The 72,089-nt window shown below is 37.5% G+C and overlaps 2 protein-coding genes and 1 long non-coding RNA gene across 7 annotated transcripts; 1 reads left to right on the plus strand and 2 right to left on the minus strand.

Moving 5' to 3' along the window:
- Nucleotides 1–20,266: 20,266 nt before the first annotated feature.
- On the plus strand, nucleotides 20,267–37,551 carry csf2rb (colony stimulating factor 2 receptor subunit beta). Of its 3 annotated transcripts, none has more exons than XM_053515311.1 (14): nucleotides 20,267–20,399; nucleotides 27,904–28,078; nucleotides 29,631–29,736; nucleotides 29,869–30,020; nucleotides 30,180–30,331; nucleotides 30,692–30,839; nucleotides 31,586–31,709; nucleotides 31,795–31,949; nucleotides 32,628–32,761; nucleotides 33,410–33,575; nucleotides 33,989–34,082; nucleotides 34,191–34,263; nucleotides 35,565–35,662; nucleotides 36,557–37,551. In XM_053515311.1, exons 2-14 carry the CDS (start codon nucleotides 27,973–27,975, stop codon nucleotides 37,155–37,157), a joined length of 2,109 nt encoding a protein of 702 aa, XP_053371286.1. In that variant the 5' UTR covers nucleotides 20,267–20,399; nucleotides 27,904–27,972; the 3' UTR covers nucleotides 37,158–37,551. The 3 variants fall into 3 exon arrangements, with proteins under 3 accessions (XP_053371286.1, XP_053371285.1, XP_053371287.1); XM_053515310.1 differs by lacking the exon at nucleotides 20,267–20,399 and adding an exon at nucleotides 22,348–22,604; XM_053515312.1 differs by lacking the exons at nucleotides 20,267–20,399; nucleotides 27,904–28,078 and adding an exon at nucleotides 29,302–29,433 and having other exon boundaries at nucleotides 29,537–29,736.
- LOC128544996 (uncharacterized) lies at nucleotides 28,095–41,775 on the minus strand. Its single transcript, XR_008365825.1, has 3 exons — nucleotides 41,660–41,775; nucleotides 29,302–29,691; nucleotides 28,095–29,139 (listed from the first exon to the last, which is right to left on the minus strand). It is a non-coding gene; the product is annotated as an uncharacterized LOC128544996 (long non-coding RNA).
- A 7,986-nt stretch (nucleotides 41,776–49,761) lies between these two features.
- On the minus strand, nucleotides 49,762–63,816 carry pdgfbb (platelet-derived growth factor beta polypeptide b). 3 transcript variants are annotated; one of them, XM_053514997.1, is made up of 7 exons: nucleotides 63,103–63,816; nucleotides 59,097–59,193; nucleotides 56,482–56,544; nucleotides 53,878–54,071; nucleotides 52,445–53,480; nucleotides 51,625–51,767; nucleotides 49,762–51,437 (listed from the first exon to the last, which is right to left on the minus strand). In XM_053514997.1, exons 1-6 carry the CDS (start codon nucleotides 63,169–63,171, stop codon nucleotides 51,634–51,636), a joined length of 1,593 nt encoding a protein of 530 aa, XP_053370972.1. In that variant the 5' UTR covers nucleotides 63,172–63,816; the 3' UTR covers nucleotides 49,762–51,437; nucleotides 51,625–51,633. The 3 variants fall into 3 exon arrangements, with proteins under 3 accessions (XP_053370972.1, XP_053370971.1, XP_053370973.1); XM_053514996.1 differs by having other exon boundaries at nucleotides 56,482–56,547; XM_053514998.1 differs by having other exon boundaries at nucleotides 59,101–59,193; nucleotides 63,103–63,149.
- Between the last annotated feature and the right edge of the window lie 8,273 nt (nucleotides 63,817–72,089).

Genomic DNA, 72,089 nt, shown 5'->3' on the forward strand with positions numbered 1-72,089 from the left:
AAAAAGAGATATTTAAGTCAGGTAGCTTTTATAAGATCGATCTCTTATATAGCCTACAGTGATGCAATGTCGTTTCCTTGGAACCATAGTGCAACATGCAATTGGGTGGACGGATAGATAGATGGATAGATGAAGTGAGAGATAAAATTATGAAGGAATGGTCGTTATGAAACGAGAGGTCAAAGAGAGAAAGGAAGAATGAATGAAAGAAAGAAATGGGGGGAAAGAATGCACGAAATGAAGATTGGTAGTAAGGAAGACAGACTGGGAAGCATAAAGCATAATAAGGCAAAAGAGCAAGTGAGGTGACAGGAGAGAATAAGCGAAAGATGATTTCAATCTCTGTAATCTGAGCTGAGAGCTTTACAACTACATAATACCACTCTTAGAGAAAAGAGACCAATGAAGAAGAAAGAAGTAAGAAATCTGAGTCCAATTCATTAGTGCTATGGGAAATCAAACTAAGCTTTGATCTGAGAACAAATAAAGAATTCCATTCGGTTGCGACGACCATTTGAAGTTCTTCGACACAATCAGAAACTTTCCTGTCCGTCCTCATGAAGCTGACCTGTGTGTGGACCAGTCTGACCTCTGATCCAGAACGCGGCTGTATGACGTCCCAAAGCTTTTCACACATCTGCTCCACTGATACAGTCCAATCCCACTGCTGGCTTCTGGTAGCTCCCCGCATCAGGTTAAACATCATGAGGCTAGCATGCAAATCTAAAACATATCGGTGGGACTCATCACGCCTTGCTCTACACCACACTCCATTTAAACGTCTAGCATGGCTCGACTGGACTCACCATCACTCAAGGTAGAAGGGTGACCTCGCAGCAGCAGGGCTTTTCTCTGCCCCGGCACTCAGGTGGTTTAATGAACTTCCCCACTGGCTGTCTTCAAATGAAAGCTAAAAGCTTAACTCTACAAACTAGAGATCCTGCAGCTGTGAGGCAGCTGTGCTAAATACAGTGGACTTTATTATATTGTATTACATTATTTTCATGCAGCACCTTTTGCTTTTGTGAGTTCGTATCTCACATAATGGGTGAAATAAAATTGAATTGTGCGGCATGGTGACTTAGTGGTTGTCGCCTTGCACCTCCAGGGTCCAGGTTTGATTTCCACCTCTGGTCTGTGAGTGTGGAGTTCGCATGTTCTCTCCATACTTAGTCGGTTTCCTTTGGGAGCACCAATTTCCTCCCACAGTTCAAAGACATGCAGATAGAGCTAACTGGCATTCCCAAATTGCCTATAGTGTGTGTGTGTGTGTGTGTGTGTGTGTGTGTGTGTGTGTGTGTGGTTTGGCACCCTGTCCAGGATGTACCCTTCCTTGTGCACTCCTGGGATTGCCTCATGCCTCGTGGCTCTTAAACCTCAACTGCTCAGGTGTATTAGGAGACAAAACTGCAAGTCACTCTGGATAAGGCCGTCTCTCAAATCAAATGACTCAAATGCAATGCAAATATCTGTGGTACTGATGGTACACGGTCATGTTCAGAATAAGCACAGCTCTACCAAGCTGCTCAATCAAGCAAATAATTGTAAAGGTAGAATTCACTTATGCTGGACTGGATAACAGATTTTTCTGACTTCTAAGATGATGGCAGTGTAGTTATCACTGTGGCCATGCATCTTCGAGGATTCGAGTCTCACCTTGGGTCTGTGTTTCATGGAGTTTGCATGTTCTCTCTGTGCTTTGTGGGTTTTCTCTGGATATTCTGGTTTCCTCCCACAGTCCAATCCAGGGTGGGCTAAACATCTAGGTTGGGTTAATTATCATTTCCAAATTCCATATTCTGTGTGCCTGTGTGCACTGTGATGGATTGGCACCCCATACAGGATGGACCCTGGGACCCAGAGACCCAGTACAGAGTATGCAGTATAGAGAGTGAGTGATTTTCTTGCAGTAATAATAATATGATTTCAGGTCTTTCATAAGCTACAAGATTTAAAAGCACAAAGACTGGAGGGAATATTGATCTTAAAATTGCCACATTGCCTACGAGCGGTGTCCTCTGAACTGTGTGTGTGTGTGTGTGTGTGTGTGTGTGTGTGTGTGTGTGTGTGTGTGTGTGTGTGTGTGTGTGTGTGTTTTTTTTTGCTTTTTCTAAGTGACCATGAACTTTAAGGACTTCCAGAGTGCTGATGAGAAAAAGCTTTTAGGCACAGGTCCCAAATCAGTTGGCCACTAATGAAGTTGTGGGGCGTAGACTGCAGTATAACCAGAGATGTGTGACTGTTGCATTGTACTGTATCAGTACAAAATAATGACAAAACTGGCTAAAGAAGCCACTTTAAAATCTGCTAAATATAAAATCTACAGTATCTGCATATCTTTGGCAGTGTAGGAAACCAGAAAACCCTAAGGACACTCATGTGAAACATGTGGGAAAACTATTATGCACAACTTAATGGAAATGATTCAGGTGAGACGCAGACAGACACACAGCATTACATATACGCCAGATATGAGCATTAACCTTGGATGTCTCGCTATTTAACAGGATACTGAGTTAAAATAAATAAATAAATAAAAAATATAGAATATTCTGTAAAACAACACACTGTTATTTACAATTTAGCTTGATTTATTATGCACATGGGAATTTTACAACAATTCTTAACCAGCTGACTCTCATCTATTGTTCAAATGAAAGAACACATAACCACCTGGGTGAATAAAAACTTGATGTGCATGGTGCAAACCAACTATGAATAGAGACTTTAATGATGACAATAAAAACTGAGTCTTGCGATATATTTACACTGACACTCAACAAATACCATTTATTCTTGAGCCAACAGTGAAATACACTGCGTAACTCTGAGTTAGTGCAATATAAAACTGCAGTTCCCTTATATAGTTCTGACCTCGCTCCAAGTGATTTTCATATGTTTGGGCTATTAAAAGAGTTCCTGGGAGGCCAGCGTTTCAAATGTAATGCAGGTGTTCAAGCACTAGTGAAATGCTGGGATAAGTGCATTAGTTTATATTTATATTGGATAAGGGGCAGTAAAAACATTTAAACATTAACACTTAACCTCATAAAGTAATGTAATAATAAATAAGTGGGGCAGTTATGTAGGGCCAGAAGGCACATGGAAATGGAATCTCTCCTTTAAATCTGTTCAAAAGGAGAAATCTTTATCACTTAAACTTTGAAATAAATTTGCCTGAGAATTATTAGTCGTCTCATGTTCTTTTCACCAAATTAGACAACAAATAAACACCTTACCTGTTCATCTGGAAAAAAAAACTAACACATGATTATGTTCAAATTCAATTATATTTAATAATATGAAATCGAACTTAGAGTAGATATATGAGATCGAATCTAGTTTGCTTTTTTTGTGCACTCATTTTTCAGTGATCAGCTTTGATTTAATCAGTAATATTATCATTACAAGTTGACTCCCCCATACGTGTCCACCTGTCTTTCAGTACAGCAAAACTTTCTGCCTTACTTATAAATACATAGAAATAAAACTTAGTAAGGTTGTGTATCTTTATCTTTTGTACTCCTTTTGTTGTTGCACTCCCTGTTTGGTAATCGGAAAGTGAATCACAGATGAGAGATCAAAAAAAATAGATTGGATAAAGATTTATTTAGGACAAAAAAAATTGTCTTAAAACGACTCCAGCCCGTTAAAGGTTCCAATGTTGTTATTTTAGCTGTTAAAGTATTAATAAGTAAACCCAGTAAAAATATTCAGTGTAAAGTTTCTAATTAATATATATTGGTGCAGGTGGTTGTTTACACTAAGCAAGTAGCTCAGTAGAAGCTTATTTATTTTTTTAAAGTAGATTATTAAATCCTGCACATAACTGTTCATTAAATTGCGTCTATTCATCATTTTGATGTCACTTATGGTGCAGGTTTAACTTCAGTTCCTAATAACTGCAAAAGTTGCAATAAATTCTGCCCAGCGGGTAGTTTAGGACGTGCCCACAGTTTGATGCATGCACAGTACGTTGTCAAAAATGCAGATTTTAATCTGGCATATAACTGATCATAACTTCACTTTTTGAATTCATTTATGGTGAAGGTCTAACTTCAGGCAAATATCTAAGTATTGCCAAGTTTTATTAAATTCTGTCCAGCCAGATTTGTGTGATGCTGAGACAAAATCTGGCTGGACAGACATACAGACAGACATACAGAAAGATTTTTTTCTGTCACTGGTTTCAGGTCCTGTATGTAACATAAAGTTATTGTGAAACAGTAAGTTCTGCCCAATGTACAGACAAAATCTTTATATCTTCATATATATATATATATATATATATATATATATATATATATATATATATATATATATATATATATATATATAAACTTACTGTTTCACAATAACTTTATGTTACATATATATACAGTAGTTTTTTTTTCGTTTATTGTCTTTTGTAAACCCATTGAAGCATTATGTTTAGTTATTTTTAAATAAGAGTACTGTTAATGGTGAGGATTATTTTGCTGCAACAGCATATATAGCAATTGAAGAAGTATATGTCTAGGAACTAGATGAGTCTCTCAAGGGGTTTTTCATGACCTTGCAATGAAAAAGAATATTTTTTGTTTTACATTTTTTCCTAGAAAACATTTTATTTTCCATTTTATGCATTTTCCCCTCACATGTCACCTTTGGGACTCCGTACTTTCCCCTCATTGTGTAAAACAAGAACAAAACAAAATAAACAACTAATCTCAGGAAAAGATAGAACCAAGAGCTTATGAAATGATCAAAAATTAGCAGTGTCAGCTTTCAGATTAAATTTCTTTATCATTATTCTATATAGGGTCACAGAGGGCGTTGAGGGTACAAGCCAGTGCACATGCTGGATAAGCTGCCAAACCCTCGAAGGGCACACGCAGAAACTCACACACATCAGGCAATTCGGGAACACCAATCTGAAGTTACTTGCAAAGGTAACTTCAATTTAGCAAAAGCAATGTATATGCTTTTAATCATATAATGAGCAACTATATAAATGTGTAAATATAATCCAAGTGCAACTTAAGTGCAATCTATTTTAACAAATGAAACTGTCTGCCTCAGTTTATGTCTTGTTTATGTCTTATGTCAGTTTGTCAGATATGTCTTGTATTCTTGTCATTCTCCTCATTGGAGCTCAAGATTTTATAAAACATATCTCTGGCCATATCAACTGCAATTGTGAGCGCCTTCATCCATTCAACAATGCTAAGAGTAAATGCATACAAAGTACTCATGTTTATGATAATTTGTTTAATGTCCAGATCTTTATTAAAAAAACAAACAAACAAAAAAAACAGGGTTGGCTTCAAGTCCTTTGTCTTGTATCTAAGTAGCTTTTGAATTGATGGTTTGCAAATAACTGGTTTGTCATGGATGCTAATAATTCACCACACAAAGCACATTGTGGTCTGTACAAACCATGGTCATTGCATGTTCGTGACTAAATAAACAACTTCTCTGCAGCAGAGTTAAGTTTTGGTCTTGCTTTCCTGGAATGAGAACCATGTTTCATCATGGTGGTTGATGGGTTCTGCAAAAAAACACTTGACAATATTGTTCTTGTTCCAGAACAGCTGACCTTCATGTCTTACAATAACGCCTGACTGTTATTGTTATTTTTATATGTGTTATTCTATAGTTTTGAATATCTTCGGTATTGTTCTACAGTGTTCTAATCAAAACCAATTGAATAAGAAGATGTATCCAAACTTTCAACTGGTACTGCATTATAACTGTATAAGCAATTCTTTGATCACAAGAACAAACTTTTAAAACTATGTCTAAAATTTTTCTATAAAAGTAAATTTATTAAATAAAATTTTTAATTAATTAAAATAGTGACTACCTTCCCTGCAACTGACCCAGCTGAACTATATGTTTCATGAATTTCCTTTTTTGGTTTAAAAATGAAATGCAAGCCTGTGATGAAAACACTAACCATATTGTATAGCTGAAATGATGCATATACAATTTTTGATGTTGTATAGCTGAAAGAATGCAGTGTGAAATTCTGAAATTCTTTTTGCAGTATGTCAGGGCACATTATTCTGCTGAAACAGTCCTGAAAGAGTCCTGATACTCTCATGCCCTATGTAGCCTCGCATCAGCACGGACCGGTCTGCAGCTACAAAGCCCCACATGTAACAGACTGTGATGCACTGTGTATTCTGACACCTTTCTATCAGTATAAGCATTAACTTTTCCAGCAAATTGAGCTACATTAGCTCTTCTATTGAATTGAATCACATGGGCCAGCCTTTACTCCCAACAGGCATCAATGAGTCTAAGCTCCCATGATCCTCTTGCCAGTTCACCACTTTTCCTTCCTTAGACCACTTTTGGCAGGTCCTGACCATTGCAGACCAGGAACAGTCTGGAGTTGCTCTGCTGCAGTCTTCTAGCCATCACAATTGGGACTTTGTGAAAAAAAAACCCGCTCAAATCCATACACTGCCCATTTTTTTTTTTTTGCACGCAACACATCAACAGGGGTCAGGGATGAAATGTTCTCTTCATCTTTTCTTGGTCATAATGTAATGAGTGATTGTTTTATCTTCAGACTTAATTAAACACGTTGTCCTGTATATTTAAGGTTTAATCCTTAAAAAATAAAATAAACCCACAATATATATACTGTGCATCTCTGCCTGTTTTTGTGTGGAGGTTTTACTTTCACTTGTGGAGGTGGCTCAGCCTCATTCTAGCTAGATAATGTAACATATTTACATGCATGCCACTTCCCGCCTTTCTCTTTTTTACAAACTCTTTACTCAAAACCTTTGGTTTGATTTGTGCATCTGTGTATCTTTCTTTGTGTAGGCTTTGATGTGGGGTGTGTGTAAGTGTGTGGGTATTCCATGTTGTTACATCACCGTGCTCTCTCTTATGCATGCTGGGCAGCAGAGGCTCACTGCTTTAAAACTGCTGCAGAGAACAACACTGTTGCAAAACTTCAGAGCAGAACAGAAACCAAGAGTGATACGAGACATCGTTTAACACATTCATGCATAAAGTAGTATGCAAATAAGTAATCTACACTTATTGCAAATTAGGTTTCTTTAAGGGGGTACAGTATGTAACTATACAAATATTATAATATAAACTTATGGTATCCTGTTGACACAGTGTGTAGCACTGCTGCTTCACAGCTCCAGGTTTGATCCTGAGCTTAGGTTACTGAGCATTATGTGTTCAGCTTGTGTGTGCATGGGCAATGGTGGCAGAAGTACTTAAATCATTTACTTAAATAAAAGCACAAATAGCCAAAATGTACTCTAGTCAATGTTAAAGTGTCCTGTTTAGCTTTCTATCTATGTAAAAGTCAGAAAGTAATTATGCAAAGAAAAGGATTTCACTGTGCTCCAATGTATAAGGGGCGTCAAGACTTTTCTTGTGAATTAAGGAAATTAGGAAATTTCTTGTGAATTAAGGTGTAAACACGATTGACATTTGCAGAAGTCTTTACAGTAAGTACAGTATGGTTATTACACTCTTAGCCTAAAACTCCTGAATGGTGCAAACATTTTAAAGATGGCTATATATCTGTGAATGCCAAAGATACTCTGAGCCACTGCAGTCGATCCCATTGACATTGAGCAAGAGGACCACCTGATTCTTAAAAATTGACGGAAATTTGCTTGCCAACATGTAAAAGAGACGCATCTGTCTATGGGAACTGTAACACAATCTTTTATGGAAGATTAAAGCACCAGTACCTATACAACCAGAACGTACTGAATCCGAATCAGAACACAGATGTCAGTGCCTCACTTTGATGCCACTTAAATGCCTGAGTGATCAATGTTTGTTATCTGGTTCTCTGAAATGGATGTAAGAACCAACATCACCCTCACCGCATGTGAAAAATAATTTCCAGCCTGAGAAATTATAAACAAAAACTAGATATACAGTGCATCCGGAAAGTATTCACAGCGCATCACTTTTTCCACATTTTGTTATGCCACAGCCTCATTCTAAAATAAATTCAATATTTTTTTTCCCCTCAGAATTCTACACACAACACCCCATAATGAAAACATTACTTGAGATTTTTGCAAATTTATAAAAAAAAATTTGAGAAAGCACATGTACTGTACATACTGTACTGTAAGTATTCACAGCGTTTGCCATGAAGCTCAAAATTGAGCTTAGACGAATCCTGTTTCCCCTGATTATCCTTGAGATGTTTCTGCAGCTTAATTGGAGTCCACTTGTGGTAAATTCGCTTGATTGGACATGATTTGAAAAGGCAGACACCTGTCTATATAAGGTCCCACAGCTGACAGTTCATGTCAGAGCACAAACCAAACATAAGGTCAAAGGAATTGTCTGTAGACCTCCGAGACAGGATTGTCTCGAGGCACAAATCTGGGGAAGGTTACAGAAAAATTTCTGCTGTTTCGAAGGTCCCAATGAGCACAGTGGCCTACATCAACCGTAGGTGGAAGAAGCTCGAAACCACCCGGACTCTTACTAGAGCTGGCCGGGCATCTAAACTGAGCGATCAGAGGAGCGAAAGGCCTTAGTCAGGGAGGTGACCAATAACCCGATGGTCACTCTGTCAGAGCTCCAGAGGTCCTCTGTGTAGAGAGGAGAACCTTCCAGAAGGACAACCATCTCTGCGGTAATCCACCAATCAGGCCTATATGGTAGAGTGGCCAGACGGAAGCCACTCCTTAGTAAAAGGCACATGGTAGCCCGCCTGGAGTTTGTCAAAAGGCACCTGAAGAACTCTCAGAGCATGAGAAACAAACTTCTCAGGTCTGATAAGAGTCTCTGGCCACTCTACCAGAAAATGAGGATTACATTAATGAGGAAAAAAATGAATTTAAATGATTTTAGCAAATAGCTGCAATATAACAAAGAGTGATATATATATATATATATATATATATATATATATATATATATATATATATATATACAGTGATACAGTATATATATATATATATATATATATATATATATATATATATATATATATATATATATATATATATATATATAGGCTGTTGCTTTATTGTGTGGTTACTTAGGAAATATCTGATCGGGAGCTTTACACCAACATGTTGATTACCACAAGTTTTTACCACATCTTAAGGAAACTTGTGAAACGTGCTGAGGCAATAAGCAGTTCTTTAAAAAAAAAAAAAAAAACTTTGTAGTCAGTTCATACAGGAAATAACCAGACTTTTCAACTCATTATTATCTTTACTTGGTGATCATTGCAGAAAGCAATTTATGACCATTCCATAATTGACAGTGCCGATAAAGTTTCAGACCCTTTGAATCAAAATTGTAGAACAATGTAACAAAACACTAAAAACACCTGCTTTTTGTTTGTGATTGTGGAGAACTGTGTGTGGAATGATGGGGGGGGGGGGGGGGGGAATTTAAAACCATTTTAAGATGAGTGTGAAACAACAAAATGTGGGAAACTTGAAATGGTCTGAACACTATTCTTTGGGAAAGTAAATCATTATACCAGTAAATATTCAGTCTTAATGATGTTGGGTGATATTAATAAAGCATAGGTTAATATACACATTCATATTGCACTTTTAAAATTATGACTATTACAAATGGAAGTAAATACACAATCAATAATTCCGGTAGTGTTAGCTCAGCATGTTATAGCTCTGAGTGACTGATTAGAAGGTCAGTACCTCAAAGCTCATCTCTCTTCACCAATGTTGGAACCCTGAGCAAGGCCCTTAACTTTGTTTGCTCATGGCTGACTCTGGGCTCTGACCCTAACTGGGAGGTTTGCCTTTTGGTTTAAATCTCTCTTTCCATCTCAACAGTGTGATAAAGTGACTGCAATACTGCCCCCGCTGCTTTGATTCACCGGCCAACCTCACGTTCCAATGTTCCATTGCTCGTAAACAAGACCCCGAGATACTTAATGACTTGCTCCCTGACAATCCATCAGTTTCCTGCTAAGAACCTTGGCCACAGATTTCGAGGTGCTGATTCTTATCCCTCCTGTTTCACACTCAGCTGCAAACTGATCCAGCAAGCAATGCAGGTCACAGACTGATGATGATCTGCAAAAAGCAGTGATGCAATCCTTAGCCCACAAAACTGGATACCCTTTCCTCCACGGCTGCGCCTTGATATCCTGTCCATAAAAATCACAAACAGGATTGGTGACAGAACACAGCCCTGATAAAGGCCACCCACTACTCCCGCAGTACCTTCCACAGATCATCCCATCACAGTGTCCTATCCTTGCTGTACACAGCTTGGGTGGTTCCCTGTTTCCCCCTCCTGAGGTGCTGGATATTTCCCAGAAGCACCTTGGTTCTGCCTGAAAGTCTTTCTCCATGGATTCTCTGTGCTCCTCCCACATCTGCTGCTTTGCCTCAGAGTTGTGCTCTCCTGCATATCTACCAGTACCTTGCAACTGCCTATAGAGTCCCCCAGGATTACATATCCCTGAAAAACTCCTTTTTCAGTCGGACAGCTTCCCTAACCACAAGTGTCCACTATGCTAGTCGAGGGTTACCGCCTCTTGAGGCACCCAAACCCTTAAGATCACAGCTTACAGCTGCAGCTTCAGCAATAAAAGCTTTAAACATTGACCACTTTAATTAAATGTCCCCAGCTTCAACAGGGATGCTAGAAAAGCTTAGCTGAAGGTGGGATTTGAAGGCTTCTTGGACAGGGGGCTCCCTTAGACATTCCCAATGCACCTGCACTACTCGTTTGGGCTTACCAGGTCTGTCCAGTGGCCTACCCTGCCTCATGACTCAACTCACCACCAGGTGGTGATCAGTTGACAGCTCTTCCCCTTTCAGATAATTTTCATCAGGACAGATAAAATCAATCAATGACCTTCATTCGCCTAAGGTGCTCTGGTACCAAGTACACTTATGAGCACGTATGTGTTTTATTTGTTATGGACAATCCATGACTAGCGCAGAAATCCAGTAACTAAATACAGCTCAGGTTTAGACCAGAGAGGCCGTTCCTCACAATCATGCCCCTCCCAGTATCACCATTATCAGCCACATGTGCATTGAAGTCCTCCAGCAAGACTATGGAATCAACAACTGGGGCCCGATGCAGTACTCCATTTAGAGTCTCCAAGGAGATGGATGAATAGGCACAGACAACAGTGAGAGTTTTCCCCTCCATGGCCCTAAGACGCAGAGAGACGACCCTCTCGTCCACTGGAGTAAACTCTAATGTTGTGACACTCAGCCGGGGACTCGTGTTCCCACACCTGCCTGGCAGCTTACCCTGGCACCTCCAGAGAAGAACAGGTAAGCCCTACCAGATCTAACTGATAATGCTTCAGCTCCCGCACATCTCTGGCTCCTTCCCCCACAAAGAACTGACGCGTCACGTCCCAGAGCCTGCTTCTGCTGCCCGGATCTGGTTCGTTGAGGTCTTTGGCCTTCACTTTCACCCAAATAGCAGCACACTGAACCCCATCGGTTTCTCTCGCAGGTGGTGGGTCCACGGGATTGCTTTTTTGGGCTGTGTCTGGCACGGCCCCGTGGCAGACTCAGCAACCTGGAAGGCAATTGCTGGAAGGCCCTTTGTTCAGGCCTGGCTCCAAAAATGGGCCCCAGGCTTCCCCAACTTCCTAAGCTGATATTTGCAAAGAAAAGTATTCTACTGTGTGGTAATATGTAAACAAATGCCTGACGTATTTAATTTATAATAATAAACATGAAAATCAAATCCATGAGTTTGTGAGTCTTTCACCCACTGGTAGGTCTTACCCTAATCCTGTGCAGAACAACCACTGAAGGATGAGCTGTCAGTGCATTTTTTGCAGACGACCCGAAATTCACACCCCTTTTACACCTACTGTACCAATATTGTATGCAAACATAAACACATTTTAGCCACCACCTGAAAAAAAATTAACCATTGTTAGCTCCTGTACCACAAAAGATGCAGGTGTGTTTGATTTTGAGAAAATGTATGGTATTATATTTTGGCAAACCACCAAACCACAAATCTGAAGGGTAATTATACCCAAGCCAACTATCTGACTTTAATGTGTTGCTTTATATATATATATTAGTGCTGTCAAAATTAGTGCGTTAACGCATGCGATTAATTTGAAATATTTAACGCATTAAAAAAAATTAACACAATTAACGCGGTTGCAGTTTTTTTTTTTTCCTGTTGTGGCCGACGTGTGTTCAACGTGCAAAGAAGTATGGATAAGACCAAGGAAGGACTTTTAGACGGAAAGTTTCAGTATAAAACTCTGCCGGATGGTTCTGTGGATAAAACAAAAGTAATCTGTACATTTTGCAAAGCCGAATTTAAATACCAGAGAAGTAATTCGTCTTTGACATATCACTTAAAAGCAAAACACCCCACCGAAACAATCTCTACAGGGCCTCGCCAATGTAAATTGCATTGATTGTTTTGAAATTCAAATGACACAAATGGCACATACCTGTGTTTTTATTTCTGTAATAAATATGGCTTTCAAGCCAACAGTTAATTTGGAGAATATTGATGGTTTATTGCAGGTATGTTGTTTACATGAGAAAATCTGTGTTACAAGTTAAACAAAAATTCCAATAAACAATCATATTTGAATTTAAATAGTTTCATTGTCTTGAGTTTACATTAATTATTTACATTTACATATCCAAAAAGTTTCAGTCTTTTAATTGTAATTAATCGCGATTAATCACAAAAAATTGTGCGATTAATTAGTTAATTTTTTTAATCGATTGACAGCACTAATATATATATATATATATATATATATATATATATATATATATATATATATATTTTTTTTTTTAATAACCGTAAAATGCTAGTTTAAGAAGTGGACTATTTTATTTATTCATTTTTTATCCTGCTTATTCTATGTATAGTCATTGGGGCCTGAAGTCTCTCCCTGGGAGCTCAGAGCACAAGGCAGGGGACACCCTGAATCTGATGCCCCAACCCATCAAAAGAAAAAAACCCTACTCCAATCAGCATTATGACAGCATAATGAACATAAGCTAATTTCCTTGGAGTATGTGAGAAGCTAAAATATGAATTGCACAGGGCACAGGGAGAACATACCCAAAAAAAAGGTTGAATGCAGGTTTTCAGCACCAGCTCTGTAGGTACAAGGCAACTGTACTAAACCTCTCAGCTACTGTGAGAAAAGTTTACTGACAAAGATCTAAAAACACAAGCAAATTTAAACAATAATTTCAAGCTGGGATTTTCCTATCTTGGTAGCAGGTCTATTAACAGCTTGATAACGGTGTTAGTGATAGCTATCACAAAGAAAAAATGGTTTATGACTGTAAGTCTACACCAAACTATAGTACATATTAATAGTGCACCTCATTTCCATAATTTTTTAACTGTCCATAAGGTCCCTATTTAACATCTTGTTTTTAACTGTATTCAACATTTAAACAGACCATTTATAAAGTTGGACTGAATCACCAACCCAACTGGAATTTGGCTGGCACACAAACGTAAAAACAGGCAAATGTAAAAAAGAAGTCATATGACTGAATACACATTAGGGCGTAGCTGTGACAGTCATTTCATATAAAAGAAATGACCATACTTCTCAGAATCAGCCACAGATTGTCAAAACGACTATCGTCTAAGTGAGAACACAGTGTTAGAGGAACTTTAACTCGACACAGGAAACCACACAAATGCGCAAGAATGGCTAAGGATGTGTGTGGGCATTCAGCTGAAAGATGGGGAAGTGATGTAGATATATAGTGTATATATTCATCTCTATATGAGATATAACTAAAGTTTTATAATGTAAATTATTGTCAAAACATAATCTCACAGTTGATTAAATTCTTACTTTAACATGAAGCTTTTCTTGGCAACAAAATGGTGATGAGAACATGCTTAAAGTGACAGCATGACTTTTTGACTTAGCTAGTAAGCTTTTTTACTTTCCATATCTCACAGAGTCCCCCACCATAAGCCATGTCATCAGCCTACATGCATATCAGTTTCTGATGGGAGTGGTCTCCTGCCAGATGATCCCTCCTCCAATCACAGAACAGAAGACTTTACTGAATAGTTTAATGAGGATATACTGTAAATGTTAAATCATCTGATTTTTGACTAACGCAATATCCTTTTGAAAAATTATGCTCACCCTTCCAGTGTCTAACTTATTTATACCACAGCAGATTGAAGCTGATAGTTCAACACCTTTTTTTTTATACATTTTATGTTCGTTTGAGTAATTGTTTCTTTTAATCTGTCACCCACATGTCACAAGGAAGTCATAAAAAGAAAAAAATATTGTTATACATTGTTTTTAAAGACTTTAGTCTTATGAGAAAGCATAGATGTATAGTTCCTCTCATTGTTTCTTCCTTAATTTTATTTTCAGGATTTAACTTCTTAGTTATAATATGGTTTCAGTTTCTCTAGTCCAGGGAACTTCCTCACAGTTATCTATGTTCAACAATCTATTTGAGTAGCTCATGTTATATCAATATGCCATGTGGCAATCCATCATCCATCCATCCATTATCCAAACCATATACCCTGCATAGGGTTACATGGGGGTCTGGGTGTTGGGTCACAGGAGGCCTGGAGTCTATCCCAGGGAACCCATATGGCAGAGTACACCCTGGATTTTAGGACACAAGCACAAACGCCCAATTATATACTACAGGCAATTTGGAAATACCAATCAGCCTAAAGAGCATGCCTTTGGACTATTGGAGGAAATCGTAGTACCTGAACGAAACCACCCCATGCACATGGAGAACATGCAAAAACCATGATGATGATGACATCATGGACTAAAAATTCCAGATTGATTTGGTTTCAAGCTTTGGATTAATGGAGTGCTGGAATTTTTTTTTTATCTAAATGTCTGTCTTATTAATTTTGTGTTATGTGTAAATATGAAAGAAACATTATCTAACCAAAGAAGTTTAACTTGCTGCCTCATCCAACAATATTGATTTATGTTTCTTTAAAGTTTAATAAAGACCAGCACATAAATGGCTGTGCTGTATAAACCTTTTTTAATATACAGAATAAAAATGAACCAAATGAGGAACTGTTTTGTACTCGGTGGGGTTTTCAGGTTAATTTACATGAACAGGAAGAAAGAGTTCTTTTTACAGCATCGACATAAAACAGCATCACATCTAAATGTATTTCCAGTCAGCAGCATAGATCACAAGTTTAAATGTGATGCAGTTACTGTTGACCTAAAAATTATTAACCACAAAGAAAATACTCTTTTAAGCTTGCATTAGATTTTACGTTATTTGAGACAAATGCTACAAGTAGGGGAATCCCTAGTCCTGATCATTCATGGGCAAACATGAAAAAACATTTGCAGAGTGAATGCTAATTTTAATGTATTTGATGACGAGTGACTCAGGGAGACCTGTAGGCTTTATACTTTTAAAGGGTATGCCAACAATCATTAGGTTCACCACTGTATAGACACTCTGTAGGTATATAGTTAAGGAGTGTTTCTCTGCAGTTTACATACCCCCTCCACTCTGTCCATCAGTGCTTTAAACTGCAAGATATTTTTTCTGTCTTACCATTAATCTTCACACCATCTGTTACATATCAATGTTTGCATTTCTGTGTGTGTTCTCTCTCTCTCTCTCTCTCTCTCTCTCTCTTTCTCCCTCTCTCTCTCTCTTAGCTTCTTTTTTCCATTGTTTGTCTGTGTTTATGTCTGTGGCTGTCGTCCTATCGGTGGAATCTAATATTAATCCTCACCAATTGTATTACAGGATTTAACAGGGAGGGTCACAACTCAACCAAAGGAGGCGGAGCTATCAGTTTAAAAGCAGCCTATTTTGCTTGCCTATTAGCTTGTTGCTCTTGTTAGCTTGTATATACTGTAGCTACTTGTTTGCTTGTTAGCTTACTTTTTGTATATACTGTAGCCAATTGTTTGCAAGATCTTAGCCTGTTTGTATGCTGCTTGGTGCTCCTTTCCAGCCATGTACTAGCTCTCTTTAGTACACTTTCTGTAAATAAACACTACATATAAAGTACACCTTATACACTACCTACACCTTATATTGTTATTGCTCCTGCACTACCCTAGGCCCTAACTTTGTGGGATTGTAACACCATCGCCTTTTTTGTTTGTTTGTTTGTTTGTTTGTTTGTTTTTACACAGAAATACCTCACAGTGTTTCAAGTTGATTTAGTTTTTGTTAATGATCTACACCATTGGGGGGGACGAAGGAAGACAACACTTATGTCATGATTTTATGTCTGCAGTCTACATAATACACATTAAGGTTTATTTGTTTTGGCACTTGTAGTCCTGAGTGATGGTTCTGTGTCTGGTTTTGAAAATAAAGTTTGTTTTGGCGGGAAACTGTTCTCTTCTCATTACTGCAAATGACAGTTAGTATAATTAATAACTGTTATAACACTTGTTGCATGAGGTAATACATATAGTTTAACATCCCAGTGCTGTCAACACTTGTAAAATGACTTTCGTCCAATCAGATTACTCGGTCAGAACTAACTGTTGTATAATTTAGAATTAATCGCACCATATGTAGTGTAGTATCTATTAGAGCATATTAATTAGTAGTTTAGTGCACAGAGCTTGACTCTAATATATTGTACTATGTGGTAGTTTATTCCCCCCCCCCCTTTGGATTTATCTATAATAGTGGATTTGTTCCACCCTTTCATGAGTGGTTTATATGAGTGCTCAAGAAATGATGGTAACACCAAACAAGGGAATTTGTTATATTTTTTCTTCCTGTTTCAGTCAAATATAATTATGAAGTCCATACTAGATAGTAATTTAGTAATCCAGTGTAAGGATCTATCCAATGACGGAAAACTTTAAAGCACTTTTGTAAGTTGCTCTAGATAAACCAAATGCCTAAATGTGACAAGCCAAATTTATTAGACTACTTCAAATTAGTAAAATAAATAAGCAATTTCTCAACAAGTTAACACAAAAGTTTAAAAAATACCAAGAATTTGACCTTAATAAATTAGAAAATGCTTATAAAAATTAAAGATATTTATGAAAATGCTCATACCTGGTAATAGGGCAATGATTAAGAAGTTTAAAGCAGTCAGAGCTGTTAATAAACCTGCTTGTAAAAGTATGTTTTACCCTCACAAACAATGAGGACAACGCTTAGAAAGTAAAAACTTGTTAAAATGTGTGAGTTGTTAAAGGGAGTGGCTCAGGTTGATAAGGCTCTAGAACCCACATCTGAGGATGTGGGTTCTAGCCCTGCCGTCAATGGATTGCCACACCCCATGCTACCCAGCCACTGCATGCACTGCCGGTCCCAACCCCGGATAAAACGGGAGGGTTGTGTCAAGAAGGGCATTAAGTATAAAAACTGTGCCAAAGTTCTGTGCAGATTGAATTGCCCACTGTGGCGACCCCTTGCTGGGTGCAGGCAAAATAAAGTTTAGTGGGAGAAAGCTACAACTGGGTCATGATTAGATTTTTCAGCAGGACATTGGTTTGGAAAATGTGGTTGTTTTAACACAAAAATGGTTAAATGACCAAAGATTCAAGCATTTGTCATTAAAATCTAAGTCCCCTAATTGAAATCCTATTGAAAAGAATGGAGTCCAATAGAGAAGATCCTGAAACCAGGTTGTAAAGATTGAATTGTATTCTCCAGTTAATCAATAATTATAGGAGAAGACTCTGTGCTGTTATGATGGAAAAGGGATTTTCATAGTGCTGAAGTATTTAAGGCAAGGTTATCATTAATTGCAGCAAGAAACATGTACTCATAAAAATACAGTAAGACCAATTAAGGGGTGAATTTTCATATCTTCACTGTAAGATTAAGTTAATTAAGTGCAAAACTTTCTTCTTAAACATTTTTTTACCCATAAAGAGTTGCAATTAATCAGGAGCTCACTATATGAAAATAAAATGCAGTTATAGCATGCAATAAAAGGCAAACTATTCTGTATTGTACACTTTTTTTTTTCTGATGAGCAATTTCTGTGCAAAGGCCTGATACTGAGTTGAATAGAGACCATTAGGGCAAAATTAATCTGTCTCAAAATGAGATGACTGCTATCTTGCCCTGCTTCCCCAAATAGCTTAAATAAATTGCTAAAAAGGTCACTTTTGGACTTAATAATAAGCAACAGCCTTTTATTGAATAGTTACTGCACCAATTATTTTACCCTAACTAATGCACAGGGTAACTTGTTTAAACTTATTTTTTAACCAACCATGTCAGAAGATGTGTCCCGAGATTTTGTACTGTTCAACATTAAGACATTCGTCATTATTAATAAAACCTAGAAAGATAGTGGTGAACCATCAACTTTGTGGAAAGAAAATTATGAATGACTGTAATTGGCGATCACGAAAATGTTTATTGAATTTGCATCATAAATAATTGCAGCTATGTTTAATAGTGAAGGTAAGAGCATTTCCACAATCCGACAAGAACTCACATGATTGGGACTAAAAGGCTGTGTGGCCATAAAAATAACTTATCAGTAAGTCTAAACAGATAAAACAGATCATAACAGTGCCTTCGAAGGCAATGATATGATCTGGGATTGCTTCAGTTGGTCAGATCTAGGCTCGGCTCACTCCTTGGTTTTCCTGGCTGTGTGCTTTGAGTCATTGTCATGTTGGAAGACCCAGCCACGACCCATCTTTAATGCTCTAACTGAGGGAAGGAGGTTTTTGCCCAATATGTCACAATGCATGGCCAAAAAGTACTACTTTGGTCTCATTTGACCACAGGACTTTCTCCCATGATTTCTCTGGATCATCCAGATGGTCCCTGGCAAACTTCAAATGGGCCTGGACATGGGCTGACTTTAGCAGGGGTATCTTCCGTACGATGCAAGATTTTAAACCATAACATTTTAGTGTATTACTGATAGTAGCCTTGGAAACAATGGTCCCAGCTCTCTTCACTGCATTGACTAATTTAGAATCATGAGCAGAGTGTAGCTGGACTATTTCAAAGCAAAATAACAGGTCTTTGAGGGTCAGAAATCTGGCTGATAAGCAAGTGATCAAATACTTATTTGACACAGTAATTCACAAATAAATTGTTAAAAAATCATACAATGTGATTTCCAGATTTTTCTTTTTAGATGCTGTCTCTCACAGTAAAAATGCACCTATGCTGAAAATTGTAGACCCCTCCATGATTTCCATGAAGTAAGAGAACTTGCAAAATTACAGGGTGATCAAATACTTATTTACTTCACTGTATATTTTTTTAAATCAAGCACATGCCCTGTTCAGACAGCGTTCCTCTTAAATCCTACAAAATTACTAGAAGCTGCCATTAAAGCATCCAAACATCCTAATGTAGCAGCGTTTAGTCAGATCTGCTGGATGGTTTGATGACTAAGAGGAATAAAACACAGATATTTAACATTGATTAAACCCACTCATGATTGTATCTATTCTTTCATAGATTATGAAACTAGCCTTCAACATCTCATGCATAAAGGCAATGCAGATAAGGCAAACCACTGTTTTGCTATGAGATAAGCAACCTGTTATAATACATGCAACACATCTATGACACAAACAGGCAGGCCAGTAGTGACAAAGAATCAGCAGTATTTATGACTTGGTGATCCATGTACTGTAAGTATTTTTACTTTGTTTATTTTGTTAGTTAACAAAAACGTAATGTGTTACACAAAATTACTTTGCTTTGCAATAAAAAAACAAACATGCTAAAGATAGCATCACTAATAAATTCTATTTTATTATTCATGGGACGTTATTTCACTCAGGTTTGTTGTTAGTGGAGTAGCAGAAGATTTTTGCTTGTTGCTTGATGGCCATCATACTCGTGTTATCTTATGGCTTTTCTTTTTAGTCATGCTATCAGATCTAAACTTGCCACACACTGTTCTCAGTTTACACCATTTTAACCTACTATAGGCTATACATTTTTTTTTGTTGGTTACAGCCTGTCTGATTGTATACTGCCAGTGCATGACATACTGCCAGAAACTGATCCATTTCTTTTGCTGCCTGCTTCATCCTGATGATCGCCTTTTGCTTGGAGCTTTATGCACTTCTTGTGCAATTCACATTCACAAGTCCACATGGATACTTTAAAGATCTCATGGTTTTTGCCCAACTTTCTTCAGCAAGATTCTAATCTGTGATCTGTTCACTTGTAACTAAGAACTGCTGCCATTTTACATGTAGTTTCTGATGATGCAGTGTGATAGCATGTTTGTTGCCAGACAACAGAAAAAAAAAATGTTGACCACGACTAAAAAAAGAGGAAGCACTATTATTTTTTTTTTTTTTGTAAAATCGGTCATGAACACATACACTCTGATCATACTCTCAACACCCACTCAAGGAACTGTCTACAATTAATCCAGCTTACAAACATTTATTAACAGGTTTTTGAGTCCCAATTCAATTGGAATACCAGAGTTTCAAAAGGGTAAGTGCTGTTACTAATCTTCACCATCGCTTCTTTTTTAGCGTTATAGTCTTTTAAAATGCTGATACATAATCAGTCAATCCTTTAAGTCTTACAAGAAAGCAATTACATGGTATTAGCATAGAAATGGAAATTGAGCAAGGTTTGTATAGTGTGATATCAGTGATTTTTCCTGGTTATTTACATCAAATCCACTTACACAGCCACTTGAAAATGTAAAAGTTGTCACGGCTTGTGTTTGACTTTATTTTTCTCTACATCACAGATCTATTGAACAGATATAAACTTGCAACAGGCATTATCATGCAAAAATAAGATCAATCAATAGTTGCCACTATAATTTAAAGTGTTATTTTAGGGGGCTCAGTTGAATATATACAGTATTTCTTTATGGTTTCACCTATTGTTTAAGATCTCAAAGATCTCAACTTTCTTATCTCTGTGTTTTTGCGACAAATAAAGTATTTTCGAGTATATAAAAATAATAATAGAAGGTTCTTATCTGACTTCTAAAGTCAAGGCTTCTAAAGTCAAGGCTTAGTATTAGGCTATTATACACCAATCAGCCATAATGTTAACACATTAACATTGATTATAAATTATAAGCCAGCAAACTTTTGACAGGATCATGGGCATCCAAGATTCACCCAGACCCGCTGTGACGAAAGGCTAGTCTGTCTGATCCGATTGAATGGAAAAGCCAACGAAGCATACATCGCCAAAAAAAGTCAATGCTGGCAATGATAGAAAGGCACCAGAACACCCCGTGCCCAGCAGGCAAAGAGCCCAAGACTGTCAATGTAGCATCCAAATTCACCAGATCCCAATCAGTTCAGGCACCCCAGAATGAACTGGCTAAACATATCAGAGCTTAAAAGCCCCATCCCACAACCTAGAGCACTCTAAGGATTAGCTGTTGCCAGACACTACATCTCACCTCCAGGGGTCTTAGACTCAATATGGTGTATACAGGGGCATGTGGGGCCTGGAGCCTATCCCGGTAGACTTAGGGCATGAGGCCGAGTACACCCTGGACCCAGGGTGCCAATCCATCACAGGGCACCCACGCACATACACATGCTCATTCACACACTACAGGCAATTTGGGAATTAATTAGCTTAATCTGCATGTCTTTGGAGTACCTGGAGAAAACCCACCAAGCACAGGGAGAAGATGAAAATGCCACCATACCACCCCAGTTGCTTGGGGGATCCAAATCCTAGGTTGTTTTAACGTTATGACTGATTGGTGCACCGTGTTAGCATACAATCCTTTCCTAATTAGATACAATCACATTTTGAAAGTTATGCTAGACAGAAACATAAAAGTTGCATCATAAAATTGACTAATTGATGTATTTAAAATCTAAGAATACAATCTGCAATAATTTCTATGTTTTTTTTTTCTAGCACAAGTTTTTGTGCAATGTACAGTGAGATTGAAATCAGTGGAAAAAGGCATTACTGGATGCTCATTTTGCACTACATTTTTGTGGGTTGGGGGTTATCTACACTAAACATTGAGTGTGAGAGAAAAAAAATTGACCCATTTTTGTCCCCCTACTCTTTTTCTCAGTATGAAGCGAGCTTTTGCAGTGTTTTGGTGACGGGAAAAGATGTGAAGAAAGTGTAAAAGTTTGTCAAGGTGTTTCCCCATTTACAGTGTTCACACTTCACACCTATCTATCTCTGAACTGCCATAAATACATTTTAACTCACAGCTACATAACCAAAGATGCATGATACAGAAAGAAGCATAGCTACAAAAAGTGTCATACCACCATTTTATTTTTATTTTTTTCACTCATTTTGTTCTTGCTTCTTTCTTCTTCCCTTTCTCAATTTTTTTTTCCGTTTCTGTTCTCGCCAATGGCTAGACTCAGAAAGGGGAAATCCTCCGACCTCCTCCTCCTATTCCAGGAAGTTATAAAACTTCATTTTTTTTCTACGTCCAGCAGAAAATTGGTTGCCTTAAGAATTAAACGAGAGAATGTATAGAGTTGTTTTGGGGCTAGCTTTATCACGTTAGTTCGCTCTTTAATGTTTATCGAAGACCATGAAATACGTCGTCACGTGACGTCACAGCCCTCTCATGCTGCGGGTAAATGGAGTGACACGCGCGCTGGATTTACCGTTAGTGCCACTATGGGACACGCAGATGTGTGTGCGCACGTGCACCACACATGAAGGAAGGAACTTTTGAGTGTAAGGATCCATGAGATAAGAAACCCTTTGTTTACATTTTATTCATTTTGATGTAGATATTATCATTGTTTCTGTATGAATATTCACTATGGCTCTGATTTAAATACCTCAAATACCTGTGGCTGGCGAACTCTAATCATGGTACTACAAGTGATTTTATTTCTGCGAATGGTTCTACCATGTGAAACTATAATAACTGCAGAGTTTTACTATGATTCTATAATATTGTTATAAACAGTAACAATGGTTAGTAAACCCTAATAGTATCATGGCGTTTATACTGGCTGTGTTTGTATATATGTATAAGTATAGTTTATAATTAATCATAATTAATATTACATTATGATTATAAAGTGTTGATGATAATAGTCACAACATGGTTATTTTTATTAGTATCTGTTTTACAACACTGTGAGTCATTATAAAAATGATGGATAAAAAATTATGAACTGAAATCATAGGGTTTTTTTTTTTCAGTTCTTGCTTAGCGAAGTTTCAGCAAATTTATATTCCATTAGTTCAGATAACATACAACTATGTGAGAGAAGTTTACATACAGTACATATTAAAAGCCAAAACGCATTTTAACTCAGTTTTTCTCAATTAAATCCTAGTAAACAGTAAACATTCCCTGTCTTAGTTAAGATCACTACTTTATTTTAAAAACATAGAATGTCAGAGAAAGAATTTTTTTTCAGCTTTTATTTCTTTTGTAACATTCATTGAGGATCAAGTTTACTGTACACACTTACGCGGCTGACTGGGACCAAAAAGTGGCCTTGGACCTCCTGGCCCATAGCAGGGCAGCCCACCACATCCCACATCATAATACACTGGTGCATTAATGTGGAGACTAATTTTAACACTATTTACTAGCATAAAAATATAACACAATATGGAAATAAATGCTATTTAAACATACTTGAAGTATTACTGAACATAAATTGGGTCATATTTGTAAAACAAAAAAATAAAGGAAAGAACATTAAGGCGCACAATATATAGAACTCTTAAACAAGTCAGGGGGGTATCATCTTGATGCAGTGTAAGAGGAGTGTACAGTAGGTTGCAAATACAGCAGGGTCAGTGATGATGAACCAGTGCCTGCTGATGATGACCTACACGTCTCCCCTTCTCTACCCGAGCAGTCAATATTATTTCTATATTAATTTATATGATTTCTATTAATAATAATTAAAATGAGTAACTAGTTTACTATTGCGAGATAATGCTGCTTCTGATTTTTTATTTCAGCTTACATATTCAATTTGAATGCCATCCTTTTCACTCGGCTCAGGTAAAGAGGTCTTGGTCATCATCAGCAGACATTGGTTCAATATCACTGACCCTTGTACTGGATCAAGACTCGCTATCATTGACTGTAATGCTAGAACCATCAGAGCCTGTGGAACTGCAACTTCCCTTCACGCCAAAGGCATAATCTGTTAATTTGAAGAATTTCACAGCATCTACCTCAAATTTTTCTTTCTTATTTTCAAATAACATTTCAGCTCCACCTTTTCTTTTTTTCCTCTCTTGATCCATAAAAATTCTTTTAAATTATTTGCTCAGTAAAATTCGCTGTAACGCTGTAAGGATCAATATCTCTCTCTCTGTAAAATAGAAGTGAAAGGGGGCATATTTCAGGATACAGATAAGAAAGACCAAACTAATTAATGTGGAGGGAGGGTAATACATTCGAAGATACACAAACCCGTGTATCGCCCGTGTGATCAACAAAGCGTTTGTTTGCGGCGCCCGTGTGATCGACAAAGCACCAATAAACTCCCAGTGCTCCAGATGCCCGGACTGCCACTGCACTTAGTTAGTATTTGGTAATATTGCCTTGGGTCAAATTTTTAGAGTAGCCTTTCACAAGCTTCTATCAATAAATTGCTGGAATTTTAGTCCATTCCGCCTGACAGACCTGGTGTAAATGGGTCAGGTTTCTAGCTAAAATGCTTTTTCAGTTCTGCCCACATAATTTCTCTTCCTTATGATGCCATCTATTTTGTGAAATGCATAAGTCTTTACTGGCACAATGCTTTCCCGCAACATGATGCTGCCATCCCCGTGCTCTTCTGCTTTTTTTTCTCTGAAAATCTGAAGTGGTTAAACGTTTCTATTGACTTCAACCTAAGTATGTAAACAATCGACTTCAACAGAATATATATACAGTGGTGTGAAAAACTATTTGCCCCCTTCCTGATTTCTTATTCTTTTGCATGTTTGTCACACAAAATGTTTCTAATCATCAAACACATTTAACTATTAGTCAAAGATAACACAAGTAAACACAAAATGCAGTTTTTAAATGATGGTTTTTATTATTTAGGGAGAAAAAAAATCCAAACCTACATGGCCCTGTGTGAAAAAGTAATTGCCCCCTGAACCTAATAACTGGTTGGGCCACCCTTAGCAGCAATAACTGCAATCAAGCGTTTGCGATAACTTGCAACGAGTCTTTTACAGCGCTCTGGAGGAATTTTGGCCCACTCATCTTTGCAGAATTGTTGTAATTCAGCTTTATTTGAGGGTTTTCTAGCATGAACCGCCTTTTTAAGGTCATGCCACAACATCTCAATAGGATTCAGGTCAGGACTTTGACTAGGCCACTCCAAAGTCTTCATTTTGTTTTTCTTCAGCCATTCAGAGGTGGATTTGCTGGTGTGTTTTGGGTCATTGTCCTGCTGCAGCACCCAAGATCGCTTCAGCTTGAGTTGACGAACAGATGGCCGGACATTCTCCTTCAGGATTTTTTGGTAGACAGTAGAATTCATGGTTCCATCTATCACAGCAAGCCTTCCAGGTCCTGAAGCAGCAAAACAACCCCAGACCATCACACTACCACCACCATATTTTACTGTTGGTATGATGTTCTTTTTCTGAAATGCTGTGTTACTTTTACGCCAGATGTAACGGGACACGCACCTTCCAAAAAGTTCAACTTTTGTCTCGTCGGTCCACAAGGTATTTTCCCAAAAGTCTTGGCAATCATTGAGATGTTTTTAAAGAAATTGAGACGAGCCTTAATGTTCTTTTTGCTTAAAAGTGGTTTGCGCCTTGGAAATCTGCCATGCAGGTCGTTTTTGCCCAGTCTCTTTCTTATGGTGGAGTCGTGAACACTGACATTAATTGAAGCAAGTGAGGCCTGCAGTTCTTTAGATGTTGTCCTGGGGTCTTTTGTGGATGAGTTGTCTCTGCGCTCTTGGGGTAATTTTGGTCGGCCGGCCACTCCTGGGAAGGGTCACCACTGTTCCATGTTTTTGCCATTTGTGGATAATGGCTCTCACTGTGGTTCGCTGGAGTCCCAAAGCTTTAGAAATGGCTTTATAACCTTTACCAGACTGATAGATCTCAATTACTTTTGTTCTCATTTGTTCCTGAATTTCTTTGGATCTTGGCATGATGTCTAGCTTTTGAGGTGCTTTTGGTCTACTTCTCTGTGTCAGGTAGCTCCTATTTAAGTGATTTCTTGATTAAACAGGTGTGGCAGTAATCAAGCCTGGGGGTGACTACAGAAATTGAACTCAGGTGTGATAAACCACAGTTAAGTTATTTTTTAACAAGAGGGGCAATCACTTTTTCACACAGGGTCATGTAGATTTGGAGTTTTTTTTTTTCTCACTTAATAACGTAAACCTTCATTTAAAAACTGCATTTTGTGTTTAATTATGTTATCTTTGACTAATAGTTAATGGTTTTTGATGAGCAGAAACATTTAAGTGTGACAAACATGCAAAAGAATAAGAAATCAGGAAGGGGGCAAATAGTTTTTCACACCACTGTATATATATATATATATATATATATATATATATATATATATATATATATATATATATAGTGCATCCTTGTGCCATGTGTTCCCAAAAAACACCTGCCCAACCACATGACATGACATTGTAAAGCAAAGGTAAAGGCGTCCAAAATATGCAATAATCTCTTCTTGATTATCTGCTGCTTATGATCAGTAAAGCCTTTATAACGGCATTTGGCTGTTTGTCAATTAGTGATTTTTGAGACTGGTTACTCTAAATAAACTTCTCTGCAGCAGAGTTAAGTTTTGTTCTTGCCTTCCAGAAAGGTCTTCATGAGAGCCAGTTTCATCATGGTGCTTGATGGATTTTTGCAAATGCACTTGCTAATACCGTTCTTGCAAGAACTATTTCAGAAAGGCTAAAAAAACAAAGAAAGTGTCTTTATAAATAACAACTGACTGTTGTTGTTGTTGTTGTTGTTGTTGTTGTTGTTACATAATTACCTAATTCCATAAGTGTTGTTTCATAATTTTTAAATTCTCAATGTTGTTGTAGAATGTGGAAAATAAATCACTAAACAAGAACAAAGAAATTTGCAAGTGATCCCTAACTTTTGAGTGGTAGTGTACCTATTACCTGTGGACACAGGTCAGCATGGGCACTTTGACCAGTTCCCATATGCCACAACCTGTTAGAAAATTGTTCGGACTTATACCTGTCTTTTATAGCCAAGAACTTTTTCAGGAAGTTTGTGCTGGAGTTTTTTAATAGGAACTAAACACTGCATACCACTGCCGATTTGGAGATGCTTTAATTCTGTTGATTAACCATCACAATTTGATGCTTGTCAAAATCACTTTTTGCATGCCTATATTTCTTGCTTTTCAAACATCAACTTTATGAAAGCTTTAACAAAACTGTTTATTTGTTAGTTAATATAGCCAATGTAACAAGATAAGGTTTTAATGTTATGGCTTTAATATGACCAGTATATGGCTATGGATATCCATGGCGATGTAGCTCAGTGAAAGAGCATTTGACTTGAGATCAAATGGTGCCTGATTACAATCAATGTTTCATGACTTTGAAATGCTGATGGGAAAAAAAAAATACTTGAAGGACATTGTCTATAGATCTGTAGCATTATAAAAGAATGCCTGAAATGTAGTACTTGGGGATCATGAAAGCACACCTCTCTATCCTTCTATATTCATATTTAATCAGAATCACAGAACAGGATTTGTGATTTATGATTATGTACCATTTTTAGTGTAGGTTTTAGATAAATATCTACTGTATAGTATATCTTAAAAGAAGTGTAAGTTTCCTCAGCAGTGTGTGAGGAAACCTTATATTTTAGGATATTGTTGTTGCTATTATTTTTCAGCATAAGTATGTATGTACAGTATGTGTCTGTTTGTTATATCAGATAAAGGAATGTACACTGTATGCATTATGTGTTTAGAAAGTGTCCTCTTAATGCTCTGAACTTTTTCATTCGTCTACAAACATATTTGTATGTGTAATGTCTTTTGCAGGATCTCACGCAGGTTGTAGGATTTTGAAGTTGTGTGATCAAGCAGCTCTGGTGTCCCACTTCAGGTACAATGTTGTCCCTGAGGACACTGCTTACTGCAGCGTTGCCTCTGCTGGTACTGAGCTCCGATCCTGAGCAGTGCAAGCTTGAGTCTTTGGAAACCTCTACTCATCACAGTAAGTGAAGGCGAACACAACTACTATCAATAGGTTTTTCTGGACACTATTCTTCCCAATCTCACAGCACATCACATGGTTCAGGACCATGCTTTATGATGTTTACTGGAAACATTAACAGAAACACCTGTACCCGTGCTCATTCATGCAATTATCCAATCAGAATCCTTAATGTAGTGAAGAAACAAGTTTGAAGCATACATTAATGACATAAAAATGAGGAAAATGTGATTTCTGTGATTTTAAGTATGTCGTCTTCTGCTGTTGTAGTCTAGCCACTTCAAGATTCAAATTGGTGTACTTTCGAAGTCGACTTTTCAGTACACTGTGGTTTCAAGGCTTGTTTTATTTTAGTTACTGCTTCCTGTCAGTCTGAACCACTCTGGCCATACTGCTCGAACCCTCCCTTATCAACAAGCCATTTCTGTCTGCAGATCTACCACTCACTGGATGTTTTTTGTTGTTTTGCACCAGTCTGAAAATCCCAGTATCTCAGCAGTTCTTGAAGGATTTACACCACAACCAACACTATTCCATGACCAAATTAAATAACATATGATCCTTCCCCCATTCTGATGATTGATGTGAACATTAACCAAAGCTCATGACCAGTAATTTTAATGTTTCTTACGTTGTAATAGCTTAAAGGCACAGTGCTATTTTACACTGATGAGTAAACGTCTCCTCAGTACATCAACAATTACACACAATTTTTGGTGCATGCCAAAGTCTCTGTGTTAGTTGTTATTGTGGAAATGACAATATATTGCAGTTAGCGTATTATAATAAAACTGTGCAGTATTCGCAGTACAACCAGAACCATGATCTGAGCTGCTAGCATAGAACATGTGAAAAAAGACATGTCTTCTAAACATTTAGAATCAAGAATTGTTTGAACTCTTTGCTGCAGTAAAACATCTGAATGGTGCAAATATTTTAACAAAGTCCATATGTTCGTGAATGATGATCCTGGCCGAGCCCACTTCTGTCATTTCTGTGAACATTCAGCTAATAGACATGTCACCAACTTGCAGTAGAGATGCATCTGTCTTTGGGAACTACTGTATACACACACACACACACACACACACACACACACACACACACACACACACACACACACACACAATCATTTACATTCACAATCATTCACAACACCACTTCCACATTACAGAAACACAGCTGGGAGTTCTTGCCACACACAATGAAAAGTCCTGACTTACACTCCAAGCCATTTCCACATGTTTGGGCCATTAAAGGAGTTCTTGGAAGGCCAGTGTTTCAGACGTGAAGCATGGAGTCCGACCATGGCTCCGATGTACTGAGAAAGCGTTTAACCATGTACTAGTGAAACACGGGGATAAGTGCATTAGGGAATTATATATAGGAATGAAGGGCGTTTTAACTGTTCTGTTAGTCTGTACAATGAAATGTAGCAGTTGCCTGTTGTATACACACCATGCTTGCTTTTCAAAATGAAGGTCTCACATGCTTATGGCTCCAAGCCTTTTCTGACAGATGACCTTATCATACTGTATGACCCTCTTTTTAGGTTCGTCTGTGATGGCGTCGTTGCAGTGCTATAATGACTTCACCACTCAGATACGCTGCACCTGGGAGGAAAAGCAACACACACACTTACACATGCCAATCATCGAGTAAGGAACAAAAATGTGCTCATTGAAATGATTAGAAAAAATTTAAGAAAGGAGAAGACATACATTATATCTGTAAATTTAAGCCTAATTCTTTCACTGTGTGTGTGTGTGTTCGTGTGTGTAAAACTGTAGAGGAATTCCATGTGTCCCTGATGGTCAGCCTAGCGGAGCTTTTAACCAGAGTTGTATCTGTAAAACAGATATATTTTTCATGGGCAACTTTACCGTCTTTTTCAACACATCCTGCCCTTCTAAAGAGAGAACTTTTAACATATCTGCACAAGGTGAGAAAATTCTGTGTGTGCTTATGTGTTCATTCAAACAATTCGGTTGAAACATGTAACTCTTACAAACCTCTGTCCGGTGACCATCATTAGTCAACTCAGTTTATTGATAAAGAAAATGTGAATAAAAAAATGAAAACTGAAAGCATATTTTTTTAGGCAAGCTCCTGCCTCCGACTAATTTCTCTGAGAAAAAAGAGAATGGTGGCGGCCGACTGCTTAGCTGGAGTAGCCCGTATCATTCATCATCCCGTCTCTCATCAAACCTTACCTACCAGCTTATGTACAGAAAACATAAAGATGGGTGGATTGTGAGTACACAAAGACAGACACACACTCTTCACCTTTCAACAAGAAGCATAGGGGTCAATTAGGCCAGAGTAAGAAATATACTTCTATGTGAGCTCGTTCACCTTTCACACTCTAACACATCACCCTTTAGTCTCTCTTTTTTGTCTATTAGAGAATTCACATGCAATGACATGACATATTATTCCACTGTTCTGAGAAAACATCAACATAGTAACCTCAAACCCCATTAAGATTTTCATGTAAGATAATGCAGCACAACAGAATAGCTTGAAACCAGATAGACATCTGCGGTAAAAATGTGACAATTTGTCTGTTTGCCTTAGAGATCTAATCTTTTCTCTCTTTCATTTGCATGCTAGGTGGTAGATGATATCAATGCCACACAGTTTGTGATAGAAAGTCAGACGCTCTTGCTGGGCTATTCATACGAAGCCAGGGTGCGAGCGCGGGGTGCCGGAGGCCAGTGGAGTGACTGGAGCGCCAGAGTGGTCTGGGTGACTGAGGAAGGTACAGATGGCATTGATTAGGACGGAATTCAACAAACAGCTTTAAAACTAACTAAGACAACACATTTCCAAATGATAAATTGTGAATTGTACTTTATTGCCTATTAAAATCAGTTTTTCTTGATATATCGTATATTTGTTACATTCTGGTTTACATTTTGGTCAAATGGTTGAAAACATTTGAGGTGAAAAACCAAGCTTGTGTTCATCAGTAACATTTATTATTTTACTAAGCTACCTTAATGCACAAGTTATGTTAAAATAAATATATTGCATAGTGATAGGCTTAGGTTAAAGTCAGGAAGTTTTTTCTTTTTTTTGACTAATAAGATAATGATCATTTTGAGGTCAGGGGTTCTTTAAGTTTCCTGTTTTGTCTCAGACTGTGAAAGCACTCCTTTAGACAAATTACTCACAGTGTAAACTAAATGGAAATATCTGGTTTTAGCCTAACAGGTACAGCTTTAGGTTATTAATCAGAAGGTCAGTGGCTCTGCAAGCTGTCAGTTTGAATCCTAAACTCTTCCTTCTTTATGAGTGCTTTATCATAGCCAACCATGTGCTCTGAACCCAACTTGTAACAACCTGAAGTTGTTTTGCTGTAATACACTGCATATGTGATTATTAAAATTCTTCCTATGCAACTAATTCACTCACTCTTCTTTTCTCCATTTCTGGCCCTCTTTTCACGCCCCCCCCCCCCCCCTTTCCCCTATCCACTTTACTCTTTCTTCATCCATCCAATAGACGATGTCATTAATCTGCAGTGTGTAATTAGGGAAGGAGGGGTGACATGTAGTTGGCAGGTGAAGAAATGGCATGCTAAGTTTCTCTCATATCAACTCTGTGGCCACACCAACAGAATGGATGTGTGAGTATTGCTTCCCTACTCGCACAGCAAAAATATTTTACACACAACTGTAAGTAATTTCCCTGTTATTTCTTGGTCTTTTCAGGAAATGTGTCATCTGTAACAGTTACTCTGATGATCCACACTCTGGTACCTCTTTGGTAGATTTTACATGCTCATTGGATAGCCCTGAACCTGAACTGTTGACAGTAGACATCAGGACCTTAAGGAAGAGCAAGGGCTTTCGTTACCCTGATAACAGTGAGTGTCTTCTGTGAACGAAAACATTGAGTCTCTGATCCACTAACTCTGAATCTAACTCTCACAAAACAACTGTGATATCGAACAACTGTGATATCATTATTATTGTTCATGATACAGAAACTGTGTCCAAGGTTAAGCCAGTTATTATCCTGAAACTCATAAGAACACCTTAGATAAACAAGACCTTGTCTGGAAAAACATATGTACAATTATAAAAACATCATAGGAAGATAGAGCAACTAAAAAGTGGCTTCTATATTTCACGCCTAACACATAGTAGGACTGCAAAACAATTCCTGCTATACGTTATCACCCAAATGAGGATTGGTTCCCTTTTGAGCCTGCTTCCTCTCTAGCTTTCTTCCTGTTGACATCTCAGGGAGTTTTTCCTTGCCACCGTCGCCCTCGGCTTGCTCATCAGGGACAAACTGATCATCATGATTCGTACATATTTTTTCACATATTTTATACTCATCTCCATGATTTTCTTTTGATTCTGTATGAGGACACATGGGGAAAAAAGGAGAAAGTGCAAACTCCTGCACAGATCGTAACCAAGCTCATGAATTAATCAGGACCCTAACACTACCCACTGTGCTGCTGTGCATCCTATGGATGTATTTTAACCTGATCAACTGCAATATATGATGCTTACTTCTTTCTTTTGATTCACAGTTCAGCCACCTAGGCCTTTAAACCTTAAGACACAGTATAAGGATGGTGGTTGGAAGCTGAGCTGGGACCGACCCAATGTTAATGAGAAACTCCGCCTCTCCTATGAGGTGTCACTCGAAAGCAATGTCACAGAGGTGGGTGTCTGGTTTTGAATTTGTTCAGTCTCTGTCTTTAACAACAAGAACAAGTTGTGATTATTTGCATAACAGAAAGATAAGCTCACTTTATGCAATTATTGTGTTTAATAGAAGGTGTGTAACATTGATGTATGGCCATGAATGTCACCATTTTAGGAGTCAGTGCATTTGAACAATTGTAGCAAACTTTTGGTTAAACCTAGATGCAAAGCCGCTAGATTTTGTTCAAATCCAGACCTGGAGGGCCTGTGTCCAGCACAGTTTGTATTTACTTTAACACTTAAACCATGGTTGTGTCACTGGATCCAGAAAGGGCAAGTATAGATAAGAGAGTGTTATTTTAACCAACCGTAAGCCAGACCTGATTCCAAACCTGTTTAATTTGTCATTATTGACCTTTAATAGACTATCAGTTATGGATTTCGGGATCCAGTTCGGACACCCACTGCACATTCCAATTAACAGATTGATTGAATAAGCTGGAATTGAGCAGAAGAATCATCAAAAAGTGCTAGACATTGGCCTCCAGGTCTGGATTTAACCAGCCCTGCTTTAACTAAAATTAAACATCAACTATAATGTCAGTCACCCTACAATATCAGTCTTTAGGAAATCCTCTCATTGCCTCTCAATCTGACTTTTTAGTATAAAGTGGAATTCGAAGTCTCTGAAGCAGATCTCAGTTGCAATGTTCCCCCCAAGCTGTCTCCCTCTACAGTCTACAAGGCTAGAGTGAGAGCAGTTCCTGCCATTGATTTTTCTGGACTACCCTCTGAATGGTCTGAGCCCCAATTCTTCAAAACTGCTCCAGGTAACCCTGACCTCTGACTTGTTATTGTTTATAAGAGTTGGATCCAAATATTACAACTGATTCGATCGAAAAAACATTTACCGGAGAAAGAAGCGGGTTACAAAGGCAGGTAAAGGGAATAAAAAAAAAACTTTTATTTTTGAAGTGTATGAAAAAGCAAGAAGATTGGGTCAGAACATTATGTAAAAGGTAAATAAAAGTTGATTTAAAAAAAAAAAAAATCTACAGCCAGAATGCAGAATTTTTGACTCACTCTTGTAATATTATGAGATCCATGAAACTAAGGAGAGTGAATGGCTTGTAGCTCTTTTAATGTGTTTTCTTCATTTTGTATTCACTAGCTCTCTCATATTCTGCACTATTCTGTATATTAGTGTACTTACCTTTATCTCTTTGTATGTGTGTGTGTTTAGAATCATGGCACAGAACTATAATTTACATCTTGATAACTGCGTTTGTGGCCATGCTTTTTATCATCCTGTATAATGCTCTTCCAGCCTGCCACAGGTAAATCATTCAGTATAACTATTTGCTACGCCCACGTTACTCATTAACGGAATGATATATAATGTGTGTGTGTGTGTCTGTGTGTGCGTGTGTGAACTTGTTTTATAGGAGAGTTGTACTATGGAACGTATCCATACCCTCTCCCATAAACAGCAAAGTCCTGGGGGAAATGAGCAACAAGGTAAGCAGCATTGTCCCATTGTCCCTATTAGGATTGTTTCCCCACTGTAAAGTCTTATCACAATATTTATGCGTTTATTATGTACAATATGCAAGCGAAGAATAAAACATGACTGACTGATATTATTGGAAAATAATCAGAAAGGGAAAGTACAGTGGAACTCAGCATACAAAGTTAACCCGTTCCAGAGGACAGTTCTCAAGGCAAAATTTTGTATTGTGAAATAATGTAAATGCAGATAATCTGTTCCACCTTAAATAATTACCAATATTACAAATTTCCAACACTATATTTTTGCATATAAAAACATTCAGAACATTTAAATAGGACGTGTAAATGAAGTAAAATATTAAATAAATAGACATTAAACCTCACTTAACCATAATTTATAATTCCTCTTGGTGCTGGCTGCTTTAAAACGCCTCGGGAGACTTTCCCTCCAAATCACCAGGGGAATCCCAGAGATGACCATGTTTAAAGAGCAGCCGCGAATATGCCGACAGGCCAACGCTCTATTGTTGTTTATACACATATGACCGGTCGCTATTTTTTCCCCAGTGCTGCATAAGATTTGAATTCTTTTGTCTCTTTGTAAACAAATCAAAATGGGATTACCACTCATTGGGGCGGTAACACAGGACAGCATTTTTTCATCAGTTAACTCATTATGCCGAAGAAGGCGATAAAATACTCCCTAATAATAATATACATTTAAGTTTGGTATATTAAGTGTTGTTTTTGTGACTTTTGTGTTCTTGAGTTTTGTTTACACCAGGACACGAGATTAGAGTAATACGAGGCTTACAAACATTTACAAAATGGCAAAAAAATCATGCAAAATTTTTGTTTTTAAGGTTTCATATGCAGAGGTACCACTACATTCATAAAACATTAATGAAAATAATTATTTCCCTCTAAAACAAACATTATAGCAGCTATAAACAGATGTTCCTTTGTCAGCCTTTGTGTTCTCCCATTTAAAGTTAATTACACACAAAAACGCAACTTGTCATGCTTGCATAAACACGCAAAGCCTTATTCCTGTTGATTTCAGGAAACTTCCTGAAGAAGTTTTTCTCCTCAAGTTTCTCCTCTGTCAGTTACAAAGTTAAAAAACACTGACACGCCCCTAAAATGTGAAATAAACATTTACTTACAGCAAACGTTCCCATATAAACAACACTGGTCCAACACATTTTTAAAAAATCTATATGTGAGAAATCCCGTAATACATTTCCATAGATTTTCAGGCTAATCAATACAGTCTATGTAGCATTCAATGACCTTTTTTCCTCTCACAGAAATTTATGGTTGGCGAGGCCAATCCATACACTGCCACAGAGAGAAGCTCTGTGTTTATCATACAGAGCTCAGATAACCCTATCATCTGTAAGGGCAGGTAAGACTGTTTTTTACATTAACATTGGTTCTTTATCATCAGTTTGTGTAAGCCAACTAGTATTTATCATTGTTTATACTTGTTACAGATTTTGCTTAATCATACTGTATTAAAACCCTTAAAACTCTGCAAAACTGGCAACATTTGAATTTTCATATATGTCAGGTAAAATAAAAATTGTCATTACTTTTGTAAAGGGTAAATCTTACCACTACTAAAATATGTGAATAACATCTCAAAAATGTAGAACTCTCAAAATGAGCATTGTTTTTTGCTCATAGAAAACCCCAAAACAACAATAAAATCACATGATCACATGATGGGTATCTTTGCTATTTCTTTGCCTACATTGCCTTTTTTTTTTAGTAGTTGGTTAAAATAAGCTAAAAATTCACCTAATCTTAATTCACTGCCTAGTTTGGCCTTTGAAAAAAGATATATAACTCTTCACTTCACAATCCTGAGCCCTATATATGTTCATTTAAAATGAAAGGTTAAAATGCTCTGAACTTTAAGGGCTACAATCAAGTTAAGATTTTCCTTTGTTGCTGGTTTACTATTGTATAATTTTTCCTAAAAGCAAAAAACTCTTGCACCCAGGATCAGCCTTTTTCCGGGATAATTGTATAACAGGTCATGGTGAGATACATTGTCCACCATTTTTCAGTGTATTGAGAATGCTCAGTAATCGCCTGACTATAATCAATGATCGTAATATCATTTTTTTCCTCTTTTTTTTCTCTTGTTAGTGGAAATATTGATTAGTTTTTGGCCATGTTGAATTTTTTATGCCTTTTCCCAAGGATAGGCATTAGGTCTCTGACTGGCACAAATTTATTATTCAGTGAGTTAACAATAAAATGTTTGTTTCTCTTAATCTTGTGTTTGTTGCAGTATTTCTGAGTATCCAATCCTGGCCTGCAACGATGACCTTGGTATGAGTTTTGGCAAGAGCGAATCAGGATGGCAATTAGGCTCGAGCCACTCATCTTTACTTGCAGAAAGTAGCAGAATGACTGATAAATCAGGCATAAGTTTTATCGGACCTTACATCCTCTGCCGCGAGGACTCTTCGGCACCAACTGAAACTTCGGATACATGCTCTTCCCTCTTAACCTTTGATGATGATCCAAGATACATTTCAGAGAACCCCAAGGATCCCTTTCCAATAAAAGGAGGCTATGTTTTATCCCCACCCAAAAATCCAACTTCAGAATGCTCAACCGCAATCAAAAATCTAGCTAGTGAGAATAAAGACGCCAGTAAGTCAGAGCTCCCCAACGATGATCCCCCAGCATACACACCAAGTCCAGGTGCAGTGTCCAATGTCATTTTTTCTCACCCATCTGGATACTGTCTGATGCCCAACAAGGAGGTTGTTAAAGCATGGATGTCTGCTCCACCACCAGAGGGTGACAAAGAGATAAAGTTGCATGAGATTGATAGAGATTTACCTGAGCGCAGCTATGTGACACTTTCTCAGCGTGGACTGTAATACATGCTAATAAGACCACAAATTCATATATGAGGTATTTTGCATATGCATTGTGTATCTTGTTCATTACTTATGTATATGTTGCCTATTTAAGGGTTGTGTTTGTAAGCCCACTACTCTTTTATTGAGCTAATGTTTAAGCAACAGGAAAAAAATAATATATGGTGTGATGGTTTGTGGAAAAAAATCTTAAAAGCATTTGCAATGTATTTATAATGTATGCTCTCCAGTATATGCTGTTTCTGTATCATACCATGTTGTCCAACAGATGGCAGTGTAAATATGCACTGTACCATTTATTCCCTTTTTGTCTTTGCATTATGTTGCACACTGAGTTATGTGATTATTAAAAGTATAGATCCTAAGCTATAGTTTCTATACCTGTGACTATGAATGTAAGCTTTCGTGTCAGTTGATTATATTTTTTAAATGATTTCAATAAATGTACATACACAATACAACTTAGATATTTGCTGAATACATATGTATTCATAATGTGAAGGTCTCAGTGCGAGCCACTAACTGCCTCTGTACTCTACAGATGACACTTTCCCCACCAACTCTGGCCCGTACTACAGTTTTATTGTCAAAGCCTATAATAAATATACCAGCTATTACAATAGGAACATCTGTAGCAATTAAACACTCACTCACCGTCTATACAGTACCAATTTATCCAGAAGACTTGGCTCCTGGAGCCCTATCCCAGGTACACCCTGGACGGTGCACACACAGATACTGTACGCTTACACGCTCATTCATACGCTATATAACTCCATGCACATACCTAAGGGGGGAATCGAACCCAGAACCTGTAGGTGCAAGGTGACAGTGCTGACCACTAAGATACAGATATACAGACACAGGTGTAAAAGCCTTAATGTTCACATCAAACATCAGAATAGGGATTATTAATGGGATTGTATACTGGTAATGCTGAGTGTTTGGAACAGACAAGAGGGGAAATGAGGTTGCTGCGGTTGTTTTGATTTTTTTTTAACTTTAGGCACATTGCAGCCTGTCAAAACATTTATTCGAATTATTTTATTTAATGTTTATTTTATGTGAAGAAATGGGGCCTCAAGACTTTTGCACAGTACTGTATACTGTACATCTGGCTTGGTGCAGTTTCTGCTCAAAAAATTTACAGTAAGTAGCATAAAGTCAAGTCAGTTGACTCTCTCTCAATTTAATTAATGCTTAGATTATCCCATATAACTCCATGCACACATACCTAAGGGGGGAATCGAACCCAGAACCTGTAGGTGCAAGGTGACAGTGCTGACCACTAAGATACAGATATACAGACACAGGTGTAAAAGCCTTAATGTTCACATCAAACATCAGAATAAGGATTATTAATGGGATTGACGCCTGCTGCTTCGAGTATTTTGGAAACTGCCTACATTTTAATGCACAATATTCTATAGTGTTTAAACTAAATAGTGCGAAAAAAAAGAGAAAAAAATAAAAACAGGAAACCTTCACTGAGTCACATTTTGATAAAGGTCAGAAGAGAATGCACATTCTGGTTTAATCTAGTATGAAGACTACAGTTATTCACTTTTGACAACCATGCCAAGCAATAATTTTTTTACAGAATGCACAACAGTTCAAAGGCACAACTGACTACTTATACTGTCGATAGCTTGAAATGGTTGTGGTTTTTAGCTGCTTGTGTGTGTGTGTGTGTGTGTGTGTGTGTGTGTGTGTGTGTGTGTGTGTTTCTCTTTCAAATTCTAAAATCTAAAATACTTCCTGTTTTCACACATATTTTCCTGTGCTTTCTTCCAGTAATTTCTCTCAATGTCACATTGCCCTCACATACACTCATTAGACTCGATCACCATCACTATGCCCTTGAACAAAACCACATTCCAGACGAATTCTGATCTTCTGCCCAAAGCCAAGGCATTTCACAGCATGTCTTTAAGGTCCATTGTTTAAAAAGTGAACATGTGTGAGTGTATGTGACAGAGAGAATGAAGAGAGAGAGAGAAAATGAAGAGAGAGAGAGAGAGAGAGAGAGGAGGGAATCCTCTATGGACAGTATGTCCCTTGTCTTTTGTTGTAAATAAACACAGGAAAGCCAGAGCCTTTAAAAGGTGCTTGGAAAAAAATCAGTAAAACTCTTATGTAACCATGCATGTCTATGTACAAGCTTTCGGAGAGCCTGTTGTGCTACAACAGATTATTACCCATACAGCAGCTGGCCAATAAAAAGCATAAACTATATAATGTACAGTACTGTGAAAGAGTCTTGTGCCAGCCCCCATTTCTTCATATTTTACTCCAAAGATGCAGATTTTATGTATTGTTTGATGTAGGCTTCCTGAAGGACCTTTTGTTTCTTACTTTTAGTCCAGTCACTGTACCTGCCTAGTTTCAGAGGATTTTTTAAAACCACATTATAATTCATTCAATTAAAAAAAAAAAAAATACATCTAGCTTAAGGCATGAAGCAGTGAGAGACAGGTGCAGATGATGACAGATGATGAGGTTAGTGATAAGTATACTGGTAATGCTGAATGCTGAGTGTTTGGAACGGACAAGAGGGGAAATGAGGTTGCTGCGGTAGTTTTGATTTTTTTTTTTATCTTTAGGCACATTGCAGCCTGTCAAAACATTTATTCGAATTATTTTATTTAATGTTTATTTTATGTGAAGAAATGGGGCCTCAAGACTTTTGCACTTTCTGCTCAAAAAATTTACAGTAAGTAGCATAAAGTCAAGTCAGTTGACTCTCTCTCAATTTAATTAATGCTTAGATTATCCCATCAGTCGATCTTTTTTTTTCTTTCCTTGTGGCATATACATAATCCAGGGTGACAATGCTAAAAATCATTGGGCACAAATATGTCTGAGCTTGACGAATCATTTTTACACAAGAATTGGCCACCACAAAGTCCTGACAAGTTTAAAACCTATACTACTTACCTATTAAGCATTGCATTATATAGACAGATAGTGAAGTCATGACTGTCATGAACATTCACACACATCTTTGTAGCTTTTTTTTTTTTTTTTTACATTTTTTAATCATTTTAAATATTATCTGTTTGGTTAAATTTAACATCCTGTTGATTTTTCGTACAAGATTTGTTTTTTCATTCATATTAGAATAATAGTGTGTCATTTAAAAAATAACACAGTATATGGGCCTATTTGTAAAAAAAATAATAATAATTCCAAAAATTCCCACAGTCCATTTTTTCATGTATGCCATTATCTCACTCACTCCAATCCATTGCAGCGCACACACACATGCTCATTAACACGCTACTGGCAATTTAGGAACACCAGTTAGCATATCTTTAGACTGTGGAAGGAAACCCAAAAGACCTGTGGAGAACAAGCAAACTCCATGCACATAGACCCTGAGATGGGAATTAAACCCAGATCCTGGAGGTGCAAGGTGAGTGTACTAACCGCTAAGCCACTATTGTGCTGCCTATTGTATTACCTTTGCTTTTTAATTTAATTAAACCTATTTTTTATTTTTTGGGAATCTGTATGTCTGTTTAGAGGTAGTTACAATTAAAAACTGTTTTTTTTTATTTGCTAGTTAGAGATTTCATGTAAATGACTTAAAATAATACCAAATAATGGTAGAGGTAAAGGACAGCCTTTGATGCCAGACTTTATGCCTTTTTCCATTCTCATTTAGCATTTGCTTGTAAAGCATAAAAGTTATTTAAAACCCTTTTATAGATATGAAGCAAAACGAGGGCAGCTTTCACTGCACACGCAGATTTTTTCCAACCTCAAGTGGTCTGAGGTGGAAAGTAGGACCTTCCCGGGCCTTCATGAACACAACGTAAAACATTAACATAATTCCAGACTAAACTACAGGTTTGCCATAACTGTGTTTAACAATGAGCTTTGCATTTTTAGAGATGGTCATTCAATGGTAAATTCATTTAATGGTCTTAGGCAAGACTCTACACTCCCAAAGAAGTCTCCTGAGCTACACTTAGGTCAAGAACTGGCTCAGTAATCCTAAACTAATACCCTTTTATCCCGTCTGATATTTGGCAACCACAAAAGGCCACGATGCAAACGACCACCTCTTCAAAAGAGGCTTGACAGGATGCATTCATGTGCACTTTCTTTTTAATACTGAGAAAATACACAAAAGACTCCACACACTAACATGAAACTAACACTGATGACAAGATTTGTTATGACTATTGTTGCATGTGAATTATAGACAGCATGTCCATGTTTATATTGCTTTGAAATATTGCTCAGAGAGGAAAACAAGATATTGGCCTCCACCCTCTGTGTGATTTAGCTTCTATTAGTAGAACAGCTGTACACACACTTTCGCTCACACACATTATAAACATTCATATCCAAACTACAGTCCTGAGTCACACATTAGACACCCATGGCTTGTCACATCCTTCGTGGTATAAACCAAACTATTATCATATTCTGTATGCATATATCACAAATCTAACTGCTACACACACACACACACAAATGCATTGGCTTCTCACCTATTGCTGGCAGCATGTATAGTCTTTTCCACATACATCAGTACGAACTTGTTTCACAAGAATACAGTCGCTTATGCTTGCACTCAACTTCAGTCAGGTGCATGTGTAGGTGCACACACGCTCACACACACGACCCTTGTTTTAAACAAGATAACAGGAAGACGTTGTGTGTTGCCGGTAGAGATAAAGATCTGAACTATTGTGAACGAGTGTGCATGTGCGCTTGTATGCAGGCCTGGGTGTGTGAAAGCAGACGTGCTTCCGCGTACACTTGATTGTGCATACACATAACTTTGTGTGACAGTGTGCCACAAATAACACTCTCCAGCAGTCCACCAGAAGTCTGCAGTATGACGTTTGGTCTCCATCTCCTCCACAACACATACACACACACAGAAACATAGCCAGTGGAATAAGGAAAGGGAAGTGATTCAAAGCTTTTGGGATTCCTGAGCTTTTAGGATCAATCAGGACCATGCTTCACAAAGTCAGGTTGTTAAAGAATAGTCAGGGGTTTGGGGCTTTTAGTTACCATGATGGCAATCACAGCATAATGATTTATTATCATATTATCAACTTATTAGTTTATTAGGTTTGGCTGTTTTTTTTAAGCGTAAAAGATCAAGAGTACATTGAAAGGGATGTTGGAAATCCATCCATCCATTTTCTTTACTACTTATCCTGTATAAGGTCATGGAACCTATCAGGAAACACCCTGGATGGGGTTCCAACCTATTGCAATGCACACACTTTTTGGAAACAGAAATCTTTCCAGAATGCCTATCTTTGGAATTTGGTTGAAAATGAAGTACTTAAAGACAAACCACCAAGCCCTGGGAAAACATGCTAGGGGATTCAAACCTCCTATACGAGGTGGAAGGCCAAAATGCCAACCAACCACTAAACCATCAAGCCCCTACACTGCAACTCCATAATTTGATTTTCAGAGTAAGCTCAAAGCCATGACGGTGGTCCTAGGACTGCCGCAGTGTCCGTGCAGTTAAAGAATGTATTGTTCTTGCTCACAACAGAGAAGTCTCTGGATTAGTCATGCTCCATCTGGTCACTAAGGAAGCAGGAGTCATATCAGGAAGCAGGATTACAGTTACACAAATGACTTGTGTAAAGCTCTCATTAATAACAATATTGTCATTTTACTTTAAAGCTTCATCCATTCCCACCTCCTTCTTTATACAGCTTGCAATGTGGGGACATGCAAAGTGGCATGTGTTTGTGTGTCTGTTGGGGGAGAAGAGACACAAAGCTTTGAGGCTGATTTTTCAGCTCAGTGCTGAATGTCTCTGCTCTCTGATGTTTGGAGAGGCAGTGTGAGAAGGATTAGGAGTAAACAGCAGTATTCTGCTGCTGCCCAGTCTAAACCCCTGGAGCACTCTGACTGCTTAGAGTGAACATAAGTCTTAAATTTTTTTATGAATGGTTGCATAATTGTAAAGATACGGTGTGCACGAAAGCTTGAGTGTAAATACAATCGTCAAACATCGATAGTCATTCAAAATGCATTTGCTTCTGGGTAAAGCTCCTATAAATGAATGTGACATTAAACTGTGTTACTGCTCTCTAAGACCTCAGCTGCTTAATTGGATCCTGTCTTAAGCATGATAATTTGGATAAAAACAATATAAAAACAAAAGCATTGCAGCACAAAATTACAGAATTCAATTGTCTCTGGTATATATTTTTGGTTTCGGATTACATTTATACATTTGGCAGCCACTTTTATTCTAAACAATTTTAGCTGATCATATGAGGTTTAAGGGCACAAGCGTAACAGCAGGATATCAGATTTACTGTATAACCACAACCCTTTAAAACAGACCACTCGGAAATTAAAACGTAAATGGCGTCAAACTAAACTGTTAGTATTTCAAATAGCATGGAAGGAGAGCATCCTGAACTATAGAAAAGCTCTTAGTGTAGCTAGATCAACGTATCTTTCCACTCTTATAGAAAATAACAAAAATAATCATAGATTTTTATTTAATACGATAGCCAAATTACCCAGAAATAAGACCACTGCAAAAATCTCCACAACAACATCGTGTAATAGTGAGGACTTCATGAACTTTTTTAATAATAAAATTGTAAATATTAGGCATAAAATTGAGGCTTTGAAACCAAACAATGTAATTTATGCTGATGTTAAACTAGCCATGTCAGATCGGAACCTGGAATACTTTACTCCCCTTAAAGAAAATTAACTAATTTCACTCATCTCTTCTGCAAACTCATCAACCTGTATATTAGATCCTATACCGACACATTTTCTTAAACAGATAGTACCAGCAATAACAGAACCCCTGTTGAGAATAATTAATTCCTTACTTAACATTCCAAAATTAGCAGTTATTAAACCGATTATTAAGAAACCTGACCTTGACCCCTCTCAGCTGTCCAATTACAGGCCAATATCAAACCTCCCCTTTATCTCTTAGATTCTGGAAAAGATAGTAGTACAGCAACTATGTTCATATCAACATAGAAATAACATACATAAACTGTATCAGTCAGGATTTAGGCCTCATCATAGCACAGAGACAGCACTCGTTAAAGTAGTAAATTACCTCCTACTGGCCTCAAGGTTGTGTAATCATGCTTGTATTACTCAACCTCAGAGCAGCTTTTGACACCATTGACCAAATATTCTTCTTCACACTTTAAAAATTGTAGTAGGAATTAAGGGTACCGCCCTCTCCTGGTTCAGAACCTATTTGACCGATCAGTATCAGTATGTTGACTTAAATGGTGATTATTCTGCATGTTCTCTAGTGGAGTTTGGTGTTCCACAGGGTTTAGTTTTAGGCCCACTGCTTTTTTCCCTTTACATGCTTCCTCTGGGCAACATAATCCGTAAGCATGGTATTAGTTTTCACTGTTATGCTGACGACACACAGTTATACATCTCAGCAAAACCTGATAAGATAAACCAGATTAATAAAGTTAAGCAATGTGTGCAGGACATAAAAAGTTGGATGCTAATTAACTTCCTTCTGCATAACCCAGATAAGACTGAAGTTCTAGTCATAGGACCACATACAGCTAGAAGTAAGATTCTAGATCACTCTGTAACGTTAGATGGCCTTTCTGTTCCATCAAGTGCAACAGTAAAAGACCTCGGTGTGATTATAGATTCCTGTCTTTCATTTGAAGCTCATGTAGATAATATTACCAGGATAGCATTCTTTCACCTCAGAAATATTGCCAAGATAAGAAATAGATTGTTGCTAAACGATGCAGAAAAACTAGTTCATGCTTTTATCACCTCTAGGTTGGACTATTGTAATGCCCTACTGTCTGGTTGTTCAACTAGGTGCATAAACAAACTTCAGCTAGTCCAGAATGCAGCAGCGAGAGTCCTCACTAGAACGAGAAGATACGAGCAGATCAGGCCTATCTTATCTTCACTTCATTGGCTCCCTGTGAAATTTTGCATTGATTTTAAAATGCTACTTTTGACATATAAAAAGCGTCGCGGTATCTGAGTGAGCTAATAGTGTCTTACGATCCGCCACGCCTACTTCGATCAAAGGATGCAGGCTGCTTATAAGGACCGCGTATTATGAAAACTACAGCTGGGGGCAGAGCTTTTTCTTTTTCTTTTTTTAAGCCCCAAAGTTATGGAATAGTCTTCCAAATAATGTTCGGGACTCAGACACAGTCTCAGTGTTTAAGTCCAGGCTAAAAACCTATTTATTTAATCAAGCATTTTTATAAATAGATTTGCCTTAGGTAAAGGATCAGATCTGGGGGACTCATGGACGTAGAGTATTATGGTGAACTGGTATGTTTAGATGCTGTCCTTGGTTGATCACTCTCTCTCCCATTCCTTCTCTTTCCTCTCTCCCCCTCTCTCTCCTTCCCTCTCTCTGTCGAGCTACACATGTCATTCCTGAGCTGCCAGACTCCCTCTGCCCTCCGGACCTGTCTGACCCATCCTGGTGCCCCGCTTCTGGTTGGAGATCTCGTTGCATGGATGCCCCGTGTGTCTCTTTGGGATGCGTCTCGTGTCTGGGGATGGTTCTCGCTACCTAGAAGACGGTTCTGACCTTGACTGGTGTTGGCAGCTGTTTCTCTGAGGACTTGACAGTTCGATAGTTCATAGCTAGCAAGTCTACCTGAGTTTTCAATAACTAACTGGACTCCATATTAACATCAATTAACATCAACTGTTATGCTGAACTGCCTGCCAACTAACACACAGTATGAATGCAGATCAATTCCCGCTCTCTGTTTCACCCAGATGAGGATGGGTTCTCTGTTAAGTTTGGTTCCTCTCAAGGTTTCTTCCTACTACCATCTCAGGGAGTTTTTCCTTGCCACTGTCGCCCCCGGCTTGCTCATCAAGGACTATCTGACCATTTTGATTCCTACACATTCAAATTCCATACAAACTTAAATAATTATTTTGATTGTGCTTTGGGACAATGCCAATTGTTAAAAGCGCTATACAAATAAAATTGAATTGAATTGAATTGAACTAAAAGCCAGCTTGTCCAGTTAGATTTCACAAAAAGCCCAATGCAGAACAAACTGACAAAAAGTAACTGCTGGCCTTGATAGAAAGGCATCAGAACACCCAATGTTCAGAACAGCCTGTCACACATAGAACCCGGCAAGCAAAGAGTCCACGGAAGTCAGGCCTTGGACAAGGCTTCCAAATTCCCCAGATCTCAATACAATCGTGCACCCATGGGATGCCCTGGAAAAAACAAGTCTGTTCCATGGAGGGTTTACCCCCGCAATCCAAAACACCCAAAGGATCTGTCACCAATGTCCACAGAACACTCCCAGAGGTCCTGCGATGTACTAACAAATTTCGGAATGCAGCTCAAGGCTTTGCATTTTGGAGAATTTTAACCTTTTTTTCTCAGTATTCAACAATATAGCCTTATTAAAAAAATATTGCAGTAACCGCTTTATTGTAATCTCAATACAATAATCTCAATTGCAATCTTCCATGTTGAATGGAGATGGTGCTTTACATCAAGGCTAATAGAGCACTACATATACAGTAGCTAACTAGCTAAAATACAGTGTAGAAAAACAAGACTTTCACCTCTAGTTGCTTCCATTTTGTGTATTTTTATTACCTGTGTGTTCTCTGTGTGTTGTATTTTGTGCATTTTTTTTATCCAGCCTGCCAAACATATTCGCAATGTTATTTATTGTACACAGAACAAATCATTCAATTTTCAATTCAGGTCTATTTGTATAGTGCCTTTAATGTTGAACCTTGGGTATAAATTATAAAATTTATTAATTTAAAACTTCATCGGTTTGTCCATAATAAACAAGCTGGATGCAACAGTAGCAAGTAGTAAAAGCTCCCTGAGATATAAGTGAGTTTGAATGTAAAAACACACACAAAAATGTCTGTAGCAAAACAGCCTCACAAATTAAAGAGTGAGTGAGATTGGTTCAGGATTGTTCATGAACACAACATCACCATAAAAACCCTGATTACCCTACTGGATTCTTTTCAAAGCCATGCAGAATCTCCCCTACGCACAACAGGTTGCTTTTTATTTTTCAAGTTTAAAAATGTTCAGTTGATTTTTTTAATTTTTTATTAAAAAAGGCTACTTCTTTGCCTGCTAAAACACAAGAAAAGCAAAATTTTGGGAAGAAAAAAGACATGTGCATTGGCCGCCAGACAACGGTGATTTCGGTGAAAAACAAAAAAATATCAAAATTTTGTTAGTGCACTCACACTGTCCCAATTGTTTTGTATTGTTTCCTCTCTGACTGCTGAGACCTGCATAGTCTTTCTTCAAACCTAAAGTTTAAGTATGAAGGTGGTCAATCTATTGCAGTTGGTGTAAGACACACGCATGTTAAGTAAATTATCGGTGAATTACAACATGACATTGTTGACTCTGACGTTTTTTTTTTTTTTTTTTTAAATAGAATAGTATTTTTATTAATACAAATTGGAATAGTATTTTTATTAATACAATTCTACTGTACCATTTCAAGTGTGCAGATTTGTTTGTTTTTATCATGTCTGTGTGTGCAGGTGGTTGTGAGGTGTGTTGTGGCCTGTGTTTGCCCACCCACTCAGATCCAGCCAAGCTAACTTCACTCCTATCTGTGATATCCAACTCCTTATTAAGATATCAGTACCTTCTGTGTGGGATTACTGCTGCTCTGCATTCCACACTAGAGCCAGAAGCAGATCGATAGTGAAAGTTTTTTTTGTGTTAAAAAAGACCTGGGTAAGCCTCGGTAAAAACAATGCACAGACACTTTTCTTTATTCTATCCCAAATTGGACCATGTTTAGGTTTGTCTGTAGGCGGCACGGTGGTGTAGTGGTTTGCACTGTCGCCTTGCACCTTCAGGGTCTGGGTTTGATTCCCGTCTCTCTGTGCATGGAGTTTGCATGTTCTCCCCGTGCTTGGTGGGTTTCCCCGGGGTTCTCCGGTTTCCTCCCACATTCCAAGACATGTAGGTAAGGTTAACTGACATTCCCAAATTACCTGTAGTGTGTGAATGGGTGTGTGAGTGTGTATATGTGTGTGTGGCCTGCGATGGATTGGCACTGTCCAGGGTGTACCCTGCCTCGTGCCCTATGCCTCCTGGGAAAGGCTCCACGTCCCTGCGACCCTGAATATAGGATAAAGAGGTATAGAAGATGCATAGCGGTATAGCAGTGGCTTACGCTAGGGGCAGTTTAAAAACACCAGTTAGCCTTATGTGTATGTTTTTGGACTATTGGAGGAAACCAGATTACCCAGAAGAGACACAACAGGCCTGGGGAGACACACAGATCCAAAGGCAGAAGGTGTAGGAGGCAGGAGGAGGCAGGCCACAGTGCTAACCACCAGTCATATATGTAAATAAAATTACGTGAAATTTTTCAATCTTTTAGGGTACTTTCTAATATTATAAGATATAGTAATTTTTTTCTGAAAAAGTTAGTAAAGACAAAATTTACATAAGCATCTCTAAACCTTTTAATTAAGTGTAATATAATACCAAGTAATATATTGTGTAAAGGTTTACTGAGTGACAGCAAAATCTTAGCAAATACACAATATATGTGCATAATACACTGAAACTCCATCCCTCCCCGGACTAACCAAAATCATGTGAGCAGACAGGGGCTGTTTAAGGCAAAGAGGTGAACAGTACCGATAAGGGCAAAGTGTTTGTTTTAATCAGACTGGATAGGACAAAGCTAACACACTCCTACGTTTATGACTGCTGATCCGGGCAAAGGAGTAGGATTCTGACAAATCCTTTATCAACTTAAAGTCAACAAGAATAAGAGAGGAAAAGATGGAGTGAGAGAGGGGTTTAAAATCAAAACAGAGGAATTCAGCATGCCTTAGGTTGAATGGTGTTAGAGGCTCCGTATTATTGAAGCAGTGGCATGTTAAAATATGAAAGGCAGAGAAAACAAAAAATAAAGTGAATAAGAAACCACAGTAGATGTTAGGTAACTTTATAAAACAAAAAGACCTGCAGACACTACAGTAACACAAGCATTAAAGTACAGTACATACAAGTTAACACATACTGTACACTGATTAGCCATAACATCCACCTAAATCCATTAGCATTAAAACCACCAAGGATTTGGGTCCCTTGTGGCACCACAACGGCTCTGACACCTCAGGTCATGGCTTCACGTGGCCTTTAAGGGTATGCTGTGGTGTCTAGCACCAGGACTTTGCCAGGAAATCCTTTGGGTACTGTGGATCAGACTTGTTTGTCCCAATTAGACTGGGATCTGGGAAGTTTGGAGGCTGGTTCTGCAGGAGGGTGGATTGTTGGTGCACTGGGTATCATAAAATCTTTAATCAATCTTTAATGCTCCGTGGGCATGGGTGAGCCTTGGGTACCCATGATCCTATCACCACTTTGCTAGTGTATAGTGGTGAATCAATATTGTTCAGTTCACCAGTTTTAATGTTATGGCTGATAAGTGTAAATTACGTATTAGGTGTGGATTCAGATGCTTGTTTGTTTGAACATTTTTGCCATTTAATTGTTCTGTTGTTAGCTTTGACAGAAGCGCAATTCACATTCCATTTACTGAATTCAAAGAGAAATTGTAGAATGAAAATGAGCCATATGAAACTTTAGCTCAGGTTAGTTTAGTTCTTTATTCATCTGTTGCGGTGCCTTGCATACATCAGGAGATAAAAAACAAAACAAAAAACAAAATGCAAATACATATTCAACAGACCGCAGAGAAGAAAATAAGTAAAATTAATAAAGAGAAACTAATCACAAAGCAATTGTAAAAGAATAAATAACATTAATGGTAAAGTTGTTTCTTATCATAACATAGCACCGTCATATTTCAGGAGGTCCATATTAATACAATAGAACTGCAAGCCTTTATTTGCCATCTGAGATTTTCCAGTGTTAGCAGTCAAATTAAATAATATGAAAATTAAATAAGAAAAGTAAATCAGTATTTTTACTGTTTTATTTATTGTACTGTATATGTTGTGTTAAGTGGTTGTGATTTTAATAGTGCTTTTTATGTAATAATCCTGAAATACCTGAAACATTGTTTAACACTGAAAACTTTGAATTATATCCATACAGTATTCCCTTCTCACTTTCTGGATAAATGGATGAATAAATGAAAACACCTATGTTAATCTATGTCTATCTCACAACAAGATGAGGTGAAGCTGTTTGCAATGTCTCAGACACTGACAGACCTGTACAATGTTCCACAGATATGAGTACACACTACCAATAAGAGAATTTCCTTAATGCTTGTTTACATGGTAAAGGGTTTTCGGCTTCCTAAATGCAGTCTACTTGGGATTCTGCTTGATGGAGAAACAAACAGTTCATCGGGAGGGACAGGAGGAGCTATAGGGTGCAAAATAAAACTAGTATTTACTAAAAATGGCCGATCTGGTGATTATGGTTAGAAGAGAAGCTGGATAGAAATAAATTTCATCATCTCTGAACCAGTTTTGAATCAGGTTTCTAAAATAGTCTATCAAAAAAAAAAGATTACTGATTTCCAGACATCCTCTTTAATTCTAGACCTTACAGACTACAGATGACTTAATCCACTCTTCGCCCATCTGTATCACATCTCCACATTATATGTCCTGTTTAAGTTTCTATAGACTGTTGTTTCTACAGACTGATGTTTTCAATTGAAGGAGTTTTAGATAAGTAATTATTTTTTTTAGAGATCTTTTCCAGAACCAAGTTTTAATCCCAGAGAGCATTTAAGCTTAAAATCTCCACACCACTTAACTCCTAAATAGTTTTTTCCCTTATTTGAAAAAAACTCTATAGTAGAATTTCCGGAGTGTTCCAGAACAGTCTCTGTTGTTTCTGAGTGTTTCCACAGATCAGTTCCATTCATTCTAAAATCTTCTGAAGTCCAGTGTTTTATTTTTATCTTTTTTTGGTTGTTTGTTTTCTTTTTAGTTCTAGAATGTCCTTTATTCATTCTAGTCTTCTAGGCAAGTCTTTTCCTACCCCAAAAGTTCCTCAGTTCCATTGTTCCACAGAGTCATTTGTAGCAACTACTGGATATCCAGGCCAAATCCTTAGTCTCTTTTAATGACTCCTGTCCCCTTTAATAACACCACTGTTATTTATATCGGGGAATATGGTAGGAATGTAGCTCTTGCCCCTACATCAAGACTCTCCCAGGGTTACTGCGCGAGGATTAGTACAAGAGGCTGGGGATCTCCATGGACAGGGTGACATGAATAAATAATCTTATTCAGGATAGTGCAATGATCTGAACAGGTACTGTGCTTTACATCTGTCTATTAGAGAGAATAAAGAAAAAGAGAGGAATTACACAACTGACAAAAGTAAAATACTGCTTTTCATATTATTAACTGCATAGGCATACACTCATAGCCAACAATTCTACTAGAACCCTTTAGGAGAACCTTTGTTTCTAGTAGTGCCAGCATAAATGTGCGTGTTGTGTAAGGTAGAGTATCTCACCTATGCATGCTACATGAGCATGGCCCTCATGACGGCCTTGCTTATACGGTTGCGGTGTTTCCTTAATCTCTTTGGTGGACGAGGAGGCTGTCGAGGAGGTGTGTGTGGAGTGGACATTCTGACTGGGGTAGTTGTTTTTCTTTCTAATTGGAAAATAAAGACAGACAATGCATTTAGTGCTGGCATCATTTACAACTAGTGCGATCAAATAGCTACAAATAATGTGAGCAGTTATTTAGTGAACATGGTTGTCAACTACTTTCATACAAGGTTTGCACACTATGCCACCTTTGATTGCAGACATTTTTTTTTATTTCACTTTTTTATGAAAATTTATGCAAGAACTAAGTATTATGCAGCTTTTCGAATTTCTTACTAGTTCCTGTTTCTATTTCCTAACAGAAACATGGGAATAATTTAAGAAGAAAGGGGATGAAGGTCTTGTTTGATATACTGTATGTGAGGAGATGTTCATGTGTGTCCTAGGAGAATTAAAAGTATAGTGTATACCACCAGAAAGCATGTTATGCTTGTTATTAATTTTGCTTCCATTTGTATTAAAAGATAATTATAAATGTGCTTATGTTCTGTCTTCTCCATTACATACAAAGAGATGCCTGTTAAATCAGATTCAGGCATCTGCTGCGCATGAAAGCAGATTAATCATATGTACATATGTACTTACAGAGAAAATTACGTGAGTGCTTGCCATGAAAGTGCCAAGCAAACGGTGAGAAGGCAGGAAAATAATGATCAGGTGCTTACCTCAGATTAATCTGAGGTAAACTGTTTTAGCCATATCATGTTTGAATGTTCTTACCTGTTGGTTGTGTAGTTGTTTGGGTTTGCTGGTGTTTGTGGTGCAGCTGGTGCTGTTTTTGGTCCTCATGCTGACTGTTGTGTTGTGCTTTCAGGATATGTTTGTGCTTTTCTTCATCAAGAAGCTTGTGAAGTAACAGCAGCTCCTCTTTCTCCTCCTCTAATGCCTTCCTTTCCTTTAGTAAAGTGGACCTGGTTCTAGTCTCTTCTTGAGGTCTCGCCATCTCTGGAGTCTCATTTCCTTGATTATTTTTATTAGATTCTTTATCTGCATTAGAGAGATGGTCTTGCTTTTGATTGGCTTCCTCTGTAGGTTTAGGAATGATAGTTTGATTGGTCTGCCCAACATGTGCTTCACTACGCATCTGATTTTGGATAGTCTCATTTCCGTGCACTTTACTACTCTTTGCATGCTTGCTGTGGCCTGCATGTAGTGGCTCTGACTCATGCTGTGGAATCTGATTGGTTATCTCAGTGCGGCTGACCCTATTCACTAATGACTGATTAGTCAACCTATCATCATTTATTGTACAGTTTTTCTGTATTTCTAAATCTTTTGCCTCTTTCTCCCTCCCTCTCCCTTTCTGCCTTGTCACATTATGGAGTAGTACACCTGTATCTTCTCCCTTAAAGTGATCGGCCAGAGGATAAGTCAGTCTCTCAGATGACCAGCCATTTGTGCCATTGGAGCTGCTGTTATACCTTTTCCAATCTTCAAGAGAATAATCTCTGGTCCTTCCTTGGTGTGTCCTATTGTGTCTCCAGGCATCCAGTCCCTTTTCTAGGGGCAGCCAACTGTGGCTTAGCAAATCCTCTAGTTTAAGCCTCTGGTTGGGTTTAAATTCATCGCCCCGGTGAAGCTCGTCTTTGTAACGAGGTTTACCTGAACGATCTCTTCCTTCTTGTTTGTGGGCAGAAGACTTTCTGCGGGAGGCTGGACGAGGAGCAGGCTGACAGCGGCACTCCACATGATCATTAACTGACACTATGGCTTTATTATATACTGGGCGCATGTTCACATACTGGATCTTCATCACCTAGATAAGAATAGGAAACAAGTGAGAGTTTGGTCTTATGGGGTGGCAAAATGTTGTGCATCTCAGGTGGCATTAGGTTGTTTGAATTTTGCAGATAATCAGACGTTTTTTTTTTTTAACAGTACAGCAAAATGAGCATTAAGTTTCTGCAAAGATAAAATGATAAAACAGCTTTCTTCATAGTAATTTATTTTAATAAATTCTTTAGCCAATATAAGACATTTTTGTATTGTACTTTACCATCACACTTTCACACAGTCAATTTATATTAATCATCTCCTAATTTTGCAAATTTTAATGATCAAGGAAGACATACGGTGATCACAATTAAACTATTACCAATTGAGAAGCCCTTAAATATAAGTAGATACAGTATTAAATTGTATTGTGTGTGTACCTGTAGGTAGCGCGTGTGAGTGAGTACAGCAACACATTTAAGGTTTTTTGTGTTGCAGCATCCAGAGCATCTTTGCACCTCCACACACGGAGGCCATAGCAGAAAGTTAGCATTGCTACGGTCCAGCATAGAGCGTGTGACTTCCATGACCTCTGTCCTCACTTTGCATTGTGCTTGCTGAGCTGGCTGAGCATCTGCAGAGAAAAACACAGTGATATTACAAATAGTTATGGTACAAACCCACATGAAAATACGCATACCACAAGAACAGAATAGGAATGTTAATTCTTTAATCAATCACCATAAAATAACACCTTATCAACATCCTTAACCGGTAACAGCAAAAATAATCACATCTCCATGCAGTAGGTTCAATCCATTGCAGGATACAAACACATACATATACAGTACTTACACATTTATTCACACACTACGGGCAATTTGGAAACGCCAACTAGCTTAATCTGCATGTCTTTGAACTGTGGGCAGAAATCTGGAGAAAACCCACCAAGCATGGGGAGAACATGCAAACTCATGCACACAGAGGCAGAAATCGAAGCTGGAACGTAGAGGTGCATTTTAAACATATTAAAGTACATATTTAACATATTTATCAGTCAAGATTCGACACTATTTCTTGACCCCTATTTAAATGTAAGCAGATTGGTCACAACCATGTTAACTGATTTGTACCATAAGGTCAGGTAATCTCTACCTATTGAAACATGATACACTTTGATCGAAAACGTCTCATAAGGCTTTGCACGAACATGTGATGGTCATGCCAAATCATTTGCATGGATCCATTGAAGCTAAAGGGGATGTACCAAATACTATGAAATTCAGGGAAATATTTCAAAGATTCTACTACTACTACTACTACTATTAAAAAAGAATGAAAAATACAAGAATTTTCTCTCTTGGGTGGACTTTTGTACCCCACTTTAAAATAAAGAAACAAACAAATAAATAAATAAAAAGTGGCTTCTGAGAAGTGCACTCTAATGTTGTCCCAATGATGCTACGTCCATGAAACCAAGAAAAAAAGGGACCATGTTTGTTGCTGGCTTTGTCTATCTTAAATGAAGCACACGTTATGCCGCCTGTCAGACTGGTGTCATGTGGGAGAACAGCTAATGGCGCTAAGTGACAGCGGTAAGCATGTTTTATTTTTAACAGCAATTACCAGTGATTGCTCTAGTAACAACTGTATATTGCACAAATCTGTTGAAATCAAAGATTTTAATCCTTCTTCCATGGAATATCTAAGTAAATCTACAAGATAACTGAGCAAAGATGTTTGCAACCAAGGGTATTTATGAAATAGAAAAGCTGTGTTTTGAAATTAATTCCCATATAAAGCAATCTCAAAGGATAAATAGCTTAAAAAGTACAAAGGTTTGGTTATAACATTTTAACATCTTTACTGTTTAAGGAAATCACAATTAGTTAGCAAGATTAGGAACGTTAATTATTGTTATTATTATTATTATTATTATTATTATTATTATTAATTTATTTATTTATTTTAGGCAACTGACTTTTTACCACCATGATTGTTAAACTTTCTCCTTATTTAACACAATCTTTGCACAAAGATATAATAAGCATGGCAATGCAGAAAGTAATAAAACACTGAATGTTGTTTTGCTGATAAATTTGGCCAAATCCATCTTTTACATGTTTGACTACTTAAAAGAATTCAACCACAGCAACAGGTTTTTCCTGTATTACCCAAAAATTATATTTAAATTTCAAATAAAAATATTTATTTGTCACATACAAAGTCATACATTGACATATATGATATGCAGTGAAATGCTTACAGTATACGAGCGCTTGTGACCTTAAAATCAAAATTATCAATATAAAATAAATTATAGAATAGAATAAGAATACAGTTTTGAAAAACATAGAAAAACTTATGTTGCCACTTAAAACTATATGTCGCCACATTAATGTATGTAAGCTTGTCGTAGTAATTAATAATAAGAAAACTTTGTCTCTATTTAAATTAAATTAAAGTAGTGAGCTGCTGATGGTGTAAGAAAACATAATTTTTTTTAGCTTTTTCACTTGATGTAGCCAGTAGGTATAGCAGATGCTAAAATCCTGTTGAATAGTTTTTCTGCTTAAAAAAAGAGCCTAGTCAGCACTGTCACTAATGCCCTGCCACATTACATTTTCTGTCATGATAAGCACAGTGATCTGCTACATCTGACTGAAAATAACCTCCAAGCCAGTGATTGACCTGTTCGATTTGATGATTCTGGGGAAAGAGGTAACGACGCTTAGTGTGATGGAGCGGCTATTATCATTGAGCTGAAGGCACCCGTCACATACACGTTTGCACAAGCTCATACACACTTCCCCTAACCATCAGTCAACCAGAGAGCTAGCTGGCATCAGTCATCAGCTTAGGTCCAAATGGAGTTTTAAAAGGACGTCTGAGGATTCTGGGCAAGATTTATGGTCTGCATTCTCTGAGTGATTTATAACTGCCACAGAAAATCTTAATCAGTAGTTTGAAAAGTGAGAAAGAGAGTGAGGTAGTTACTGAGAAAAAAAAAACAAGATATAAATAACAAGCTGTCTGAAACTTACCCAGAAGGCTCCTTGGCAGTCGATTGTTGGTATTGTTGGCATGGTCACTCTCTGGATCGTCATCTGCTTAAAAAAAAAATCATATCAATCTGTGCCATGTTATCTCTATAACATTTATTATTACAACAGTAAGTCTTGTTAAAATATTTCCAAATAACTATAATCTCTCCCCTTCTCAAGCAGTCTAAACTAATTTAATTGATAACAGAAATTATAACCTGATGTCACATAGTAAATTATCTATAGTAGTGAGACTTGGTTTACATGAACTGACAAATCTGCATGAGACAAGGCAATACCGTATGTGTAAGATAAAAGAAGGACAGGAATAAACCAGGAATTAAACACAAAGGTGGTAATCAGTGGCAGGGTGCTATGCCTTTATGTGGGAGTGTTTTATTTCTTTTATACCATAGTGATTTGCCAACATATGCATTTAGTTAACTATAATAAGTGGTATTCATTATTTATACATATGCTAGATTATAATTCCCATCCTACCAACAAGGTAGGGTAAAGACTATCAAAAATATCATCCTCTTAGAAACATGATGCCACGTGACTACATCTTTTCAAACTGCAGCTAATGCAACATCAAGAATGACTCAAAATACTTGAATGATCCCACAGACACCCATGATTGGCCACTGTTGCTATGACTGATATGAGTCTGGGTAGGTCATTCTGCTCCCTAGATTTACAGCCATAGATGGTTGTAGCATCACCCAGGAATCAAAGTTGCGATCTCTTAGGAACTCTTTTTATACCATCTAGAAGCCAAGTAACCTCATTCATAGCACTTTATGTTAGTAAGACATATCATTGAACTTTTTACTCTTTTTACAATCTAACTGAAAATGTCTCCTTCTTGAAGACTTTCCCATAGTGAAAAATTGTAAATCCAGAGCTTTATTATCTTTGCAAGAAAATGCTAAAGCTGGAGACTCCTTCTGGAGAAGTTAATACAAATAATCAATGATCACGTTTTTGTAGTTAAATAACTATGTGGCTTTTGATCTGATAGTTAAATTACATGTACTATCCAACATACAACTGAGAATGAGTTGAAAAAGAATAACAAGAGAATATATATATATATATATATATATATATATATATATATATATATATATATATATATATATATGTTGTTTGAATGAGAGCATTTCAAATAAATATTATTATACAATAATTAGTTCCAAACAAGTAATCTGATTGGACGGGAGGATTTCCTTAAGAAATAATATAAAGCATAACAGCACTCCGATGTTATACAGTATGTATTACTCTGCATCACCGATAATAATAACCATTAATTACACTAACTGCATGGATTTAAGTAGGTTGGTATGGTCCACAGTACTGGGAAAAGGGACGAGTTGCTGCCTGCATTCAAATCTTACATTCAAATTCAGTCATGGAAGTACTTTGAGCAGAAATACACATTTGATGTTATGTCTTAAACAACATTTTGTTTCCTTAGTAAACTCCTTTGGGCTTCTAGGTTGCCCAAAATTTCCTTTAGACCATCTATGTTAACGGCTAGCATAAACTTAGCTAACGCTAACTAGCTAACACAAGGCTGAATCCCATATCCCTCTTTTACCCCTGATTAAGGGCGTTACTAGGTGTGTAGAATAAGGGATTCTAACTTACACCTACTTAGCTTTATAGCATTCTTTTTTATGCTATTTGGTATTCAACCCCAGAACCTGGAATTTAAAGCAAATTAAGTGGAAATATAAAGTACAGCTCATACGTTTCTCAGGACTGTTCACCACCTCCATGGTATATTATCCTCACTTTTTGGCTACATACTATAGTACTATTAAGAAGTGAAAACTACTTTTACTCCATTAATTAATACTGTCAGATTAGCCCTTAGTGGACAGATATGGGCTGGTGGACCAAAATAACTGGTTAAATAAACAAACAAATCATAATCTGTTAATAATAAATGCCATTTGTGGAACTCTTGTACAAAACAATATCACTACGCCTACATCAAAGCCATGCTGATAGTCCGTTCATGTGACATTGCTTCCTTTCATGTAACATTGCTTAAGAATGCTTTTTTTAGTAATAATAAAGTCAGAGCGAGTAAGTGAGTGCCATAAATAATGTCCTTTTCAGAACAAATTCTAAGATGCTTAGTTCCTGATATTATCTATAAATAATTTATGAAAAAAACAGTCACCAGTCAAGTTATTTGACCTCTTCAGGGGAGTAAAAATTTGGTTGTAAAAAAGCTGTATGTCTGTTTAGATAGGATGATACATAGTTTGTGGAAAAATAAATTATTCTTGCTCATTGTTGCTTCTAAATTCAACAATTTGTTTGTTTACTATGCAAAATACCTTTGGTCATAGGTGCAGAAACACTAACACTGGTCCACAGTTTTTATAAATTGATTTATTAATTTATTTATATATCTTTAAAACATTAACATGTTCTAATTTACGTGAGATGTAATGAGACCAAGTAAAGTTTCAGAGAACAGAACCAGGCAGAGAGCAGTGACTGACAGAAACAAAGGCATAAATGTATGAATGTCAATGTCTGTATGATAAGGTACTGTATGTAAAAGCTAATAAATTTAGAAGGAGCAGATTTACCTACGGATTCAGAGAGCAGCAGCAGCTGCAGATCTTCTGTGGAGGAGACAGAGCCGCTCTTCACTAACTCAGCCAGAGCTACGGGGAGAGGATCCCTCTGACAGAGAGAGAGACAGAGAGAGTGACAGAGCGAGAAGGAGCTCAACATTTGTAAAAACATTGTTTACAGTAACTAAATCATTGTCCAAAGCCCTAAATTAAACAAAAGTTTTTGGGGTGCCTTTCTGAATATAGCGCGCTACATGCTTTATTTTAAATATGTGTTGAGTTTTGTGTACATGCACGTGTGTGTGTGTGTGTGTGTGTGTGTGTGTGTGTGTGTGTGTGTGTGTGTGTGTGAGTAAGTAAATGAAGCTGGGTTGCACAAGGACTCTGTTCATAACATGGATCTAGACAGAGGCCACTGAGAGACTATTGCTCTTACTCATATGGCAGCACTTAATGGAGACATAGGACAGGAAAGGGGGCAGGGAGGAAGTGGGGGATGGAGAGATGAAGAATAGAAGGGATATCACTGGGAGATATGTATAAAGTAAGAAAGAGGGATGAAGAGGACTGGATTCTAAATCACTGATATGTCTGATTTATTGTTTCACAAGTACAAGCAGAAGCAGCGTTTAAAGCCGAAGAGTGCGGGTGCTATGCCACATGCACTTTTCTCCTTATCTCTTTATCTTGGCCCTGAGTGCTCTTAATTGTTGTTGTCCATTAAGACCTGTCTGTTGACACTTCAGCTTCAGGCACTTACTTATGTGGGCTCAAACAGGTCATTCAAAAGGTCTAAAAAAACAACCCAAATAACATCCATAGGCTCATTGTCAGAACCTCATTTAACAGGCTGAAATGTCCTATTAATAATTTCATTATTCCATTAATTATTAGTCATATAAAAAACAGCTATTAAAATAAAATGCTTAATAATGGTTCTGGTCACAACTCAACTGCAGGGTGATTTGCTGCACTATTTGCACCACAATTAAGAGATTCTTCATTTTCAGAAAAACAGATAACAAACAAAATGAAATAAAAGGGAACTCAAGAGAAATACTTCTGTATACATAAATATGGAATTTAAAACTTATATTGTCAATATCAGTAGTCTTCAAAATTGTTCAGTTGATTTCATGTGATTTTCCCCTTTTGGGGGAAAATTGCCTCCATTTGAATTTCATTGACAAAGATCAACTTAATCTCTTAATTTAATTCCTTATTAATTCCAAGCCACCAGACTGCTCTCTTCTAGCATACGACTAACCAGAGGGAATGAGGATTTACACAACAAGTTACACCAGTTCATCACAATTTCTCTCACTACAGCTTATGCAAAGTCATAGGGCAGCATGACACACTGGGAGGAAAGTCCTATCTCCCCTCTTCCACATATATGAGCATTTACATGCCATTTGCTAGAATTACTGTGATTGACAGGAAAGATTGTCAGAATATGAACTTACACTCTCTAAAAGATAGGGCAATCGCTTTTCTGTTGTGCCACATGGGAGTCACAATCTGCTTTTTTAAAAGAATATTTTTCTATGCTTTACTGATGATAACAGGTGGTTAAATCACATGTAACTTACAGTACCACCACCCAGACAACATTAGCTCAATACAAAACCAGAAAATTAAATAGCATTCTCTAGCTAAGTGTTAAATGTGATCTTCTGCATATTTAGGTAGCATTATAAAAAACAAATATTTTCTAAGTAAATAATCTAATATGTTTTTATATATCTTTTATTAAAAGCAACAAAAGCACTTGGATCTTCAATTTTTTTTGTAATTTTTCTTTTCTATGTATAGTCTGTGAATAGTGTGCAATAAATTGTTTAATAGAATATTCCCTGGATAGTCAGTTGCTGGATTACTGGATTACCCTGTCAAGATCAATTACATATCAGTAATCTGGTGACAGGATCATTGCCACACAAGGGTCGTTTATGCTTGTGCATAACGAACCATAGCCCATCTGGTTTAATCACACAGAAAAGACAATGCAGCACACAATGCTGAAAAATGCCGGCCCTGGCCATGATAGGAAGGTATCAGAACACCTGTGCACCAGAGTCCACATGCATGGGGTCCATCAGGCAAAGAGTTCAAGGCCATCCCTCCAACCTCCAAACTCCCTAAAACCCAATGCGATCAAAGCCATGCGATGCGCCAGACAAACAAGTCTGATCCACAAAAGGTCCCACCCTGCAACCCACAGCACCCAAAAGGCCTGCTTCCAACATCCTAATGCCAGACATTACAACACACCTCCAGAGGTCTTGTGGAGCCATACCCCCTGGGGCCAGAGCTCCACAGGTGGCACAAGGAAAATTAATACAATTTGTATATATAATGTACATGTTAAGCCCTTTTGAAAGTCAGTTTAAATAAATGTATCTTTCAAATATTAAATGTGTATACACAAGACACCAGTATGGATAAAACCTACTGAATAACAGCGATTTATCTAGGGCCAAATTCAGCTTCATTACAAATTCATTACAACATTTGATGCTAACTTTGAAGAAATGTTTTTGGAACATTGTTTGCCAGTCATTTTAATTAAGTTGTGATCATTTCGGAGTGTGTTCGACTGTTCTTGTAGCGAAACAATGGGATACATGCTGGGAGGAAAATGTAGAGAGGAAGGATCATTATATTTAGATATGGAAAAAAGTACACAGAAAGTAAAGTATACACTTGCCCATATAAACGTTGGCAATATAACAACATCAAACACTCCATAAGGTGCTGTCTGGATGAATATTTACCACTTTCCATGAATTTCCAAATTTATACATGCAAACTAATATAAAGTTTCAATCACTGTACCACATAATTTGTCTTTCCTTTAAGCTTCCTCCATTCGAATCATAAAAGACATTTAAAAAATACGTTCTTTCTAGGGGGATTTCCTTTCCTCAAAGGGCAGGCACATTCATAAAATACAAACTGCCTGCAGCCCTTGGACCTGGCTTAAAGATGAAAAAGGCATGGCACAAAAATCTACAACTCCACCATACACTCCTCCTCACTCTTTCTACAGATTTACTGTACTGTACACCTCCAGTTACAAAATGTTATCCCCTGTTCTAAAACAATGATAAGGTTAGGAAATCATACAATCTTTTATGGCCCTCTTTATTAAAATGTCAATGTTCTGTGACATGAGAGGATGTGTACATTACAACATCACCTAGTACTGTAATAATCCTGTGAGTCCCTGTCACTTACGTCTTATGGACTGTAATTTGATAAAGTTGTCAGTCTACTGGCTTACAGATTCCATTACATATGAAATGTTACGCAAACATATGTACCAAACTGTAAGGCATTAGTGGTAGAATCCTTGTCTGCCACAAGGGATGGCCAATGCACAATGCACCAGAAGCCAGCCAGTGCTAGTGCCAGATAGTGCACAAGGGTTAGGTCCAGAAGATGTCCTCCTAAGTCTCTAGTATGAATGGTTCTGAAGACTTCATGCAGTCCTATATCTGTCTAATGGGTAATTTTCTAAAAACATACTGTACAAAGTTTAGAGGAGACTGAAGACACTGGTAAAGAAACATTTTGCCAAGTTATACAAACATTCCATTAGTTGAGCTGTAATATCATATATGCCCTTATAAGATTTGGGTGATGTCAGTGATATCACATTGCAGAAAAAATAACTTGAGCTCATACTGAATACTCAATATTTTTTCTCACTCACTCACTTATCCTCTATACTGCTTTATTCTGAAACTAGAATACCCAGAGGAAACCCACCAAGCACAGAGAGAGCATGCAAACTTCACGTGCACAGACTAGAGGTGGGAATCGAACCCAGACCCTGGAGGTGCAAGGCGACAATGCTTTGTACTAAACCAGAGGAAGAAGAACTTGGAGAAGTTCTGGTCGTGCTCGTTGAATAATATCTAACATTAGAAGTCTGCACTGCAAATTATATATAGCAGATACTTTATGGAGTTAGTTATAAAGGAAGATAATGGAAGATAAGAGCTGGTCTTACCTCTGCGCCGCCGAAGCACAGACACGCCGCGAGCAGCAGCGCGCGCAGCCAGCAGAGCCCAGTGCTCATCGCTCCGCCGCATTGAGAGGCGCGCGCGGCCCGCTCGCTCTGTTCCGCTCTTCTCTGCTTCTCTCAGCACTCCAAGCGCGGGACAGCGGCGCGCGAGCACACAGACGCTCCTGAGACACGCGCGCCCGAGGAAATCAGAGCGCGCACTCCAAACTCTACCTAGAATATTCTCCACAAGGGTTGAAATCTGCAGCCGGCTCCCTGAAGTCCTGCGTAAAGTCTTTGTGCTTAAATGTTCAATCGAGTAGCTGTTAAACCCGACGACTAAATGCAAAAATCCAGAGATATCAATATTCTCCAAAACACAATATTAAGCACATTCAAATGTTGAAAAACGCATGCGCCTAATGTAAACCCAACTGCCTGCCAATTCTAGACGTTATCCAAAAGCAAAGTGACCCGGTCTTGAAAAGTTTTCCGATCTGTGGATTCTCGTATTTAATGTGCACTCCGCTGATCCTTATGCTTTTATAAACACTTCTCAGTAGCAGTCACTCATTCTGTATGCTTTATAAGGTATCAGAATCACCTTGTACTCCTTTTCTTAGTATCGGTCTCGATTGGAGCATAAATAAACGTTTTTTCTTATTCCATGGAGGCTTATCAGTCCACGGTGCTGCGCGCGTGTCAACCGCGCCGTCTTGATTACAGTGAGCTCGAGCGCCTCTGCGTGAGTCTCTGAGCTCTTATCTTTCCCACCCCTTTAGGGCAGGGCTGTGTGTGCGCGCGTGCGTGTGTGTACGCGCGTGTGTTTGTGTGCGTGTGTGTCACACACTAGAAGAAACCCAAAGCAATGGGCACAATCAGTTTAGAGCGTTTTTCACAAAGTTTACTGCTGACTAGGTATTAATTATTAATGAAAGGAATCCCTTTTTTTGTATACAATTGTGTAGTCCAATATCCTGAGGTTGTTACCTAAGGTTTTCAGCTATTAAAATCTAAAGGTATGTAACAGTGCAACACATACCAAGTTATTCTTGTAAGTTGGCACATAAAAAGCATGAATAAAATATCGTGACATTTTGCATAAAAATAAATAAATGAATAGTTAGTGTTTGGTTGCTGAAGGCCAATAATGCATCGCCCAGTAATGCATCGCAGACAACTACTGTAAATATGTATCCGACACTTTAGTGCGATTTTTAAATATTATGACCCTCTCTTATATGTTCATTATGCAACTTCCTCTGTCAGCAGCAGTATGCCTAAAACATAAAAAAAAACATGAAAACTGAAATGACCCTTGCAATGTGGTGATTTTGTGTTTTCACAATCATTTCTGTCATAATTTGTAAGTACATTTAAAGTCTTTATCTTAAAAGCCATCAATCTTTGTCTGCTGATTGAGGCCTACTAGAAATGAAATTTCTGAATCGTTTCTATGACTCGTGTTAGCTGAGTTAGTTTACTTAAGTGATTTTTTTTTTATATTCATTCACCAAATTGTTCCAATGTGCACTCCAAAGCACATTTGAAACAGTTATAATAGTCTAAATAGATAAAATGTTGCTAGTTTTGTGTTGTTTTTTATCATGTGCTGGTATATGTCGATCTTTAGAATTATTTTTCACACACAGTCTAATTTTGCTCTTGCTGTGAAACCTGGAAACTATGTCCATCTCTGAGGAATGAGCTAGTAAGAGACTCACTGAACTCATTGACTAAGCTGATTCATATGAAAAGTGAAGAGTGAATCTTGGTCATGACTACAATGACTTAATAGGCACGGATCAGTTTCGGCATACATACAAATATAACTTGCTGTGCAAATAAAATTTTTACATTTAAATACAATTAAACACATTACAGTGGTATCAAATCTTTGATAATTGTTATGTAATTATTTATGGGAATGTAAAGCTTTGACTTCTACAATTAAAGTTTTATGGTTTCCAAATGTGCAGCAACTGTACAAAAGGAAGTAATTATAAATTTGTTTATATAAATGGCTTTGTTAATTAGAATTAATGAATGTTTCCAAAACATCCTTGATGCATCAAGCATCCACCAAAATGGTTTACACTATGTTTGGAATATACAGCCCCCAAATCTCTATTAACATTATACAAGTTTCAAAACAGTCCAAATGACACTTGATGAATTTCAAAGAAAAGCTGTTGTGTCCTCCTCTTTGCACATGCATTTTCCACCAAACACATTGATCACCACTTTGGCCTAAATGATACTATAAATACTATTTGGAGGTCACTGAGGAAAAAAAAACAAAAATCAGCAAATTGTAAAGTCACAGATGTTCATCGTTTTGCATCAGAGCTTCAGAGATTGCAGGCTGCTGAATCCTCTTATCCTGATATGTCGTTAGTCATTAGGAAAATGTGTGGGTAGCTGCAACAGTCACGGACAAAAGAGCTCTGTGGTCAGCTAGCATGACAACTACTGTGTACAACCGCAACAGAAATGATGCCACTGTGTGTGTATGTGTGTGTGAGGAGATGATCTGAGCTATTGAGGAAAAGGACAGAGGTCAAGTGTGAACAAGAGCATCATGGTCTCTCATAACTTGTCTGATTTCTCATCTGTCTTTCTCAATTACACACTGTCGCTCTCTGTCTTTCCTTTGGTCCGTCTCGCTCCATCACTCCCTCACTCCCACCCTTCTTCCCAAAACACAAAGCTGTAAAATTCTCTCATCTTTTCTTCTTCCGCTCTAATGCATTTGCCCTTTCACTCCTCTCTTTATTTTTCCATCTCCCACTTGCTCTCTCTCTTCCTCTCTGTTACTTCTCCTCTGCCCTTCTCTCATCCTTTGTATCTTTGTGCCATTTCATTTTCTACTTCATTCATCTGTAAGATGTACAATATGGTCAATTGTTCGAGTATGCTCTCTCTCTCTCTCTCTCTCTTTCTCTCTCTCTCTCCCGCTTACTAAGGACATTTTCAAAATAGCCTCTACATTTGTAATTTTGTGAACTCATGTGCTAAAGGTATAATCCTACAGCATTGCATGCTGGCTTCAAAGAGGTAACGTGCAATCCATGAGGGATAGGAGAAAATTGGATTAAAAAAAAATATTCAAACTTGTCTTTTTGACATTTGTTGTTGTTATCTTGGGGGACATCCAGGAAGCCCTTACCTGCCTTAGTGGTATGGGGGAAAAGGGGGGTTGTGTAGGTGCAATATCCAAACAGATCAGCTCTTATCAATTCCATTAAATAAAGAATGCACATCAGTATTTCAGTATCCTCATAACTTTTCCATGAGGATGCCTTTTTGTGCACTTTTGTGTGTGTTCCTTAATGTGTAAATACCTCTAGGATCTCGTGTATCTATAAGTTCTTTCGTTATCTTTATGATGGCAATATATTTCCCAACTATTTAATTAAGGTTGCAAGGCATTTTATTGTTTACATAAATTATAACCTCCATTTTCCATTTAAGTTCCTTCATGCTGCATACATTTTTGTCTTTTTCTGGTACAGATAGTTTAATTAATTTAGTCATATTTAGTTAGTAATGGGGGAAGTAGTGCCATAATACTGAAATGAGATGGGATAGACAGTATTGAGAACACCCACAAAACCAGAATGTATGAAATGACACAGGACTCTTGCAGTTTTTAATATTAATATATTTATATCAGTGATATTAGTGGTATTTCCTATTTTATAATATGCTGGCAGTATATTATAAACTTTAATGTAATTTATGAAGCATGATTACGTTTACATTTATTCAACCTGATAAAGGTTTTATTATGTCCACATGTTCTATCATGTCCACTAAACAAATTTAAAATCACTCACTTACTCACTCATCATTTATACTGTACCACTTAACCCCATATACAGGGTCACAGGGAGCCTGAAGCCTATCTCAGGAGACTTAGGGCACTAGGCAGGGTACACCCTGGACAGGGTACCAATCCATCACAGGACGCACACACAAACTACAGGCATTTTGGGAACGCCAATTAGCCTAACCTGCATGTCTTTGGACTGGAGGAAACAGATAATCTGTTTAACAAACAGTTGAATGTACAATAAATGAACAATAATAAACAAGCAAAAAAAGATGTTGATGCGGTGTTGTTCTACTAAACAGAATCTGTGCTCTGTACTCTAGTCCGAGAGTAATGTTGCCCATTACCCAAAATAGGTCTTTATATTTTTTGGAAAGCTGAGAAAATGGAGGCTCTTAAAGCAAAACATTGCATGTGAAATTAACATAACATGTCAAATGCAAATTCAGATATTCCAGTGTGCAGTATAATAGTGGGAATATGGGAAGGAAGGGAGAGACACTTTTCCTGAAGGTAAGAATGAATCTCAGCCCATTATAAAAAACCAAGTAAATTTAAAAATAATTGTAGTTCTACGGTATGTTGCACCTTTATATTAAGTCAACTTGCATATTAAGCTAGATTTGTTTCTAGAAATGTACTTCAGAAGCTTATGATCTCACACAAGCTTGGTTCAAGTACATATCTAAAACCTCAGAAATGTCTGCCATAATGATATTTCCAGCCTGACTGCCATAGCGGAAACTGTACAGTGGTTAGGCTGTGGCTGATGTAACAGGATGATGCATACAGAAGATGGCTATTGTTTAAAGGTACACAGTCACTGCTGCAGGAAACTGAGTCTGATCAGTGAGCTAGGGGAATTTGATTGATTACTACATGCTGCCTGAATAGTGCAATATTAGTATATGAGAATCATGTGAGTCATCAAATAAGGTCAAATAAGAGTCACTACAACTTATGTCTGAATCCTAATGTTTTAATCAGAAAACCTAGTTTGTGGTCTCTGTGTTCCATTTCTGTATTAATGCAACCAGTCTCATAAAACCTGTACAATCTTACAACATCTTTACATTCTGGGTCATGTTACGGGTTCTGTCTTTACGTTGTTAATGAGTTCTTTCACAATTTACTATGTGAATGTAGTAAACTATATTTTCCCTTCATAATCAGCACTTTTACTGTATGTGATTTTTTGCTAGAGCAGGAGATGTATAATGTGGTGGCACACAGTACAGCATTGATAGATTCGGACTGTTCATGCCAAGCTAAGGGGCTGAAAAAAAGAGCACGATAAATTCCTGAATTATGACCATAACTTTGTTTCCAAAGGCCTATTGGGTCTTTCAGCTCTGGGAGATTTCACTACTTCGGTCACCACTTTCATAAAAGTGTGATTAAGAAACCCCTTTGTATTAATCATATAAAGGTTGGCCTGACTTACAAAAAGAATTGGGAATGAATTTAAGCACAAAAGAGTTTTCCACAGTGTGAGCTGAGCAGGGGACTTCCTCATTACTCACAATGAAGCTGTGTCATTTTGCAGCTTACTGTATTTGTGTAATTTTTTTCACATTCAGAATCTGGTACAGCAAAACACTCTATTGCAAATTTTGCTTTCTACAGTATGCTGAGAAAAGGTCCTACTTGTTACATTTATTCAAAAGGTCGGCCATAGAGGCTGAGCAGATTTTACAGCACAATGTTAGACAATTAATAATTTCCCAAAAAATCATCTTTGTGCTTTTCTTGCTTCCTCTCCGCCCTCTCAGCTATTTACTCCCAAGTCTGTTGTCCAGTTGAGCTCTGTTCCAAGCCAACACTAGTGGGAATAGACTATTATCAAACCAAACATGGGCATGCTTTAACTGCTTGTGTTTTTCTTCATGACACTACCACAAAGGAATAATCATTTCATAAATTTGCTCTTTTCATTTATATATTTTAATTATCTTGGTATTTACTTTGTGGCTTCTTGCCTTAAAGCTGTTTTTGGATATAGCTGGGAAAAGCACAGGAACGCGTGCTATGGAAAATCTGAGGCAAAAACTTTTTTAACCCTCACAGGGATTACTAAAGGATATCAAATAGTTTATCAAGAGCACAGACCCTTTATAAAATATCGAGATGCAATGCAAATGGCAATTTAATTAAATATATATGAACACCAAATCTCTGAACACACAATAGATTCCTTGTGAAAAAAAAATGCACCTACTGCATATTTTACAATTAACTGAAGGGATTAATTGCAAAAGATGAAGATATACAAGAAGCTGGAAGTAGTTATAAAGGGAAACCTTGGACATACAAATTATTACAGATTATTTTTATTATTTCTCTGACAATAACACTGGCTGAAATTAAAATGAAAGGTTTATATTAACTCAGAACCAACTGTAATTATTTCTCCAGTAACACGTCATTAACAAGTAGACAAATGTGGGCCTATTTTAATAAGGAAAAACTGTAATTAGATTAAACATTTATTAAAGGAGTCTCTATAGTGTCAGCATTTTAACATTAAGTTAGTTTCCACCACAGTGGGCTTTGTGCTTTCCTGAAATCTGTAAAACTATGAGTTGTGTGTTTTCTTATAGTAACTTCAAGGGAGATAAACAAAAGGTTGGTGAGGGCATGACACTCATGCATTTTTATGCCCTTAGCTAGAATATGCTGTGTTAGAAGAGGAAGTGGCACAAATCACAAACCCTTCAGGGCTGTATTCTGACACACTCCCACTAAGTAAAAGATGAGAAAATCGGAGCAGGTTTGTGATTTGTTTCTCGATGTACTGCGTAAGTATGCAACAGTATTTGTGTGTGTGTGAGACTATGTGTATGTGTTTATTAGCTATTAAGCTGTCAGTTCCATAGAGATTTATGATAAATGAAGCAATGATTTGATGTAGCTTTAAGAGCTGCAGGTGTCTCGGTGGAATGGCAGTGCGAGTTGTGCCCAGTGTTTGATCTCACAACTGTGTGTTTCACTGGGAAAGTCCCCTAGCATCTAAATGCCTCTTTCACAGTTCCTCCCACCCTGCTGGGCAAATACATTTGTGTATATACTGTACACACACACACACACACACACACACACACACAGAGTTAGTGAAAAAATTTCGAAGCTATTCAGATGACTGTAGACATTTTTTCTTTTTTGAAAGTTACACTATGCAGTTTCCATCATCTTTGTATGTTATTTAGTTGTTCTCTTCTAGCACTTAAAACAGAAGAACTCCAGAAAACTTTATTTTGTTTTATTATGGTTTTATATGAATAAAAAACAAAATCTTCTTCAATCTTGTTTAAGATAGATAGATAGATTTTTTTAATGTAATAAATAAAACAAAGTATGGCAACTACTTAATTAATTTTTTCCCCTTTTACCTTTTGCTTGTAATGCAGCAATAATTTGTTTTTGTTTAGGGTCTATCAAATTAACATATTTCAATTTGGCAGTTTAACTCTTCTCTTTTATGAGAAATCCTGCAGATCAATCAAAGGGTAAAGGGATCTCCTGCACACAGATTTTTCCTTCTGTTTTTTTCAAGTCCTTCCACAGGTTTTTTTATTAGGATTTAGGTCTCTGCTCTGATTGGATTATTCCAAAACATTGATCTTCATTTGAAGCTGTTCCTTTGTTGAGTTGGATTTGTGCTTTGGGTCATTATCCTGCTGGAAGCAAAAAATTTGCCTTTATCTTCAGCTGCAGGTTTTATGCCAGAATACAGTAGATTGGTATTTAGAGCTGAAGAGAAGCAGACCCATAGAATGGTGCTACCCCGCAGTATGCTTTAACATGCTTATTTAATATTATTATTATTAAATTTTTTTATTAGGTGATTGTGGCTTTCTCTTGTGGCAAATATATCCTTAAGACATATTAACTAAAACAAGGATTTCCCTTGGTGTCATCAGAGAATAACAATTGGTGTGGTGTCCCATTTTGTCCACTTCACAGTCTTCTCAGGTACATTTTAAAAAGTTTTTTGCACCAATCTCATGAGTGATATCTATCTACATTGAAATCTGTTTTTATTTAAAAAGCCTTTTGAAGGAATTGCACAAGTCAGATGAAACCAAGAGAAACAGATGACATTTATTCAATGATAATTAGAATCAATTATTTAAGTGATTCCACTGAGGTGGTGCCTCGGCGAGGTAAAGTTCTGAGTTACTGATCGGTTGATGGTTCAAGCCCCAGCTCCACCAGGTTGCTGCTATTGGGCCCTTAAAGTAAGGCCTTTAACCCTTACTGCATATGGAGTCCCATATAATGGCTGACTCTGTGCTCTGATCCCAGCCTATGAACAAAGCTGGGATATGTAATGAATAAAGGCTGAACTTAAGGTTACTATGTCTGAGCATAAGTTTAAATATGACATGCTGAAAAAAAGAAGAGCATACATATGCAAAACGGTTACAATAAGTAATTTTTTTATCTAAAGCATCTGTTTGTTTGTTTGTTTGTTTTACTTGAAAATTATTAGTTGCGATGAGATGATTATTCTAGGTTTATTTATTCAGTCTTAATTATTTATTTAGTCTTCACTGTAATAATGTGTCCCTGCGATGGATTGGCACCCTGTCCAGGGTGTACTCCGCATTGTGCCCTTAGCCTCCTGGGATAGGCTCCAGGTCCCCGCGACCCTGAATACAGGATGAAGCGGCATAGAAGATGACTGAGAGTGAGAGTGAGTGTAATTATGTGTACAATGCGACATCCTCAATGCATTCATTTCATGCTGTTTAAAATTAGGCGGCTTAATGTAAGCTATATATAAATCCGTCTGGAATAAATTTGGGTATTGGCGCATTATAACACATTTTGCTGGCATGAGGTTTTGTTCTATAAGTGTATAGGAACCAGTCTATTACCTTGCCCATCACTACAGCGTTTTTATGTAACTTACGTTCAGGAATGCAGCTTTATCCCATCATCAAGCATAAAATGATTTGAGAGTCTCGCTCAGTTTCTGTTTGCAGCACAACGACCAATGAGCAGTTTGTTTTTTACGTGTGTACAACTTTAAGTAGTAAAATTTTTTAAATGGCTGCCAGGCAACAGTATTTAGAGATAACATTGCAATACATTATGTCAGCTTGTCATTTCTGACAAGTTTCAAAAGAAGTGGTATGTTATTTTACAGGCTGGC

The sequence above is a fragment of the Clarias gariepinus genome, chromosome 16 (assembly GCF_024256425.1).
Source record: "Clarias gariepinus isolate MV-2021 ecotype Netherlands chromosome 16, CGAR_prim_01v2, whole genome shotgun sequence".
Taxonomy (NCBI): Eukaryota; Metazoa; Chordata; class Actinopteri; order Siluriformes; family Clariidae; genus Clarias; species Clarias gariepinus.

Bases quoted from the DNA above. Each gene is read 5' to 3' on its own strand.
- csf2rb (XM_053515311.1), top strand. From the start codon at position 27,973: ATGTTGTCCCTGAGGACACTGCTTACTGCAGCGTTGCCTCTGCTGGTA. The intron at 30,021-30,179 runs GTGAGAAAATTC...ATATTTTTTTAG, and splicing joins TTTTAACATATCTGCACAAG to GCAAGCTCCTGCCTCCGACT. The intron at 31,710-31,794 runs GTGAGTATTGCT...TGGTCTTTTCAG, and splicing joins CACACCAACAGAATGGATGT to GAAATGTGTCATCTGTAACA.
- pdgfbb (XM_053514996.1), bottom strand. From the start codon at position 63,171: ATGAGCACTGGGCTCTGCTGGCTGCGCGCGCTGCTGCTCGCGGCGTGT. The intron at 59,194-63,102 runs GTAAGACCAGCT...TCTCTCTGTCAG, and splicing joins TGTGCTTCGGCGGCGCAGAG to AGGGATCCTCTCCCCGTAGC. The intron at 54,072-56,481 runs GTAAGTTTCAGA...TTTTCTCTGCAG, and splicing joins ACTGCCAAGGAGCCTTCTGG to ATGCTCAGCCAGCTCAGCAA.